Genomic DNA, 72089 nt, shown 5'->3' on the forward strand with positions numbered 1-72089 from the left:
TCAGATGTACCAAGGCCACACAGCTGGCGTAATCGCTGGTATGAAGTAGGAGGCTCTGGCAAACTCCTCGGTTGAATGAGCTAGTTTTATAAACAATTCCAATCAGCTCAACAGTTGTTACATTCCTCAGCCCCATTTACCTTTCACACTTTACAGATGTCAAAAACCAGCATATTAAACATCAATGCATTATTCCATTTTCTTACATCCAAATCAGTTCATATTCTAGCAACTTTTAAATACAACTTCATACAATACCAAGGTCACATCCATCATACCATTTAAGTGCTTGTCTTTTTTTTTTTTTTTTTTTTTTTTTTCAATGCAAAGCAGAGTTCAACAATTTAAATTCTTTTCTGGTCTCAAAATTACTAGATAACAATATAAGCAATTACTCTAATGCGGAAGGATGCATCCTAAGGAGGAGCAAGGTGGAATTTTAGCAGTGGAACCGGTTCCCATTTTGTAATTATCTCCCCAAACAAAATTCTTTTGTACCAAATATAAATATGCAAATTAAAATACTGAGCTCAGATATGAAAACCAAATACCAAGTTCAAATATGCAGATAGATCAGAGTTACACTTATTCAAGACAATATCTTGATTTTAGCATTGCACCTTTGAACCACTTACTGCTCAGCCAGGTAGCGGTGCTGCTAGGTCTCCCGGACAAAACAGGTCAGTGCGCGCTGGAGCCCCATCGGCATCTGCCCCCCCACCGCAGCAGCAAGCTGGACCGGGCAAGGCTTTTAATAGTGTCCCATCTGGGGTGCTACAACTGTTATCCCAAAAACAAGGTTCTTTAATTGGTGTGCATACACAAGAGCCAAATTCAGTACGTAGTGATGAAACACAGCCCATCACAGAGTTGTGCAAGTCTGAATGCCGGAATAAAGCTAGCATGCTAGAAAGAAAAGTAACAGCTACTACACACAAAATTTTACCATCACATTCATGCAGTAAAGAACTAAATTACTCATGATCTTCTGTTTTATCACAAAACGCACATTTTGAGTCTCATTCTCATTATTTAACAGTCTGTGAAATCATTGGACCACACAACAAAGGCCTACTAAAACTGCAACATGCTTAAACAGATACCCACAAAGAAAACAGGTTAATGAGACTTCAGCAGTTTACTGTGACCTACAGTTAATGTAGACTTCAGCAAGTTTACTGTGACCTGTGTGTTATCAGTTAACTCTCTCTCAGCTTGTTGAAGTTCAAACCGTTCCAGCTGTAAAACTGTCTGAAATGATTCAATGATCTCTTGTAGAATTTTTTGTCCTGCTCTTCTCGCTTTAGAAACAACAAAAAGTTATACTTCAAGGTTCTATTCTCAGGACACTTTTCCCAATCATCAAACTTACACAGCAGCCACCATTAATTACAATATTTCACAAGATCTTCCTTCCTCCTATTTCCAAGCGCTTTCCTATGTTCTAAAACACCTCCCAATACCGATGTCTTATGAACACAAGTGAAAACAATCATTCCTGACCCCATCTCGTAAGTAGAAACTACGAGAAGAGGGAGGGAGGGGGGGAAAGCACAGGGCTGCTTGCAGCGCAAGTGGGAAAAGTGGGGAGAAGGTTTTACGGCGCACTTATACCACAAAATTCTAACAACAACCAGTGAAACAATTAACTCACATTCCTGACAAGCTGCTTGTTTTTCAGAGAGTCAATATACAGAAACACATAATATGTACTGTAAAACTCGCGGATAACATGTTGATAGCAAACATTAGCATTCTCTACTGCGAATTTCAACACTAGTGCTTCCTTAGCTTCTAAGTTTTCAACCTGCTTATTGATGGCCTCTTGAAGATGGTCAGTAAAATTGCAATGAATTCTCATTGGGACCCTGATTAATAGTTGCAAATGATTTGGCTGCTTTGTCAGTTTCAGGCACCTTTATCATAGCTTGATATGCGAGGTCTCTTGACTGCCTCAGGATTTCAGGAATTTATCGTGCCTGTAATTGTGGTATGTCAATTAGTGTCTGTTCCAAGAGTTGGGGGTAAATCCCAGCTTTTTGGTAAATTCGGTTTACGCTCTGAAAGTCTACCCCCACCCTCAGGAATTTGCTCTGCAGCAGCGTGGGAGGGGGGCGGGGGCAGGCTGGGGGGACCCAAATTTATAGGAATTACGTTATTTGGCTCAGTCTGGCTCACCACGGGAGGATCCTCCCCACCTAAATCTCCAGGCAAGGGGGAATAGGAAAAAAAAAAATGTCCACTTTTTCCTTCTGTGACTGATAGCAGCAGGGCAGAAGGTTGAACTGTGACCAATGGCGGTGACACAGACGGTGGAACCGCAATTGATGATGGTGGAGCAGACGTTTGAGCCGCAATTGATGACAGCGGAGCAATCGGTTGAACGCACTGCTCCGACCGGTGCTCCGGGGGCCCCTCCCGAGATCGTATATAACCCAACGCTGTTTTTTCATGTGAGTCTTTCATAGCTTTTATCTGATCTCGGGGCCACACATACGTACGCTCCTCCTCTATTCCTTTTAACTTTCCAAGAAAGTGTCGCGGATCCTTATCAGTATCAGATAATATGGACTTGGACAGTGTTGACGAACCTTTAGTAACAGGGGGGGTCGGAGTAGTACTTAATCTCGCCTTTTCCTCCGATTCTGGCCCAGGAGAGCCAGGAAGACCATCCCTCCCCACCGTCTCTGCATGTTCCCGTTGGTCTTTTAATCCTCTGAAAGTCTCTAGCAAAAAGTGACATGTTGTTAACAGTTCAGTTGTTTCTTTGCATCTTTCACTAGTGCTTTGCCCCATAGTAACACAGTCCTTCCTTCGTAAAGTCAGTTCCAGAGGGCTAATACCCTGCTTCTTCAGAAGCAACTTTCATGTAGATAATATAATACCCTCTTCTTTAGATAAGTTCCACCCCCATGTTCCCGGTAGCTCACCTACTCCTTAGGGAGGTGTCTTTTCAACGATCTGGATCTTCGGCAGCTCTCCTCGGCTGCTCTATCAGCTGTACCGGGCTCCGTCTCCACAGCTCTCCTTCGGCTGTCACAGCTTCACGCTGTCCCCTTCTTCATGCGAGATCCTCTTCAGGCAGGATCACGTCGGGGTCACCATATGTCGTTTGTCCGTCTCAGCCACGACAGGAGCTGGCTGAGGTCATTGCTGGACCACTCTCCATCATCTATGCCAAGTCTTGGGAAACGGGAGAGGTGTCTGAGGACTGGAGGAAAGCAAATGTCACTCCAGCCTTCAAAAAGGGCAAGAAGGAGGACCCGGGTAACTATAGACTGGTCAGCCTCACCTCCATCCCTGGGAAAGTGATGAAACAACTTATTCTTGGTGCCATCTCAAAGCATATCAAGGATAATGGGGTCATTAGGTGCAGTCAACATAGCTTCACCAAGGGGAAGTCATGTTTGACCAACCTCATAGCCTTTTATGAGGACATAATGAGGTGAACAGATGATGGCAGAGCGGTGGATGTGGTCTATCTTGATTTCAGTAAAGCATTTGACACAGTCTCCCACAGCATCCTCACAGCTAAACTGAGGGAGTGCGGTCTGGACAATCAGGTAGTGAGGTGGACTGTGAACTGGCTGAAGGGAAGAAGCCAGAGAGTTGTGGTCAATGGTGCGGAGTCCAGTTGGAGGCCTGTATCTAGTGGAGTTCCTCAAGGGTCAGTACTGGGGCTGGCATTATTCAATATATTCATCAATTATTTGGATGAGGGAATAGAGTGTACTACCACAAGTTTGCTGATGACACCAAGCTGGGAGGAGTGGCTGATACGCCAGAAGGCTGTGCTGCCATCCAGAAACCTGGACAGGCTGGATAATTGGTCAGGGAAAAATTTAATGAAATACAACAAGGGAAAGTGTAGAGTATTGCATCTGGGTAGGAACAACCCCAGGTTCCAGTATAAGTTGGGGAATGACCTATTAGAGTGCAGTGTAGGGGAAAGGGACCTGGAGGTCCTGGTGGACAGCAGGATGACCATGAGCCAGCACTGTGCCCTTGTGGCCAAGAAGGCCGATGGCATCCTGGAGTGTATTAGAAAGGGGGTGGTTAGTAGGTGGAGAGAGGTTCTCCTCCCCTCTACTCTGCCCTGGTGAGACCACATCTGGAATATTGTGTCTAGTTCTGGGCCCCTCAGTTCAGGGAACTTCTGGAGAGAGTCCAGCGCAGGGCAACAAAGATGATTAAGGGAGTGGAGCATCTCCCTTATGAGGAAAGGCTGAGGGAGCTGGGTCTCTTTAGCTTGGAGAAGAGGAGACTGAGGGGTGACCTTATTAATGTTTACAAATATATAAAGGGTGAGTGTAATGAGAATGGAGCCAGGCTCTTCTCAGTGACAACCAAGGGTAGGACAAGGGGTAATGGGTACAAACTGGAACATAAGAGGTTCCACTGAAATTTGAGAAGAAACTTCTTCTCAATGAGGGTGACAGAACAATGGAACAGGCTGCCCAGGGGGATTGTGGAGTCTCCTATTCTGGAGACATTCAAAACCCACCTGGACACATTCCTGTGTAACCTCATCCAAGTGTTCCTGCTTCGGTAGGGGGATTGGACTAGATGATCTTTTGAGGTCCCTTCCAATCCCTAACATTCTGTGATCCCGTGATTCTGTGATCCTGGAAGAACTTGGTCTATGTTGTTTGTTCATCTCACCCACGACATATGGTGACCCTGACGTGATCCTGCATGAAGAGGATCCCACATGAAGAAGAGACAGCGGTGAAGCTGTGACAGCCAAAGACGAGCTGGGGAGACGGAGCCTGGTACAGCTGCTAGAGCAGCAGGGGGGAGCTACCAAATATCCGGATCCTTGAAAAGACATCACACCAAGAGTTGGTGAGCTACAGGGAACATGGAGGGGAACTTATCTAAAGAAGACGGTATTATATTATCTACATGGAAATTGCTTCTGAAGAAGCAGGGTATTAGCCTTCTGGAACTGACTTTATAATGGACTATGTTACTATGGGGCAAAGCACTACCTAAAGATCCAAAGAAACAACTGAACTGTTAACAACATGGCACTTGTTGCTAGAGACTTTGAGAGGATTAAAAGAGCAAAGGCAACAGGCAGAGACAGCAGAGGGGGGTGGCTTTCCTGGACTAGATTTGGAAAAAAAAAAAAACAAAACATAAAACACACCATCAAAATGTGCACTGTTCCAAACCCCCCTGTTACTAATGATTCTCCAGCACTATTCGAGTCCGCGTTATCTGATGACTTGGATTGAGGCGCAGAATTGACCTTACAACCCTTGAGATTATAAAGAAGGTATATATTTCCGACGCCAGACACACAGGGGATAGCTCCGCCCAAGATGTGTGTAAATTTACAGTAGCTGTGAGCTTTTTGATTAAATGCAGTAAAGTGTTACATATTCATGAAAGTTTTAGGAACGCCTATACATATTCATAACCTGTCCCCGAGAAGGCGGTTCTTATTACAATGAGTTCCAGGAGACCATTTCCGTAGTCTCCACCTCCGGCTCCTCCTGGTTGCAGCTGCGCAGTGATCGTGAACCCGGGTCCTCTTTCTCTGTACAGGGTCACCTTTGGTCCAGTGTGATGAGTTGGTTAGGTCTGAGACTGCTGAGTTGGTTAAAACTGGCATATCTCCTGTCCTGTGCCCAAGTTTCTGTTATCTAGTTCACCCAAGGATGCACCCAAGAATTATTATCTTTGCAAGGCATCAGCGAACTCCTGTTTCTCGTACAATAAGTTACACAAAGCTAAGCAAGGCTATATGGGTTAAAGGGTTAGCTCTCTGTTGGCTCTTTAGTGATGTGGGGTAAGGTTAGTTCTTTAAGTGTCAAATGTTAGTTCTTTAAGTGTTGATTAGTTAATTGTCAGTTCCCTGTATCAGGATGAGGATGAGGGTTCACAGCGTGTTCTTAAAAAGTTAAAAGGAAAAGGAGTATGTGTACCTGTTGCCCCGAGACCAGATAAAAACCATGAAAGACTCAAGCAAAATTAGACCTATGCAATGTAACAGCTATAGATCATTTAGGAAGGAATGACTGGGATTCATTGAAAGGTGTGGGTATCCCCCAACTCTTGGAACAGAAACTAATTGGCACACCACAATTACAGGCGCTATTAATTTCTGAAATCCTGAGGCAGTCAACAGACCTTGTGTATCAAGCTATGATAAAGGTGCCTGAAACTGACAAAGCAGCCAAATTATTTATGACTATTAATCAGGGTCCCAATGAGAATTACATGCAATTTATTGACCATCTTCAAGAGACCATCAATAAGCAGGTTGAAAACTTTTAGAAGTTAAGGAAGCATTGGTGTTGAAATTAGCAATAGAGAATGCTGATGTTTGCTATCAACACATTATCTGTGAGTTTTACAGTACATATTACGTGCTTCTCTGTATTGTCTCTCTGAAAAGCAAGCAACTTGTCAGGAATGTGAGTTAATTGTTTTACTAGTTGTTTTTAGAGTTGTTTCTTTGTGGTATTGATCTTGTAAGTGCACCATAAAACCTTCTCCCCACTTTTCCAACTCGCGCTGCAAGCAGCTCTGTGCTTCCCCTCCCTCCCTCCTCCTTGTCACGTTTTTTTTACTTATAAGATGGGGTCGGAAATGACTGTTTTCAGTTGTGTTCCTAAGAAATCAGTATTGGGAGGTGTTTTAAAACATAGGAAAGCACTTGCAAATATGAGTAAAGAGGATCTTGTGAAATACTGAAATCAGTGCTGGCCTCTGTACAAGTTAAATGATTGGGGAAACTGGCTGGAGAATAGAACCTTTAAGTATCTTTAAGTATAACACAGAAATCATAGATGTCTTCCTTGTTAGCCTGTTTTCTTTCTGGGTATCTGTTTAAGTGTGTTGCAATTTTAATAGGTCCTTATCTGTTGTGTGGTACGGTGAGTTCGCAGACTGTTAAATCATGAGAATCCATAGACTCAAAATGTGCGTTTTGTGATAATACAGAAGACCATGAGTAATTTAGTTCTTTACTGCGTGAACGTGATGGTGAAATTTTGTGTGTAATAGCTGTTACTTTTCTTTCTAGCATGCTAGCTTTATTCCAGCATTCAGACTTGTGCAACTCTGTGATAGGCTGTGTCTCCTCTCGGTGTACTAAATTTGGCTCTTTTGTAAAGAATCCTCTTTTTGGGATACAGTTGTAGCGCACCAGATGAGACACTGATAAAAGCCTTGCCCAGTCCAGCTTGCTAGAGCAGCGGGGGGGCAGGTGCTGATTGGGCTCCAGCACGCACTGACCTGTTTTGTCAGGGAGACCCAGCGGTACCTCCACCTGCCTGAGCAGTAGGCAGTTCAAAGGTGCAATGCAAAAACTGAGATATTGTCTTGATTAAGTGTAACTGTGATCCATCTGCATATTCGAACTTGGTATTTGGTTTTCCTATCTGAGCTCAGTATTTTAGTTTGCATATATTTATATTTGGTACCAAAAGAATTTTTTTGGGGGAGATAATTACAAAATGGGAACCGGTTCCGCTACTAAAATACCACCTTGCTCCCCCTTAGGATGCATCCTTACACATTAGAGTAACTTTTGGGGAAATATTCTGATAAAAGAAAACTTGAAACGGTATTGTACTCGAATGTGGAATTCTGGGTTTTAGTGCTGTATTGCAACTAATGTTGTTCTGCAGAACTTTGGAAAAAAATGGATGAAGTACGGTACTGTAAGTTAATTTGCTAATTTCGAGACCAGAAATGAATTCAAATTGTTAAACTCTGATTCGCATTGAAAAAAAAACAAAAGGAAAAACAACAAAACCCAAACAAACAAACAAACCTAAATGCTATGATGGATGTGAACTTGGTATTGCATGAGGCTGTATTTAAAATTGCTAGAATATGAACTGATTTGGATCTAGGAAAATGGAATAATGGATTGATGTTTAATATGCTGTTTTTTGACATCTATAAATTGTAAAAGGTAAATGGGGCTCAGGAATGTAATGACTGTTGAGCTAATTGGAATTGCATATAAAGTGTATTATGTTTGGCATAAAATGGGAAAACAAAAAAGCAAAATATCCCAGGCCTGTGCTGTACAACTTTAACATAAATTTCAGACCTGTATCAAGCTGCAAGATAAACTCAGCTCATTGTAACCAAGGAATTGGCCAGAGCCTCCCACTTCATACCAGCAATTACGCCACCTGCGTGGCCTTGGCTATATCTAAACTGCAGGAACAAGATAAAGAAAAAAAAACGGAAAAACCTGTTTGCCTGCTGCTAAGCAGAAAAATGGGGGCTTTATGCCCCCGTCTTTTTTTTTTTTTTTTTTTGGAGTGTTGTCATCCATCCTTGTTGTGGCGTTGCGTTGCTTCTTGGCTTTGAATCAGGGGTTGTTGGTGCTGTTTCTTTTTGCTTCAGTCTCGTTTCCTAGGTTTTGGCACATCTGGGGAGAGAGCTCATCATTTTACCTCCTTGCTCAAGTCGGTCTTTTTGCGCTGATCAGCTTTGGGAAGTCAGAGTGCTGAGTACTTCTCTGGGTCAGACTGGTACTAATTTGGGTGTGGAGTAGAGCCAGGCTGGTTTGATGTGGAGTTTGGACTGATTTGTTTTCATGCTGGGCTGGAGATCCTGCCATCCCAGATGGGGGCAAGAGGGAGGCTTTATTTTCCCCCCCCTCCGCCAGCAATGTTACTGCTAGAGAACTGTAATACTGCATGAAGGAGTCTGAGGGTGAAATTTAAAGGTATCACCAGTGGATCCATAGCTCTAATGAAGCTGGGAAATTAAAGCAAAAATGTTTTTTTAATAGACTTATTCTGTGGTAACTGGTTGTAAGAGACTTCTTAGTAAATTCACAGTGCTAGTTTTTGAGGTCATGGGAAAGAAAGAAAGAAAGAAAGGATGTTTTTTGAGACCAATGGAATGCCAAATTTGGAACAAAAGTTTTACCATATGAATTCTTGTATTTGCCAGTGTCACAGAGGCACCCCGAGGCTAGTTTAAGGGACAACAGGGTCCAAAACAACTTTTATTAAACCGGTGAGAAACAGGGTTTTTGCACTCCAAAAGTGACTTAAATATAGGTTCGGGTATCAGTTGAGGAAAATTATTAAGGGGCAGCAACTAGTACAACAGGCGGTCCACAGAGTGCATGCACGTGGCTTCACCCAAAACAATGCCAGAACCACCCCCGAGTCCCAGAGGAGTACACACTTGCCTGAACACGGTGCGGGATTATTCTTAAAGAGATACAGGTAAAGCGTACGCTCGCGATTCCGCAAGGGTAAATTTATAATACACTCGCAATTCTGCGAGGGTTAATTTACTTACACGTGCGAATGTGCACAGAATACTACACGTGCTTATGTGGAAGCATGGGAGGAAAATACACTCGCGATTGTGCGAGGATAAATTTATAATACACTCGCAATTGTGTGAGGAAATAAAGTTACACTTGCGATTGTGCAAGGAAATAATTTAAAGTACGCGTGCAAATGTGCACGGAATATAAATACACTCGCGATTGTGCGAGGAAATAAAGTTATACGTGCTTGTATTAAACACGGGAAGTTACACGTGCATATGTGCACGGAAAGGATAAATATACTCGCAATCTTGCGAGAAGTTTTACTCACACACGTGGCGGCAAGGCAAGCAGAGTCTCCATCCCGGGGAGGGGGGCTCTCGTGCTCCGAAAGACCGGCGACAATGGGCCCAGTCTCGACGAGAGAGTCCCGTTTTTATACTGGCTGATCAGACCTGACTGTAGGCATTCTAGAAGCTTCTCTGCACCCCCACACCGTGTGTGGGGTGCCCCTGAAGCCTCCAAAAATCCCCCACACTGGTCACAGATGCCCAGCGGCTCACTGGCGCCTCGGCACTCCCTTCTCCTAACGGCCCTGGCCAGGGTGCTCTGGGGCCAAACAAAAGAAGCTGTTAGCCTCACACAGAGAGAGAGGAGGATGTGCCTACTCCTTCCATGATGAAGGAGGAAGGGGGAGAAAGGGGGGTTTGCATTCTGCCACAGCCAGAAAGCCCTATACCCTCTCTTGGATCAAGATTTGTTAAGTAAATTGTAAGCTCAAATAACCTTTTCTGAGAATTCTGTTTAGTTGCATGTCCTACAAGAAGCTGCTTGGATGGTGCAGATCTGCTTGCTTCAAGTGAGAAATCTCCAAGGATATTTCGAATGCTGTATTTCCACTAATATTAACAGCCAATGTTTCGATAAAGCCAACCCTACACTGATAGAACTGAAACAGGACTTCAATTCGGTAAGGGAAAACAATATCCAATAAATATGACAACCAAAATGAATAAATTTATGACAATCTTACAGGCTGACTGCATTCAATTGGACTTGCAGATTTGTCTGTTTATAGCTACAACATAGAAAAAACCTGTGGCTATTGTGGGACAGTACGATGAGAATGCTAACAGACTGATATACTGATTGTTACTCTGAAATGCAGGGAATGAATTTAAGTCTTAATAGGCCATGATACTTTTGTCATATATGTACCATTTGTAAAGTCTAATTTTGATTTTTTTTATTTGCAATCTGTGTCCTTGTAAATTGCACTAGCTGGTTTTCTTAACAGCTGAGCTTTTGGCATGCATAAATGTAAATTGCTGCAGAACCTGCAAGTCTTTAACATCAGGTCAAAGACCATACTTATATTTGGTCTGATCCTACATACTTGCACAGTTTTTGTTGATGGTTCTGGGAAGTCTCAAAAAGCTGTAGTGGTCTGGCATGAAGATAATGATTGGCAGTTATTGAAGGTTCAACCCAATTAGTAGAACTTGATGCAACTTTACATTACTTAGAGCTTTTTAAGGAGGAACCTCTAAATTTGATTTGTGATTCTGAGTATGTAGTCAATGTCCAATGCATGTATCTGATTCTGAACTGTTTTTGTTGTTTGTGGTTTTTTTTGAAAAAAAGAACTAACAAAGAAACAATCAAAAAAAAAAAAAAAAAAGGGGGAGAAGTAGGGGAAACACCACAAAACTGATTGTCAAAAGCATTGTATGTGATGAATCACTTATATCTAAGCGGTGCAGCCTGAATTCCCCCTGTGATGAAACACTTTCAAGTATGACCCAAAACCATGCTAAATCAGAAAGAACCTACATTAGTTATGGTCAAATCACTAGTTAATGGTCAACTGAAAGGGCCACATCAGTTGATAACCTGGGGTAGAGGCTGTGTTTGAGTCTTTACAGATCAAGGGCCGCAATGGTTGCCAGCATGAAATGTGAAACCTGTGTTATCTTCCTGACAATGATTGCTGCAGCTGCTGCATTTTGAATGCCTGCATAGACAAAGACTAACATGTGTATTACTTTAGTCAGCATGACTGACCAGTACTCCATATGCCTAGCTATGGCATCTCCGGAAAACCCGTTCTACACATCCCCCTTGATGACTACAGTAGCATCGCACAATTGTTTCAAAATAGTGGTCGGTGCAGAAGCATTGCAACAAACTGTAATAATACCAACATGGCACTTTGGATTAATTGCTTCCCGGAAGCAGATATTGAACCACAGGAACTGGAATTGCTGGGATCTGTGCCCATGGACATTTGTATCCAGCTGGTTTGTAGAAAGTGTCAGAACAATATACGAGAACATGAATGGATAAAACTACAAAATGTTAATGCTACCCTTGGTGACTATAGAAATGAAACTCGATGGTGTAACGCCTCGCAGAAGAATCCAAGGGGTGTCATTCACGATGTGCGACAGCGACCCTGAAAACTCCCGTATGGTGTATTCCTGATCTGCGGAGATAGAGCCTTGCCAGAAATTCCTTCTGATGCTGTTGGAGGACCATGTAGTTTGGGACGATTAACTCTCTTAATGCCCAATGTATCCATGATAGTAGATCACAGAAGAGCAACACGGGAAAAATGCTTTTTGCATATATGTAAGTCAAAATGTGATGATAATGTAGATCTTTGGGGATCGGGATTAAGGGTTTTAGGATCTCTTGTACCTGGTGCTGGCTCAGCTAAAGTTTTAAATACTTTAGAAAAATTAGGATGCTTGCTATCTAAGCAAACTAACAGAACTTCTAAGGCTTTAAGTGGACTTTTGTTAGATGTAGATTCTGTAAGATATGCTGCACTGCAGAACAGAGCCGCAATAGACTTTTTGTTATTAGCTCGAGGACATAGGTATGAAGATTTTGATGGGATTCATTAAATAAACTGTTTAGTGGTTGGGGGCTTTCAGGGTGGTTGTTATCAGTAGTGAAAACGGGACTGATTGTCTTGATGATTGCTTGTGGTTGTGTTACTAATGTTGCCATGCATGATTTCTCTGCTGCAAAGGGACCTGCAGTAGACAACGAAGGCAATTTTTTTAGCACAAAAACAAAATGGGGGAATTGTGGGGGACTACGGTGGGTCCGTGGATTCCCTGACGGAGGGCATGGGAACAGAAATTAGCCTTGAAGATATGAAGGTCTACCCGTGAGAAAGATGGGAGTAAAAGAGTATCCGGAGATGTTAAGGATGTATCCGTGAGAGAGAAGTGAGTAGAAGAGTAACACTGATAATAGCAAAGTTATCCAATGAAATGTTACTGCTGTAACTTGTAACCAATAGTGAAGAGACTCATGAATTGGTAAAACTGTATAAAAATGCACTTGTGGCAATAAATGGCATCTACTACTTTCATCCTGGAAGAACTAGGTCTATGTCATTTGTCCATCTCAACCACGACAGCAACCTTAGAAATAAGAAAAGAAATCACCTGCCTAGAGGCAATTAAAGGACCCAGTGAAGAATGGGAAGACCCCAGACCCTAATATTATTACTCGTCTGAACTGTTGCATGAGGGGTGGGGAATTTAGACTGTAAGAATATAATTGCCCAGGGATTTCTTTGTTTGAAGTGCCTCTTTGGAGGCACCCAGCTCAAGCTGTAGTGCTATTAACAAAAATGACTTTGTAGAAGAATCTCCTTTCAGCTTTTTGATTCAGCAGAAACCTAGAGTCAAACCCTATTATAGTGGCTGGCATGTGTAATTTCTATTACACAGTAATGGCAGTCAAATATTGTCAGCACTTTGTTACAACAGTAATTTGCACAGACTTGTTGGTTCATTTATACCACTGGTGAACGCACAGACTTGTGGTCTCGGGAAAAAATACAGTGTTTTATCTTATTTTAATGGTGAATTTAATTGCAAATTTCTTTTATGTTCAGAAAGGGCGCGCGCACACCCAGACTACAACTCCCAGAATACACCGAGCAGTCGAACCGCACCCCCCACCGCCTGCGCACTGTGTCGTGTGAAAGGTGACTCCACCGTCACTTCCGCCGCGTGGTGCAGGTCGGGAATGCGAGTCGCGATTGGCCGGTGACTGTCCTGCTTTTCAAAGTGCTGGGGAACAGGAAGCGGTAACGGTGGAGCGAGTGCGGCAGAGTGAGAGGTTCCTCGTGGTGAGTACCTAGCGGAACCACCTCCCCACCCCGCGGAGCACCGCGCTGTCAGAGCGTGACCTAGCCGAGAATTGAAAAGTGGTCGATTTAATGCGCGCTTTGATGACGTAATAACTAATGAAGTAGCGGTGCTGCTAAACACATGGCTTGGGCCAGCACCGGTCTGGTCCCCTTCTCAGGGGCGCCCCCATGGGATACTTGAGCCTGCCGGCGGTCGTCCGTGTCGCTCTCAGAGCGCCCATACCCGGCGGGCACTCGGCGCTAGCTAGGCCTTCCGCCTGCTCCTGGAACTCGGCGGTCGCTCATTGGTTCCTCCGCCTGGGGCGGGCGCTGCTGCTGCCTTATGATTGGCGGGATAGTGGTGACTGCCATCAGCATCTGCCAATGATGCTGCGGCTGAGGTGCGCGGGATGAAGCTTGGAGGCGGTGCGCGCCGCCGCGAGAGGCTTCGGCGGGGCGGACTGGGGCCGGAGCGGGCCGGGCCTCCGAGAGTTCCGCGGAGCCTCGGGCCAGCGGAGATCCCGACGGCAGATCGTGGTGTTGGCTCGCAGCCGCTATGAGTAGCGAGAGGTCTCTCCTGCCCCTTGGTAGTGCGGAGCTGGGCGTGTGCCCTGCTCGGCAGTGTGTGGGTGCTTGGGTCGCCTCAGTGGAAGCGAGTCCTTGGCTGTGGCTGAGAGGGGATAGAGGGGTTGGCTTTCATCCTTGCTCTGTGATTGCTATTTTGGAAGAAAAATATATAGGAAAGCGAACAAGAAGTTCTTACATCTGTGTTACCTTGAAGCAACCACTGCTGTTACCCACCAAACACTCATTCTCCTTTTCTGAGATAGCCGCAATGAGATGGCATTGGTTTGGCCAGTGCTTGGTCTGCTGATCTGTGGTGTTTGATTTGCATAACTCTACTCTGCCTACCTGCATTTGTGTATGATTATGTAGGCAAAGAAATCAAATGTCTAGTGCCTAAAATAAGAGATCCTGTTCAAGTCCAGGAGTATGGAAATAAGATTACTTCATTGATGTAGAATCATAAGAACAGATCTGCAAATTGCGTGCATGCCATATAAGATGGATCTGGTGTCAGAAGTTGATACGGTTAAGTCAGTAGTCAATTGGGTCTTCCAAGAAAATCCAGGTAAATAACTGAATTAGTCCAGTTTCCATCTCTCATTTCTGAGCCTGCGTGTGTCAATTTGGATCACTTCTGTCTGCCTTCCTTAGCTTCTTGTTGTTTCTCTGAGGACTGTGCCTTTCACTTCTTGCTCCAAAGTAGTCATGCTCTCATTGAATACATGCTGTTCTCTTGAGCTTTCTTCTGCAATATCACTGAGTTTTGTCACTGTTTATTGCAGGTCAACAATAAACTGTGGCAGATGCTCTCTGTTAACCCTTCTCTCCCCACTAAGGAAAGGGAATAGAAGGAAAAGGGAGAGAGACTTACAAGTTGGAAAGTTAAAAAAGCTTTACTAATAATGAGAGAAAATAATGCAAAACATGCAAGTCACCCACCACTGGCGGGGGCGGGCTGGTGACTGGCATTGTGCTAGCGGTGAACAGGAACTGGATTCAGGGGTGCACAAACTGGAACCAGGATCAGGACTGCAGTCAGGAGAACGGGCAGGGTCCTCTTCGTACACCGGCACTGGACAAAGAGAGTGAGACCCTCATGATCTCCTAGCTTTAAATTGTGTATGATGTGGATGGCATGGAATACCTCGGTCAGTTTGGGTCATCTGTTCTGTCCGTCCCTCCCTGCAAGTATGACCCTCTTACTTATGGGACATACAGAATTTATCAGTTGGCTGCTATAGCAATAGAAGATAAACCAGGGCCTTTTCTACATACCATTCCTACCTTTAACTTAGTAAAACTGTAAAGATTGGGTGTTATCAGCTCTGGAGTGAACACTGTCCAAAAACCATGCAGCCAACTTCAGAAAAATACAGTTATTTAGAAGAACCTAGCTGAAAGGAAAATTCTGTAACAGAGCATTGGTCTTTTTTTTTTAACCAAAACCAGGACAGTTTAAAATGAAAATATGCAATGACTGCTGCAACTGTACTTAGATATGTGATAAATTCACTTTTTTTACTGGTTTTGTGTTAATTTAGGACAATAAATTGCCTATCATAATTTGTTATTTTCTTATTCATGATTTTCAGTGTTCTGAGAAAGACTGAAACTTTATAAAATGTCTTAGATTGGGGGGGCTTGCTTTGTTATTTTGAGGAAGGTTTTTTTTGTAATGTCTTCCAAAATTTACTTCCAAATTGCATGTTTGTAGGATAGGTGGAAATAATGAGATTTAGGGATCGAAATTTTGTTTAGTTTAATTTTTAGGGAATTACACTTAATAGCAAGTCATCAATCCTTGTACAATGTATCAAATATGGGCAAGATGAATAAAACAGTGAATTAAATGGCTGACAACTTACCACATGAGACTTTATGTGGAATATCAGATGACAGCAGAAAAGCAGAAGCTGCTGGTCATCTGTGTTAGACCCATCATTACAGATGAGGTGAAATGAAGGCAGCAGCAGCATTCTTTCCCTTCAAACTCACCTTCACCTTTGCCCTCACAAGATCCTGATATGTAATTCAGCATCTGCTTGGCAAAGCAGTGATAGCAGATAGAATTAGACTTACATAAGCAGTTGCTTCTGCTCTTCTTTTTCATGCTCTTGGCAAAATGACTTCTCTATGGGACAGTTTTTCTGAGATGCAAGAAAGAGTATGTTTTGTGGTAAAAATAGGAATTCCACAGTTTCTTTAACTTGATGTCTGTTAGTCATAAGAAAATAACTTTGCTTTTATCAAAACGAGGTAATTCTTCTCCTTTCTACTTCTATTGAACCCTGTATACCAGCATGTGTTTTTGTTGGAAGTGAAGTAGAATTTACACAGGGGAGTTATCAGGCATGGTGGCATCAGCTCAGATATGGTTAGTACATGTAAGGAACAGATTTGTGCTCAGGACTTTCTAATTCCAATCACACACAAAAAAATCTGCACCAGAAGTTAGGGAGCACCTGCTATCTGGTTTCTTCTAGCACTCTGAAGAATTAACTGCTTCTTTGCCATGCTAGAATTTTCCATTCAGTGTTTGGTTTGATACTAGCTGTTCTCCTGACTTTCTTCCTTTTGTCCATATTAAGTATAACAATATAGTGAAGGGTATGTCTCAAATTCCTTTAAGACTCATTCAAGCCTAATCACCATTTTCTCTCAGAAACCATATGTTCTTCCAAATGAGTTAGGCTGTGAAAAAGAAACAAAGTTTCTGCATTCATGTGACTTTGAAATATCTTGGTTTTTCCTGTGGTGTTCTCAGTGTGAGAGCCATGTGAATGTGGGAGTTGAAGATGAGTGCTGCTGCACAGATCTGAAGTCATTTTGCCTGGAGTTAATTTGTGAAATGCTTTTATTGAAGCACTTGGACTCTCTCCAGATATTCTTTTGCATAAGCAGCATACTAACATCTGTGTCTCATCCACAGGCAGAGAGTTCTGCTAAACCTCTTCAGGTTTGAGAACCTCTGCAACTCCCATCCCCAGCTGTGTTTGTTGCATAAGTAAGGGAGGAAGAGCCATCAGATTACAAGCCTATATGTCTCTTCCAAAAGGTTGGCAAAGAATATTTCACCTTGTAGGGGGAGAAGTGTAAGAAGGCTGGGTGAATAAGAAGCTCTTTGCTCATGGGTGTGACAACACATCAAATCCCTGGCAACTCCTATGTACTCAGAAGCTGAAAAGTGAAAAGGAAGTAAACATATTGTGTGCACTAGATACAAAATGTGACTTAAGTATGAAAATTTTCAGAACCATTCTTCCACCAAGTGGATTGGTAGAATTGCAAGAAGTAACTGTGTATTATGACATTATGCTGCTGAGATGCTGTAGAATAGTTAGCTATGATGTTACATCCCTGCAGTATTTGCTTTGAGGGAGGTGGGGGCCCCTGCTGAATCTGTAGAAGAAATGCATTTACTCACTTTGATCGTGTTGTTGGTTTTTTTTTTGGTTTTGTGGTTGGTTGGTTGGTTTGTTTGTTTGTTTTCTCTCATGTATAAATAAGGCCATATTCCACTTCATTAACCCTAAAGTGTCCTACCTGTCAGCTAAAATCAGATAAAACTGTTACTGAAATAGTTTGGTGTTTCCGTTGGTTTTATAGTCCCTGAAAAGTACAAGTTAGGTCATGTTTGTATACTAACTTGACAGTACATAGTATTTATTGAGTGGCCAGTATTCTTACTGTCCTACTACATCTTTTGCAGACTAGTCCTTTTGTCATGGAAGCTGAAGAAATGATGGAATGTATCCAGGAATATCCTGAGCACTATAAAGTTATTTTGGATAGACTGAATGAACAACGTGAGCAGGACCAGTTTACGGATATCACTCTGATTGTTGATGGTATGTATGTACAGGCCTGAGAACCAGTTGGTATACAGATAATTCTGAAAGCTGTGCTGGGAAGCTGTTGGGTTTGTCACAGGTCAGCTGTCAAACTGGGCAGCTAACAAATTCTTGGTTCTGTATTGTGTGTGACTTGCTTGCAGAGTTTCATTTAAAATCTTGGGCTGAACAGAGTTTCCAGCAGTGATAAATAATTCTGCTTCTGCTTTTCCAAACAAGGGGCTAAATATTTTTAGATAGAAGCCCACTTTGAAACTGCTGTGCTATATTTAACATGTTGTCTAAGGATTTCCAAAACATTGTAAAAATATTTCTCCCTAACTGGACCTGACTGTCTGTATGTAGAGAACTTATACAAATATTGGATTGTTTAAAAACACAAACAAAACCCAAACAAACAAACAAAAAACCAGCTTGAAATAAGATTGCCTTCTTGCTTCTCTGGTATCTGCTTACTATTTTAATATATTGTTAAAATAGGGTAGAACAACTCACTTTTCTTTTTCTGTGTGTTCTAAAGACATAAGTATTAGTTTAAACAGAAGACAGAGATATAAGTGCTTATTATCTCATTAGAAAAGGTGGTGTCTGATAGATCACCTAAGATTGCTTCTTATCCCAAAGCAGTTCAAGGAAGATAGGCAGTGTCTACTAGGACAGATCTAGCTAAAGGAATACCACCTGATCCTTAGAAGGATATAAAGAACTCACTTGAAGGAAAAGGGTCCTACAGAGCCTGGATAAGAAAAAAGTAAACAAATGAAGAAAAAAATTACTCTCCTGGAATCACCATAGTTTCACTGACAATGCTTGCACAAAACTTATCCTGAATGTTTGTTCCATCTCTAGTATTACCAAATCCATGTGTTGAGCTCAAAACTGTTTTATTGTGTAGCTGTGTAGTATTAATCCATGTTGCTTCTCTTACCTCTGTCCCATGGAGCCTTATGAATGTTCATGCCTGTACCGGGGAGAAGGCAACACAGTGATGAGGAATACACAGTCTGGAAAACAGGAAGAACAGAGCAGAACTACTTCTGTTCTGCAGGGCTCTTTATGCTGGCAGAAGTGATGATAAAAATACATCTGTATGTAAGAGCAGCAAAAAACAAGGAGAGCCTGGATAAAACCTGAGAACTGAGCCCAAAACATACAGGAAAAAGTTTGCACAGGAATTTCCCATAACTTAAATATCTGAAAAGAGAAACACTCTGGAGTGAGTCCTCCAGCTGACTGAGTTGCAGAGCTTCAACAAGGTCAGTGATGTCAGCAAGGGTCCGCATGAGATGGGACAGACTAGCTGCAGTGGTATCCCATGTTACAAGGAGACATACAAAGTAACTATATGCTGCTGGAATAGATTTCCAGGCTGGGTGGTTCTGCAGCCATTCTCTGCATCTGCACTTATTCTGCAATATGAGTAAGGAAGGCGTTAGCCTAAACCAAAATTTTTGTCTCTCTTTGTAGGTCACCGTTTCAAAGCTCATAAGGCTGTTCTTGCTGCCTGTAGCCAGTTCTTCTACAAATTCTTCCAAGATTTCACCCAGGAGCCCTTGGTGGAGATTGAAGGTAGTCTGATTCATGCAAATAAAAACCTTCAGAGTTGTATGCCCAGGCTCAAAATGAATGTAGTATCCTTGGTATGGGCTGAAATGCATGCTTGGTCATATTGATTAACTTTCTAGATCTCAGCTCTTGAGTTGTTCTGAGGTAGTGTTATGGTTTAACCCTGGCTGACAACTAAGCACCATGCAGCCAGGCTCACTCATTCCCCCCAGGTGGGATGGGGGGAAGAATCGGAAGGGTAAAAGTGAGAAAGAAACTTGTGGGTTGAGATAAAAAAAGGTGAGTAATTAAAAATATTTTTTTTTTTTAAATGGCAAGGAAAAATAACAGAGAGAGGAAAATAAAACCTAAGAAAGTAATGCAAATGAGAACAATTGCTTGCTACCAACTGACTGATGCCCAGCCAGTCCATGAGCAGTGGCTCCTCTGCCCACCTAGCCCCCAGTTTTATTGCTGAGCACAACATCATATGGCATGGAATATCCCTTTGGACAGTTGGAGTCAACTGTCCCAACTGTGTCCCCTCCCAACTTTTTGTGCACCTCCAACCTACTTGCTGGTGGAGCAGTGTGAGGAATAGAAAAGGCCTTGACTCTGTGTAAGCACTGCTCAGCAGTAACTAAAACATCAGCGTGTTATCAACACTATTTTCAGCACAAATGTAAAACATAGCCACATACAAGCTACTATGAAGAAATTTATCCCAGCCAAAACCAGTACAGGTAGCTATTGCCACTGGAAAAAACTTCCCCTGAAGAAAAACTAAAAAGAAGAAAATGCCTTGGCTGGGGTGCAAGAATAGGATAGATGTGGAGCAATACTTACCTGGTAGGCAAGGAGCAAGTTCCTGGAGCAATACTTCAGCTTCCAGTAACTTGCTGCTTAGAGGTCTCTTCAGAGAGCAGTCATATTTTTATGTTTTAAATTTATACTTTTTATTATTCTATGCAAACAGCTTTTTGTCCATCTTCTCCTTTTATCTTTGTTGTGGCATGACTCCGTAGTTGTTCCAGATTCACATGTTTCTAAAGTAGACTTTTTATTCCAACATGAGTCTTTCAAGGGTGGCATCTTCATGAAAATGGCTATCAAAGTACGGTGAGCAAGCAAGTGTGCAAGATTCATCAGATAGATGAGACTGAGGAAATGCTGAAAGAGGCTGTTTTTCTTGCTTGTAAACAGGTGTAAGTAACATGGCATTTCGTCACCTAATTGAGTTCACCTATACAGCAAAATTAATGGTCCAAGGTGAGGAAGAAGCAAATGATGTTTGGAAAGCAGCTGAGTATCTACAGATGTTAGAAGCGATCAAAGCACTTGAAATCAGGTAAACACATAAGCCTCTTTTTCTTCCCAACACTGAAATGTAGAGTCTTAAGAATCCTTTTACGAGAGCTGGCTGCCAGTTGTTAAGGAAGTTTCTTCACCCTAGGTTTCCCGAAGCAGAGTCTCAGGCATGAATTCCAGAAATTACTCAAGTAATTTATTTGAAATGTACAGTGATAGAGAGCAGCTTGAACTGGGTGCCTCCACAGAGGGACCCTGAACAAAGAAATCCCTGGGCAATTATACCCTTACAATCCAAATTTCCCCACCCCTCGCACACCAATCCGAGCCAATTGTAGAATTAGGGTCTAGGGTCTCCCTGTTCTTCATTGGATCCCTTCATTTTCATCAGGCGGGCCATTTCTTATATCTGTGGGCAGTTGTTTGTCTTTCACTGACCAGTCTGGATGGCAATTTAGGTGCTGTCCTGTCAGCTGCTATTTGCACCTGCAGCTGGAAAGTTGAAAAAGTCCTTGGTCTCCTTGGCAATAGCCAAAACATCAGTAAGCTCTCACATTCTGCTGTTTCTTGTCTCTAGATGTGCCGTTCCTTTTCTTATCTCTAGGGAAGGATGCAGCTTCTGCTGATGATCATAGCTCCCTTACCTTCTGGCTTGAACCAACTCTGGGGGCCCTCCTTTCCTTAACTAGGTAAAAAGTTTGACATATCTAGGTGAAAGTTCACAGTTTGCAGCCTAAGGTTACAGCAAATTTAGTTACTTATGCTAAGCAAGTTCTATAAGAAGCAGTATACCAACTCACACAATAGTCCTGCCCTATTATGCTTATGCAAGCCTCTTGATTGTACAAACACAATAGTTCAGTAAGCTAAGGCCTGGACATAGGCTAAAGCAATCTATATTTCATAACACAGTATTTTGGAGTGCTGTTCTTTATCCTGGAACCTTCTAAGCTTGTGTGGGACCATATGCTCTTCTACTATAAGATATGGGTCAGAATTATAAAGGCTAAAAAATTAACATCACATTCTTTGGACTGGAACTCAATGGCAAGTGACATATCTGTTAAATATTGGAGACATTGTAGGGCTGTGACTTTCTGGTAACTAATACCAGGTCTCTGTGCTATCTGACTGCCCACACCTGACTGAGAGCTGAGTGTACAGTAGTGATGTCTCTTAGGTAATTAGGCCACCTTAACAACTTTGTGCTGCTGTTTTGATTTCATGCAGCTTTCTGCTTTCAAGAGAATAGGCTGTGATTTGAAAACTTCTTGGTGCAAAATTAATCTCTCAAACTTCTCGAACAAATGTAATCGTTATAATCAGTTTTATACAGGATCAGTACTTAATCAAATGTTGCCATGGCACCTTTTATCAAGTATGAGGAACTGTACTGCATTACCCAACTCCAACCTGAGAAAAGCAGGTACCATTCCCATCATGCTGTTTTTCTTCCCCTTCCTTCCTGTCGAGGTTTTGATTGCAGGGTGACAATAAAACCATGGCAGATGTATTGTTAACCCCCTCTTCCTCCCCCCTTCAGCCCCTCCCTCTTCCCCCTTCCCACTAAGGACAGGCGATCGGGAGGGAAAGAAGGACAGAGAGAAGAGACTTGGAAAAATTCAAGATGTGTTACTAATGCTACTAATAAGAATAGAGAAAATCATACAAAATATACAAAACCAATCTTGAAAGTCTCAGCAACTGCAGAGCCGGCACCCGAAGTCCTGGATTGGACTCTGCAGCCAACCGGAGCTGGATTCAGTCTCTCACTAGGCCTCAGTTTGCAGGGATGACTAGCAAGGTCCTCTCCTAATATCGACCATAAGGAAAAGGGACGAGATCCTTGTGATCTCCCCCTTTTATATGAAGTATTCATGTGAATGGGATGTTATACTCAGTTGGTCAGTTTCTTGGTCACCTGTTTCTCATTGCCCCTCTTGAGAGAGATGCATCTGTGCTTATGAATAACTTTGCATTTCATTGCTGTGTTTACCAAAACATATGTCTGGTTCTCCAGGAAAATGCAGCTAATGTGAAAGCTTTAGCTGACAGGCAAAGTCACTAAAAGAGAAACTTGTTTTTAACAAAACCAGGACACTTCTTTTTCACAAAGTGCTGTCATGTTCTTATTCCTTCTGTATGCTGCACTGTTATTCTGTCATGAAGCAGAAGGAGGGGCAATAAATGTCTCTCAGCATTATGGTTATCCTTGCTTTCTCTTCTAGACCTGCTGGAAGCTCATGGAATCATAGAATGGTTTGGGTTAGAAAGGACCTTAAAGATCATCTAATTCCACCCCTCCTGCCATGGGCAGGGACACCTTCGACTAGACCAGGTTGCCCAAAGCCCCATCCAACCTGACCTTGAACACTTCTAGGAATGGGGCATCCACAACTTCTTTGGGCAGCCTGTTCCAGTGCCTCACCACCCTCATGGTGAATAATTTCTTCTTTATATCTAATCTAAATCTACCCTCTTTCAGTGTAAAGCCATTATCCCTTGTCCTATCACTACATGCCCTTGTAAAAAGTCCCTCTCTAGCTTTCTTTTAGGTCCCCTTTAAGTACTGGAAGGCTGCTATAAGGTCTTCCTGCAGCCTTCTCTTCTCCAGGCTGAACAACCCCAACTCTCTCAGCCTGTCTTCATAGGAGAGGTACTCCAGCCCTCTGATTGTCTGTGGCCTCCTCTGGACTTGCTCCAATGGATCCATGTCCATCTCATGTTGGGGGCCCCAGAGCTGAAAGCAGTACTGTGTGCACAAGCACAGGCACGTCGTAAGAAGAGCCAGAGGCCACAAATGTAATTGCAAAGAGTAAGTTTTATTTTAGTTACCTCTCTACTGGGGGATCTCTGTAGCCACACCTGAGCTCCCAGGCAGAGGCGGCGTAAGCAGGGACTCAAGCGCTGGTAAGTTTAGCCCTGCTGGAAGATTGTTAGGCCGGCTACGCTCGCCTATATTTAAAAACTTAGAGCAGATGCAGCTTCTTGCTGTGCTCTGCTCTTTCTCAAAACAAAGCAGGAATCTCAGACATGATAAGGTACTGTAGGGTTTCTCTCAGGCCTATGTTATCTCACACAGAGGTTCTACTTGTCAAGGACACAAGGTCAGTAAAACAATTAGTGTGATGTATGTGCTTTCTTTATACCCCAGCTGCGGGTCACTTGAGCATGATTACCTTTCTCCTTGCCAATCTTCCGCAATTCCCATACATTCCACCCTTTGCTGGGGCCAGAATAGCCATAGGTGTTCATGTGAGCGTGTAAAGTTTAGAACAGAGCATTTTACAGAGATACTCAACAAACACATATACATCTATAAAGAGAGAAAAGGAACAAATATATGTGTGCAATAATAGGTTGCATCTGGCGTCCCATCTATCTTCTCAAGGAATGAGATGAGTCTTTCAGCCAGGCACTGTCAGTGGATTGCTTCATTTGATATGTCAGTCCCACAAGATGTTATCTTCTATCCTGGCTAGTTCATTAGCTGTCTTGAAGCTGCACTTGTGTTAAAAAAGTCAGAGCAGCATCTTCAGCCACTACCTACCCAAGGGAAAAAGAATCATGAGAAACATGAAAGTTAAAAAAGAGAAAAACCCTTGGCATAATACATATATGTAACAGGACTATTGCGGTAATAAATTGACAGCAAGAGATCTGCAGCTATTAGTCTTGTGGAGGTGTGTCCTGCGTATTATACTTGTAACATAGGGTTACAAGGCACGACGAGCCAATCTGTGATAAGGGAGGAAAACAGGGGCGTCTTCTCCTTCCAATAATACATAAACTGTTGCTCCAGCTCCTTCAGCTAGTATTACTCCGGGTTTGACAACCTGGTGTGGGGTAATTACCCACACAGACTGGAAAGCCGTGGCCTGTGCTTTCTCAGATTGAACTTCAACACGATGTTGGGTCCGCGACACCAATAACACCGTTCCAATGCTGTCTCCTCTAGACAAAGTACAAGTAGTCATTGAAGATATCTGAAATAAAAGAACTCGAGAGTCCGATATTAGCAAAGGATGTAACATAAGAGGAGAAGTCGGAGTACACAACCACACAGCATTCTCAGGAGTCATTATGTGGACTTTCGCATCCAGATTAATAGGTTGCGGTCCCACTTTGCAATCCATTGGGGTGAATAATTCCATTTCCCCTGTAGTTAGTATTTTGGGAGAAATACCATCTGGAAGGATTTCAATCCGCACCATGTTTTGTACTGGGGGTGTTGTGATGCGATCATAGGGTGTTTGATTATGGATAATCCAACTGTTAAGCAAAAAAACTACTTTAGTCAGATGTGGGCTCCAATGTTGCAGAGTTTTAGTAGCGGTTAATTTTTTTCATTTGTTCTTTCAACATTCCATTCATCTGTTCAATTAAGCCATTGGCCTGGGGATGATGTGCAATGTGAAACAACCAGTCTATCCCTAACCCTCGAGGCCGGTCTTGTACATTACGTCCACTAAAGTGTGTCCCTTGGTCCCTCTGTATTTGAGGGGGAGGTCCATAGTGATGGATGAGTTGTTCTAGCGCCTCAGTCGTATTATGCTGATTAGCATGTTTAGTGGGCTTGGCAAATAATAGCCCTGACACCGTATCCACAGCAGTGAATACATATTGCCACTCCCTAGATGAGGGTAAGGGGCCCACATAATCAACTTGCCAGGTATTCAAAGCCCACTGACCAAGCTTTATCTGTCCCCATGGCCTACATAGTGCTCTTAGGTGTAACCGTGTACAAGTAGCGCAATTATGTGCACATGACATATAAGCATGTAGTGGCAAAGGGGTTTGGTTATGAGCAATGTCCCATGCACGTGCAGTAGAAGCTGAGTGATGACCACAAGCAATATGTGCATGTAAAGCCTGAGCATGTATGTCGGCCAGGTCATCTCATCTACCTCTCTGTTGTTCTGTGACTCAAGTGAGTCATCTTTTCGATGAGCTGAAACATGTCTCACCTTCAAAGGAGATGTCTGTACGTGCTGCCAAATTTGTTGCCATATATCTGCCCCCCATGTTGGATATCTTTGTACATGCCAATTGTCCTGGGCCCAGCGGGACAACCGCATTGTGAGACTTTTATATACTACCCTGTTGCTTTTTCCATGCGAGCCACGGAACCTGACACACCAATATGATGTTCACAGAGTTCGCTTTATTGTTGGACCGGGCTAGCTTTATAGCAAAGCTGCCCTGTCCATGCGCCTTACAACAATGTGATTGGTTGTAACTCGTGTTATACAATAACATGATAGGCTGCATGTACTGTCCACGCGCTCTGCACACATGTGTCCGGGGATTGCTCACTCATTATTACCTTCTAATGGTGCTCCTTTATTTTCTTTTGTCTCTGGCTTCACCTCTCAGCCAGGCTGGCGACAACCCCATCCCCCTGGGGCGGGGGGGGGGCTCTGCCACTACATCTCCCCCTCTTTAATATAATATTAGCAATACACCCTATCATGCTTTAAAGACAGTGTGAAATACAGGGTAAGAACATTAAGACTAATACAATTACAATTAACAAGAACAGACCTGTTTTCAATATTCCTTTTAACCAAACAAGGCATCCAACCCAAAAACCCCAACATCTTCTGTTATTTTCTTGTTCTGCAAATCTTCTATCTTTTTATCTTTTAAGTTCAAACAACACATACAATCAAACTCTTCATGAATGTGAACATGTCCAATAACAAAAAATTAATTGCTGCTCTGTTTTACAAAGTGGTATTCTCAACATTGGCTACATCCGTTGCTAAAAGCGATAACACCTCTGAGGTTAAGGGTTGTCATCACTGCAATCGGTTTCTTTGTTAGCTAGCCAAGGTCTCACCCACTTTGCTGGGATCCACGAATTTTTGTGGTTACCTGTAGAAACACAAGCATATCCCCTTCCCCAGGTTATTAGTGACATAGGACCTTCCCATTGTTGTGTTGTCGGATTAAACACACTAACCTTAGGCACATTTTTGGAAAAATCTTTGACATTTTTGATATGGTGCATAACAACCGGTTCCATTTCAGTTTCACTTTTAGGATTAAGCCAGTTCAGCACATACAGTGCCTTCATCAATACCTCTTCTGGGCTCACACCAATTCCCCCTTGTTTTTTCAAAACAGACAAAAGATTTTTCAGGGTGCAGTGTGCACGCTCAATAATTGCCTGGCCAGTAGAATTATAAGGGACTCCAAACAGGTGTTGTACCTTCCACTGTATGAGGAAGGTTGCAAGTCTGTCAGAGTGGTATACAGGACCATTATCTGTTTTGATTTGTGTAGGGACACCCATGACAGCAAAAGCCTGTAATAAATGATGTTTTACCGCCTTTGCATTTGCTGAGATCAAAGCTGTAGCCCACAGCAGTCCTGAACAGGTATCTATGGAGACATGAATGTACTTTTGTTGGCCAAATGGTGCAAATTCAGTAATATCAGTTTGCCATAACTGACCTGGCTGCAAGCCCCGAGGATTTACTCCCTTTTGTTGGAGAGGTACTATGCGGGCACAATCAGGACAAGCTGCAATAATGGCTCGAGCTTGTTCCTTGGTAAGTGTAAACTGTTTTCGGAGTGCTGCTGAGGATTGATGAAAGAATTCGTGAGCTTGTCTGGCTTGTTCAAAAGGGGATATATCTGTTACTGCCACAAGTTTGTCTATAATGCTGTTTCCTTCTACTAGACCACCTGGTATGTTAGTATGGCTTTTTATATGCATGATAAATACTGGTGCTGTCCTATAATCTAATACGTTCCACAAATCTAACAATGCTTCAAACAATAAGGAATTGGAAACTCGCTGCAAAAGCACTCTATGTATTCTTTGTACAATTCCCACAACATAAAGAGAGTCTGTTACCAGATTAACTGGACAGTTATGCCATTTTTGTAATGCTGCTAAGCATATTGAGGGCAGTTTCTTTTAAGATGTCCTGTCTGTCCGCAAGTAAAACATGCTAGGCCACAAGAAGAAGGGCTTCGGCCTTTCATTGCAAGCCTAAGTGCTGCAACCAAGGCCGCAGCGTGGGCTTGAGCATGTATTTTTGCTTTTTCTACTTCCTGCTGCATAATCGGTACCCGTGTGCAAGCTTCCACCATCTCTGCTAAAGAAGCAGTTTTCCCCAAACCGGCTAATATCTGTTGGCATTGGGTGTTTGCATTCATCATAGCCAAATCTTTCCCCACAGCAGCTTTTGCCTCTGGAGTCAAGTTAGGAGAGGCATCTATAGCTTCTTTCAAACGATCTACAAACTTCATATATGGTTCCCCAGGATCCTGCTTTATTGTAGAATAGGGTGGCACAGGGTTACCTATATTTGGCAGTTCTTTCACTGCTGCCAGAGCAAGCCCTTGCGTTTGCTGCAAAATCCTTGGATGAAGTGCTGCCTGAGTGGCACCATCCGCATATTGCCCACGACCCAGTAACTGGTCCATGCTAGCTAATCGCAACGGATCATCAGCTGGTAAACGAACATTTTCTAATACTGCCAATTCCACCTTCCCCTGCCACTTGTCCAAGAACAGCAAATACCCCGTTGGAGGAAGCAATAACTCCATCAATGCCCTAATATCTGTTGGAGTTAGTACTTGCCCCTTGAAAAATGAATTGATTAGCTGCATCACGTGCTTATTATCCATACCATATTGCATAACTGCACTTTGCAATTGCTTAACCGTTTTCCAATCAAAGGGCGACCACCGCCTTTGTCCTCTATTATCTATGTGCACTGGCATTGCTGTAATACTACCAGATAACATGATCCCTTCAATGGTTGCATCTCTGATTACCCCTTGCCAACGTTGCCCTGCATTATAAGAGTGATCTCGAGGAATATCTCTACCCTGATGCACAGGGGCAGCACCCAAATTATCATTACTATCACTGCTATACAATTCCCTTGTGTTTCCCTGTGGATCAGTAAGTCGACGCATATTTGCAAACCGATCTGCTAACCCAGTCTCCAGCCCTTTTCCATATCGCGCTCTCAAATATTCATCTGCTTCTCTTACAGACCACATCCCATCTTCAACACATTGTCTAGCCCATTTTTGTATTCGCTCCCTTTTAATACGGAGCTCCTCGGGAGTGAGGTCTAATTCCGCCCCCTCCCTTTCTTGTTTTCCCCGTTTTTCACATTCCCTGCCAATTGCCTCCAGCCCATCCTTAATTGCATCTGACGCCTTTTTATATGCTATTAACCGCGAAGTTTTACTGTTACCGCCATCTAGTTGTTTCATAGCTTTTAGAACTTCTTGCATCTGGCTCTCCTGCGTCTCAGTAAGTCCTTCAGGCTCTGCACGTGGCTCTCCTCTTGGAAGTCAGGGCGATTCTGCGGTGCTCCATCCTGGTGTTCCATCGGGTCCTCCGGCAAAGGCACGTCAGCTGGATTAACTTGTCCTGGTTTGTTGAAACTTGCTGGTTGCTGCCATTCGTTGTCGGAGCCAGGCAATGGCTCAAAGGGTGCAGAGGGTATAATTCGCTCTCCACCCCAGAACTCCAGATCTGATACGGGACATACCAGCGGTGTTGATTTTTCGGAGTTCTCGGAGGGGGGGCAGCTCACGGCGGGCGGCTCCGAGGGGACGGCACACAGCTCCGGCTCCTCTGAGACTTCGCGCATCAGCTGCCTGACCTCCCGCCAGGGTCCGGCGAGGTCGCGAACCTCGCGGTTCCCCCGTGTGACCGCTTCCCATAGTTTGGTCCCTATCTCCTCCCATGTACCGGGAGAAAAAAATTCGTCCGTTGAACAGACACACCCCTTATGCTGGGCGAATAGTAAAAGGCGCTCCACCGTGTCTTTTTCCAAAAATCTTCCTGTTCTTGCAGCCAGCTGCAGAATACTTTTCACTATTATTTTTTCTTCCACAGATGCCGTGTTTCCCATGCCACCTGCTTCCCCGTAGGCCTACTTTCCGCTATTCTAAAGCGCTGGGCTGGTGTCGCCCACCAGGTGGCGTCCTCGCGTTTTCACTTCCGGCGATCTTGCTTCGATAGGAAATATCACGTCGGGGTCACCAAAATGTTGCTTTCTCCATGCGAGACACAGAACCTGACACACCAATATGATGTTCACAGAGTTCGCTTTATTGTTGGACCGGGCTAGCTTTATAGCAAAGCTGCCCTGTCCACACGCCTTACAACAATGTGATTGGTTGTAACTCGTGTTATACAATAACATGATAGGCTGCATGTACTGTCCACGCGCTCTGCATGCATGTGTCCGGGGATTGCTCACTCATTTTTACCTTCTAATGGTGCTCCTTTAGTTTCTTTTGTCTCTGGCTTCACCTCTCAGCCAGGCTGGCGACAACCCCATCCCCTTGGGGCAAGGGGGGGCTCTGCCACTACACTACTCAACTATCAGTATATAAATAATCTGCCTTCCCTTCCAGGATAGGAAGGGATGCTGCAAGCAGTTCAGCCCACTGACCAGAGGCCTGCACACCTGTTTGCCATAATATTATGCCTGGTAAAGGAGCATATGCAACCGCCCTCCATTGCCTTTGTCCAGTTGCAGTATATGTTGCACTGCCATCAGTAAACCAGGCATCCTTCTTGTGCTCTTCTGTTAACTCATTGTAAGGGGGAACCTCCTCCACAGGAGAGGTCGGGATGTCTCCTAGAGGAAGAGTTTCCCCAAGTGCAGGCACATGATTGAATGATATTGTACCAAGAAGGGTGGCATGTGGGGTAGTCACATGTGAGTTTCCTGGTAAAAATCATTGCTGCAGATAGTGTTTCCACTTCCAGTGCGTAGCTGCCTGAGCTACTCCTGCATGGGCCCTAACAGAGTCATCTGCAACCCAGCCATGAATAGGTATGGGGGTGTGTATAGTTACACTATCTTGACCCGTGATACATTCAGTTTCCTGCAGTGCCCAAACAACAGCCAGAATCTGTTTTTCTATTGGGGTATAATGAGTAGCACACCCTTGCAGTGCTTTAGACCAAAACCCTACGTGTTCCTTCTGATTTTTTGGTCCAGTCGTCTGCCACAATCCCCAAGAGACTACATCGTCCGAAATTGTTACTTCTGGTTCAAAAGGATATCCTTGCCTGGGAGTATATAATCGTGCATGTTCCATCAAGGCACTTTTACAGGCATCAAAAGCTTCTTGTTGTTGTTTGGTCCACTGCCAGATAGCTTTCTTTCTAGTTAGTTTCTGTAGAGGCCTCATTAAAATTGCCAAATGTGGGATAAAAGTCCTCCAGTACCCCAGAAGTCCCAAAAAGGTCTGTAACTGCTTTGCCGTGGTTGGTACAGGAAATTGCTGAACTGTCTGCTGCACTTTATTTGGTATTTCCTTAATCCGCCCATGCCAGACGACCCCCAAGAACTGTATAGTGGTACTAGGGCCTTGTATTTTCTTTGGATTGATTGTCCAGCCCCGGTTCTGCAAATGTGACTGCAATGACTCAGCAGCTGCTTCAATTTCTTGTTGTGACTCTGCCATAAGCAAGAGATCATCAATATAATGGTATACAGTAAGAGTACCTGACCACGATGCTACATCAGCTGCTACCATTTGATGGCATATAGAGGGGCTGTGTTTGTATCCTTGGGGCAGTACCTGAAAGGTATATTGCTTCTGCTGCCAGGTAAAAGCAAACTGATCTTGACTCTCTGGGGCAATGGCAATTGAAAAGAAAGCATTAGCAAGATCTAGTACCATTTTCCATGGCAGTAAGTTCTTGCCAGTTTTTTCTATGAGTGTAACCATATCTGGCACTGTAACTGCAAGGGGGGGGTGACTTTATTCAATTCTCTGTAGTCTACAGTCATTTTCCAAGTGCCATCTGTTTTTCGAACAGGCCAGATAGGATTATTGAAAGCCGTCATGGTTTCTTTAATGATCCCCACTTGCTGGAGTGCCTGAATAGTCTCACTAATTTCTTCCTCCCCACCTGGGATGCGATATTGTTTTATAGTCACCACCTTGGCAGGTGCAGGCAGCACAACAGGATCCCATTTTGGGAATCCACGCAAGACAGTTACAGACCGGATAGCAAATCCAGTGTGCGGAGAGCCGAAAGAAAAACGACCATTTAAGGTTTCGACTGTCCACCCTGCTAGGAGATCAATACCCAGAATATATTCTTTAATTGGGGCAATCAACCCTGTTGCAGTAAATGGCTTGGCATTTGCGATTGTGAGGGTAACAGTAGCTTGGAGAGCAGGGGTCGGGTGTCCCCCCCAAACCACAAATCTGTGATGTAGCGTCTTTGTTCTTAATATCACTATGCAACACTGTGACCTCAGCCCCTATATCCACCAGAGCTAACACATTCAAAATCCCCCCCAGACCGCCACTCTATGGTTAAAGGAACATAAGGGCGTCGGTCCCCCTCATGATAGGAAGCTACTGTGGCGGCAACCTTGGGGGACCCGCCAAACCTTCAGTCCCGCTGTTTAGGCAACTGCCAAGCGGCGCCTTGCTTTGAAATGGCAGGTGGAGTGGAGGGAGGGTGTGGAGGGGCTGATGCAGCTGGAGATGGCTGGCTTTTTGCTGTAGATATTAACTTTTGCCAGCGGCGAAACAGTTCTGCTGTTGACAGCCCACTGAGTTCTGATCGTGGGACGCCAGCCTGTAAAAGATCATGCCACATCTGTCTCCTCGTCACCTGTGCTGTACACTCTTTTGATTTTTCTGACTTTCCCTTGTTCACTATTCAGACAGAGGGTCCTGAGAGCATAGTCTCAAGATCTTTCATGGCAGTCACCAGAGCACCTACATTACCCGCGGCAGCTTGTGTTGTTGGTATAAGGCAGGGCTTCACCGAGACAGGTGCTCCCTTCAACAACTCCATCCTGATACTTCTCGTGATCGGTATATCATCTGGACTAGTCCCCGTCAGCAATGCATGAGCCATTCCCATTTGCTGTAGCAAAGTGGTACCCTCTGATATTGTAGGCCAGCTTCCGAGGGAAGACATTAACTCCCTAGGGTCTGTATGTGTTGCTAAAACTGCTGCACACAACCACTGATATACTGTAGGTGCAGTTATGTCTACTCCATTTGCATTTCTAATATTCCGCAGCTGGACAAATTTTCTTTGTATCGAATCATTCTTAGATATAGGACATAACAGATCCTTTTCAGCCACTAACAAGTGAATTGATGCAGCTCCATTATCCCATGCTCGCAAAAGCCACTCCAATATACCTTCCCCATTCTTTTGCTGGTAAAGCTCCAAAAATTCTCTTAACTCTTTCGGAGTGTAAGTATGTGTAAGCTGTACCCCCCCCCCCACCAGGATGTTCCTGCTCTCCCATCATCTGTATGAGGGGTCATGCCTGCACCACATCCCTTTCTTTTGAATCTGAATCCAACTCAAATTCAACTTGAGAATCCGAGGATGCACTGCAAATATTTCCATCCCATTCATTGGGATCCCAGGAATGTTTCATGGTGAGAGCACGAACCTCGGAAATTGAAACTCTATGTGACCCATGTTTATCTCGCCGTTTATTAGCAATACATGCTACCAAACAGTCCACTTTGTCCTGCAACCCAGAGCAGCGCTCTGATTGAGATGCAATTACTTCATGCGCTGTCACCTTTGCCTCTTGCAAAGTCCCAATTTCCTTCTCTGAATCCGCGACTTTACTCCGTAATGCAACAACTTCACGGTTAAGAGATCTAAGACCAGTAATAAATAGCCATCCCAATCTTCCCACTAACTTGCGAGAAGATTTACAAGCTGCTCTCCATGGAAACTTTAGTATGGTCGCTTCAGTTCCCTGGGGAGTAACCACCCCCCCTTCTTCAATCTCTGGCCATATCTCCGGCGGAGCCAATTCATATAGGAGAGCAGCCACGGAGGTCCAGGGCTCCGTACTGGGCCATCCCGGAATATGGGGAGTCACCTGTGAGGCCTCCCCTGTCCCCGGTGTTTTATTTTTAAAAAGCCACGGCATGGCTGTTTCTAGCGACCACCAACTACGCCAAATGTGTGCACAAGCACAGGCACGTCACGAGAAGAGCCAGAGGCCACAAATGTAATTGCAAAGAGTAAGTTTTATTTTAGTTACCTCTCTACTGGAGGATCTCTGTAGCCACACCTGAGCTCCCAGGCAGAGGCGGCGTAAGCAGGGACTCAGGCGCTGGTAAGTTTAGCCCTGCTGGAAGATCGTTAGGCCGGCTACGCTCGCCTATATTTAAAAACTTAGAGCAGATGCAGCTTCTTGCTGTGCTCTGCTCTTTCTCAAAACAAAGCAGGAATCTCAGACATGATAAGGTACTGTAGGGTTTCTCTCAGGCCTATGTTATCTCACACAGAGGTTCTACTTGTCAAGCACACAAGGTCAGTAAAACAATTAGTGTGATGTATGTGCTTTCTTTATACCCCAACTGCGGGTCACTTGAGCGTGTTTACCTTTCTCCTCCTCACCCAATCTTCCGCAATTCCCATACAAGTACTCAAGGTGGGGTCTCACCAGAGCAGAGGGGGAGAATCACCTCCTTTGACCTGCTGATCATGCTTCTTTTGATGCAGCCCAGAATATGGTTAGCTTTCTGGGCTGCAAGCACACATTGCTGGGTCTTGTTGAGCTTCTCATCAACCAACACCCCCAAGTCTTTCTCCTAAGGGCTGCTCTCAATCCATTCTCTGCCCAGCCTGTCTTTGTTCTTGGGATTGCCCCGACCCATGTACAGGACCTTGCACTTGGCTTTGTTGAACTTCATGAGATTTGCACAGGCCCAACTCTCAAGCCTGTCCAGGTCCCTCTGAATGGCATCCCTTCCCTCCAGCATGTTGACTTTATCACACAGCTTGGTGTCATCGACAGACTTGCTGAAGGTGCACTCATCCCACTGTCCATGTCACTGATAAACATGTTAAACAGCACCAGTCCCAATACTGACCCCTGAGGAATGCCACTCGTCACTGGTCTCCACGTGGACATCGAGCCATTGACAGCAATTCTTTGAGTGCAACCATCCAGCCAATTCCTTGTTCACTGAGTGGTCCACCCATCAAATCCATGTCTCTCAAATTTAGAGACAAGGACGTTGTGTGGTCCAGTGTCAAATGCTTTTCACAAGTCCAGATAGATGACATCAGTTGCTCTTCCCTTATCCATCAATGCTGTAACCCTGTCATAGAAAGCCACTGATTTTGTCAGGCACGATTTGCCCTTAGTGAAGCCATGCTGGCTGTCACCAATCACCTCTCTTTTTCCCTGTGCCTTCGCATAGTTCCCAGGAAGATCTGCTCCATGATCTTGCTGGGCACAGAGGTGAGACTGCCCAGCCTGTAGTTCCTTGGATCTTCCTTTTTTTTTTTTTTTTTTTCCTTTTTGAAAATGGGGGTTATGTTTCCCTTTTTCCAGTCAGTGGGAACTCCATCAGACTGCCACGACTTCTGTCACGGTTTCTCTTATCTCATCCTTGTACACTCTCTCTCTCTCTCTGTATGGTCTCGTTTCCCTGTACGGGCCACCAATTAAAATCTGTTAAGGTTTAAGGCAAGGCGGCAATAAACCATGGCAGACGCTCCCTATTACCCTCTTACCTCCCGTCACCCCTTCCCTTTAGATCAGAAAGATAATAGGGAAGATAAGAGGGAAGGAAGAGAGACTTAGACTTCAAGTTGAAAGGTTTTAAAAGCTTTTACTAATGCTGCTAATAAATAGAGAATATATATAAAATATACAAAACCAATCTTGAGTGCTCGATGTGGAGCTGGCATCACTCCAGCAGCGGTGGAGCTGGGTGTGCAGAGCTGGCGTGGCTCCAGCAGGTGCAGGTCAAGCCCCTGGAAGTCATGGGCAGGACTTCACAGCAAACTGGAAACTGGTTGCAGGGATTACAGGGCCTGAGGCCTATAGATCACACGCAGACAAACAAGGTCCTCTCTAGATGCCCACCATGGTCAAAGAGAGCTTGACCCTTGTGATCACCCTCTTATATAGGGGGTATGACGATTATGGGATGGAATACTCATTTGGTCAATTTAAGTCACCTGTTCCATCCACCCCTCCTCAAACATGCCCCTCTCATGATGGAATGTGGGAAAACTTATCAGTCTTTCTTGGCTACCATAGTAATAAATCTAAACATGAGCTTCTTCAGCATTCCGTTGGTCTCTTATCAGCACTGAATGCAGCATCCGAGGAAAAATATGCAGGCTAAAACTCAGAAAAGTACAGCCACCTAGAAGAACTTAGCTGAAAGGAAAAAAATCACTGAAAGAGAACTGATCTTGTTTTTGGCAAAACCAGGACAACTTTTCAAAAATGATGAATAATGGTTTAGCAACTTCATCTGTCAGTTCCCTCAGGACCCTCGGATGCATCTCATCAAGGTCCCATGGTCTTGTGCACCTTCAGGTTCCTTAGATGATCTCACACCTGATCTTCTCCTGCAGTGGGTGGTTCCTCATTCTCCCAGTCCCTGTCTTTGGATTCTGTGAGTTTGGCGGTGTGGCTAGAGCACTTGCCGGTGAAGACCGAGGCAAAAAAGTTATTGAGTACTTCAGCCTTCTCCATATCCCAGGTAACCAGCTCTCTCATTTCTTTCCTTTTTCCCTAGTCTTCCTTTTATCACTGATGTACCTAGAAAAGCTTTTCTTGCTGCTCTTGATGTCCCTAGTCAGATTTAATTCTGTCAGGGCTTTAGCTTTTCTAACCTGATCCCTGGCTGTTCAGACAATTTTTCTGTATTCCTCCCAGGCTACTTGTCCTTGCTTCTACCATCTCTAGACTTCCTTTCTGTGTTTGAGTTTGTCCAGGAGTTCCTTGTTCATTTGTGCAGGCCTCCTGGTGTTTTTACCTGACTTCCTCTTTGTTGGGATGCACCACTCCTGAGCTTGGAGGAGGTGATCTCTGAATATTAACCAGCTTCCTTGGTCCCCTCTTCCCTTCAGGGCTTTATCCCATGGTACTCTACCAAGCAGATCCCTGGAGAGGCCTAAGTCTGCTCTCCTGAAATCCAGGGTAGCAAACTTGCTGTGTGCCCTCTTCTCTGCCTTAAGGATCTTGAACTCCACCATCTCCACCATTTCATAGTCACTGCAGCCAAGGCTGCCCTTGAGCTTCACATTACCTACCAGTCCCTCCTTGTTGGTGAGAACAAGATCCAGCATAGCACCTCTCCTCATTGGCTCCTCTGTCACTTGGAGAAGGAAGTTATCATCAATGCAAACCTCCTGGATTGCTTATGCCCTGCTGTACTATCCCTCCAACAGATATCAGGGTGGTTGAAGTCCCCCATGAGGACCGGGGCTTGTGAACATGAGGCTGCTTCTATCTGTATATAGAGGGCCTCGTCTGCTTGGTCTTCCTGTTGGGTGGCCTGTAGCAGACCCCCACTATAATGTCACCTGTCCCTGTCTTCCCTTTAATCCTGACCTATGAGCTCTCGGTTGGTTCCTCGTCCATCCCCAGGCAGAGCTCCCTGTACTCCAGCTGGTCATTGACAGAGGGCAACACCCCCTGCCTTTCTTTCCTAAAGAGCCTGTATCCTTCCATTCCAATGCTCCAGTCATAGGAGCCATCCCACCATGTCTCCGTGACGCCAATAAGATCATAGCCCTGCACATGTGCACACATCTCTAACTCCTCTTGTTATTCCCCAAGCTACGTACATTTGCATAGAGATCTTTGTGTTCAGGCAAAGGGAAGACTGTTGCTTCCTCTTTATCTCCCCATAGACGCACTAGCTAAGGAGAGTGGCATTGACCCTGAGTTCCTCTAGTAGCCAGCTTTTTTTTTTTTTAAAAAAAAAAAAAACAAACACCTTCGTGACATGGTACACTGGAAACTTGGTTTTCAACATCAGTGTTGAGTTTTTTGAGTCACCTTATTCTGTGGAGTGGTAGCAGAGCTGAATAAGTATGTATTTTTTTTTTTTAATAGGAAAGATGGGATTGTGCTTTCTAGTCCTACCCTCCAACCCCACCAACACCCTTTTTTGACATTAAGATTAAGCATATTATCACCAAAATAACTTTTCTTTTTTTCATTCAGGAAAAAAGCGAAGCTTTGCTGTCTGCTTGAGAAATTTAAATGACACTTGAAACTGAAAAAGTATACTCTATTTCGTATCACTTTGAGTCTGTGTACACCGGTAGAGCTGTTGAACCAAGATTCAGATCAGTCCATCAAACTAAACTCTCCAGCCTGCAATTATTTCCAACTACTGTATAAAAGCTTTCCACTTCCAACATTTTTCTACAAGATGGCAGGATCCATCTGTGAACAGTGCATAACACTTTTCATTCTCTGATAGTTTATTATACAGTGGGGCTTCTTCAGCACGTGTCACCACTTCTTCATCTGGTGGCATTCCAAAGTCTACCTTCTGGCCCTAGGCAATAGGGACTTTCTGTTCAAGCTTGTTGTGTGATCGGTGCAATCCACTCCATGTAGCATCAGTTGCATGATGCATAGAGGGAACCATCCCTTTGAACACCCAGCCCAGTACTGGCAGTAGAGGTGCCAGGAGAAGCTGTGCTTCAATACCAATCACTTCTGAAGCAGCTCAGACCCCTTCATATGCTGCTAGTATTTATTTTTCAGTTGGAGTATACTTGGCCTCAGATCCTTTGTATCCTTGGCTCCAAAAACCTAAGGGTCAACCTCGAGTTGCTCCTGATGCTTTCTGCCAGAGGCTCCAGGTGGGACCATTATGAGGGGAAGATAGCCACTCATATTTGAGACTGATAATCAGTAGTAAAATCTCCAGCATGTAAGTGCTGTGGATAACCATGAGGGTGTGATTTGAAAGCATTGACCCACTCGGCTCTGTGTTTTAGATGGGATGCTATCCCTGACATCTTGGAGGAAGGGGGTTGTGTGTTTATGGTGCAAGGAGAAGAGCTATTAGCTGTGTGCTTTCCTGAAGTACAAGATGTTATAATAATCATTGTGTGAAGTCATAGCTGTAGTGTTTTCTAACAAGCTGTAAGCACTGCAGGCAGTTGCATGCACTCCAGAGCTTAAGAGGTGAATAGCATAGGAAGGACTTAAATCTTATTTCTGAGTAGGCAGGCTGCAGAACTCCTTCCTTTTGGGAAGTTTTCTTTCCAAGAACAGAATTTCACAAGTTTCTTAGATAAACTTATGTCATTAGGCTAACTAGCCTTTGTTCTTGATAGGTGGTGTGTATCGTTCAAGCAGAGCTATTTAAAACACTTTAGTAACTTTATGTCAAAGGCTCCATAGCTTTAACCATGCTATCCTAGAGCTCTAAGGAATATAGATTAGGACAAATTAGCTTCTGAAATGCACACAGGTTATGTGGTCGTTCATCGTTCAGCTTCTTTGAGAAATGGCTAGCGACGATTTAATGCAGAAGTTCAGTATCAGACAGAAACTGTTATGTAAGTGCTTATGGGTCTTAACTATCTTTATGCAAATTCTTTGCAGGAACAAAGAAAATTCATCACCCTTAGAATCAAATCAAATGCAAGGTAAAAATAAACCGAAAAAGAGAAAGATAGCCGAAACCTCTAACGTTATCACAGAAACACTGCCATCTGCAGAATCGGAGCCTGTTGAAATTGAGGTTGAGATTGCTGAGGGGACAACTGAAGTGGAAGATGACAGCATAGAAACACTTGAAGTAGCTTCTGCAGAGCACTCTATAAAGTACATACAGACAACAGGTACATCAGATGAATCTGCTTTGGCTCTTTTGGCAGATATCACTAGTAAGTATCGTCAGGGAGAGACAAAATGTCAGATCCAAGAAGAAGGTGGTAGTGCAACTGATCCCTCGTGCAAACAGGTAGAAGGTATTGAAATTGTGGAACTTCAGCTGTCACACGTGAAGAATTTATTCCACTGTGAGAAATGTAACCGTTCATTTAAATTATTTTACCATTTTAAGGAACACATGAAAACACACTCTACTGAGAGTTACAAGTGTGACACATGCAATAAAAGGTACCTACGAGAGAGTGCTTTGAAACAGCACCTCACTTGTTACCATCTTGATGAAGGTGGTGCCAGCAAGAAGCAAAGACCTGGCAAAAAAATACACATATGCCAGTACTGTGATAAGCAGTTTGACCACTTTGGACATTTTAAAGAGCACCTCCGGAAGCACACAGGTAAGAGCCCTGCTATTGTCCTATACTTGTGGCTTTGGCTCTAGTATTTTGGATTTTTGTATGTTTTGGGGAAATAGAGAATATGCTCAAGAGAACACGTGAGTCCTGAGTGCTAGAAATACTTGGCTTATACTTTAAACTAAAATTATTTCATTTTTATGTTTTCCACTGATATAAACTTTGAGGGACTGAGGTGGTTAAAAACAGGCACCTAAAAGCAGAAAGCGCTAATGAAGCTTCTCTCTCAAGTCTATTAAATCTTAAAGACTTTTCAAAATAATTTCTTAAAGCATATTTTTTTCTTCAGAAGTACCAAACTGAGGAGGTACTCTTACTTTCACAATTCTACTAGTAAATGTTTATGTTGAAATATGATCTGAACTGTGAACTTCTCAGTGGAATACACAGTTTAAAGGGTTTCTTTAAGTAACAGAACTTCTGAGCAAATGCCTATTAATGCATCAGGCATAAAATACCCCCCTAACAACTCTCTCTTGTACCATCTTGTTTGAAAGTTTCATCCTTGCTCTTGACATCTCATTTATTATTTCATTTTCTTTGTTAATTAACACAGCAAAACATTTTTAGTGACTATACTAGACTTTTGTTAGTGTAAAATCTGCCTCTTTGAAATCTGGATAGTATCTTTTGAGTCCAAAATGACTTGTACTCCTGTATAATATGGGAGGTTAAGATGCTATTTCTTTATCTCACTGAAAAGTCTGTACAATCTGAATAGGTACTCAGCATTATATAGATAGCTCTTTGAATGTAAAATATATGTTGTCCTGATCTTTCAGATGCTTTTGTTTAATGTGTCAGTCACAAGTCGTCAGTAAGAATTTAGTAGAGGGTAGCAGCCCTATTTCTTTTGCAGCTTATTGTTGTTGCTAAAGCCTTTTAACTGGAACTTCTTTGCATCTGTGTATGGGACTGCTGAGTATTGGGAGTAGACTGGATGCAGTGTCATAGAACAATAGTCCCTTAAAAGTTGCATTTATAAAAAGTGTTTGGCAAATCCTTATCCCCTATGAAGTAGGAAGTGTTTCTCCATTATGACCAAGGCAAATATAAGCTACTTAACAGAAGTCTTTTCAGAGAAAAGTTTGTGGTGGATTAACAGAGTAACCCAAATATCACGGTATGTTGGTTGCTGTTGTGACAAAGGATTTTGGGGATGAAGCAACTTAGCATATCACAGGAGATGCAGAGTACTTTCTAAATATTTATTGATACAAGTATAACACATGGAATCTAATTACTTCCAGTTCAGCATTTTGAAAGCCTTAAGCTTAAAATTAAACCAGATACTACCATTTAACTGTGGTCTCCTAAGATCAGTGGAAATACTCCCATTGAGCCAAAGGCTTTCTAGTTTCTTAATTCTGTATAGTACTGGTTGAATATGAAAACAAAATTAAAAGACCAGGGAGAAAATGTCCTACAAAGTATTTGATCCTGTTACTGCTTAATCACAACACCAGCAATAACACACAAGTAGCAATTGGAGCAGAAATAGACACCTTATAAGGGTTGGTAATTCTTTTTGATGTAGGAATTTGACATTGCCAATGGCTCTTATCTTTGTCTCGGTAAAAGAAAGGAAAGAGAACTATGGAGTTTCTTTCTTGCACATGCATACAGTGCCTTAAGCAGCTTCTGAATCTCTGGAAAAAAACCCTCAAAATTGTCTTGTATGTCATGTAACTGAAGGTACAAAGTCATCTCCAGAACATATGAAGAGGGAAGGTTTTTTTGCCTGATCTAATGATTCTCTCTTTTTTTTTTTTTTCCCTTTATGAGAATGAATGAGAATTCACTTGCTAGTCATAAGTAACTCATAGGACAGAAATTCTGCAAGGCTGCACTTGAATAATGAAGCTACTGCTCTCAACATGCTTGTCTAATCCTGGTATTTTGCAAAGCTTATATCCCCTAGCAGAAAGAGACACTAAACAGCTTGATTCCCTCTGATTTTACTGCGAATTTTGACTGCTGAATATTTCTCAGAGTTAGGCCTTCATGATTTTTTTTTCCTCTTTTTTTTTTCCTTTTATAGAGAGTGTGCGTGTGTGCGCTCATATGAGCAAAGGTGGAAAATGAAGGAGATGTGATGTGCTCCAAGCAGCCAAATTAATCAGTCCTTGTCTGAAACCCCTGTAAACTGAAGTAATTTGTATACAGATTATACAAACTTCTTAGTAGGCAAATAAAAGTCACTGTGGTGTTATGAATGTCTTTGGGTTAAAAAATATTTATTTTGGACAATCTCCTTCCTGTGGCTGTAGGATTATAAAGGACCAGTCCAATATCAGACTATCTAAGGTCAGAATTTCTGTCCTATGAGTTACTTATGATTGGCAAGTGAAATTTCACATGTTCTTATAAATAGAAAAAAAAATTGGATATCACCACTGTTCTCTTTGAATTGTCACTTTGAAATACTTTCAGCAGAATATGTTGAAGATAATTGAAGAATTTGAGTAAGAATAGAATAGATCTGTCCTTGACTGGGCAGTGCCGTGCTCCAAGTAACTCTTTAAATGTGACCAGATCGCAGGGCAGGTGAAGGTCTATGGTGTGAGTTTTGTTCTGTAGTATCCTCTTGGCTCAACAATGTATTTGGTTGTTCATGGGAAGTACATGATTTTTGATCTACAAGGTCTTTCAAAAAGATGGACACATCCAGAGGAGGATAGTGATTTCAAATTGGGTCCATCTTTTTGAAATACTCTGTACAAGAGTGATGGCAGTTCAGCATCTTCTGCATTACCTGTACAATGGTCTCCAAAAACATAGCCTTTTATAACCATTAAGGGGAATATTCCCATTATTTAACACTTTTTTGTGACCTTTAGGTGTTTAAGCGAGAATTATAGGCTAGTTGTAGATTTCTTTTGAAAAGCTAGTTAAGCATTTCTGAATATCTTTATTTCTGAAAATACAGGTTTGTTGGCTTTTCATCTCAGTAGTCGATAGCTACTGCATTCCTGAAAATGTAGGCTTTTAAGCTTAATCTAGCTAGAATAGATTCTTATGTTACTCACTGAAATGTCTCAGCCTCTTTTGGAGTCCATTAAATAGTTTCAGTAGTTATGTTGGTATCATTACCTCCACAGATTAATTATCAGACTTTCAGAATAAACACGCTGTTCCTAATTTTTTGTACTTGAATTTCCTTGAATTTCATTGTGTTTGTGCATAATAAAATTGCTAAACAGAGACATCAGTTGTTCTTTATTACTACTTGATGATGGTAATAACAATATACTACTTTGAATGAAAGTTTTGGGGTTTATTTTGTTTGTTTTCATACTGATGCATTGTTACTTCATGGTCATTCTGTGCCAACTTTTTTTCTGAAGCTCAGTTTCAGCTCTCAAGCATAAGCTGTTACTGTTCTTGAAAGTAAAATTTTGTATTATTTAAATACTTCCTTCTTTAATGTGTCACTTTGTATATATTAATCTTGAGTCTTTAACTGTTAATATTATCAGGTGAAAAGAGAGAAATAGCTGTTATTTCTTTAAGATATTTCATCAGAATAGTAATCTAACTTTCATAAAAACCTAAATGTACCTTAAATGGCACTGGTAATTATGTTACATTGTTGTTTGGGGTTTTTTTATATAAATGAGAGTTATGACTCCTCATTAGGTTTTTGCCCTTTTATTTATATAAATAAATTTACATAGAATGTCTTCTCTTCTGTAGAATAATTCAATTAGCCACATCTTTACAGCATATTTATCGACCTACACAAAAGGGAGAGGGGAAGAAGGGGGAGCTGACTGAAAACTGGTTTTATATGCTTACAAATCCCTGTGTCTGTCTTAACAGGTGAAAAGCCATTTGAATGTCCAAACTGCCATGAACGTTTTGCTAGGAATAGCACACTCAAATGTCACCTGACGGCCTGTCAGTCTGGAACTGGAGCTAAAAAGGGAAGAAAAAAGCTATACGAATGTCAGGTGGGTAATGGAAGTAGCAGAGTCTGAAGCTAGATCCTTCCTTCCTGTGCTGAGGGAGCATGGGAGTACTGAGCAGGAAAGGCAAGAGTGAGTTTATTTCTCCAAGAACTACTTTTAGTAAAATAAATTATAAAGATTGCATTCAACCACAACATGAGGGTAAATTCTTATATCTAAGTAGTTCCATTTAAAATATGGAATTACTGATATGGAGCTTCATAATACTTTGTTAATCAGATTCTTGCAGGTGTTCATCTCCGTCTTGCAGATCTTTCTGCTTCAAGGTTCTTGATGCACTGACCTAGGCCTTTCCTGCTTGTGATCATGCTTCATTAAAGTCCAAAATACAAAGTACTATTTTATTTCCTATTTTATTATTCTTCTGTTTAATACCAGGATACTGATTTTCTCTGGAAAGTCATTCCAACTTATGATGATAATCTGTAATGTCTTTTAAGCAAATATAAATGCTATAGATGGATAGCTAGGGTACTTGGTCTATATATGTAGCTGACATTTGAAAAGCTGTTCAGAAGAATGTTACTTAGCTTTTAAAAGTTGATTTTGAAAAGCTAGAAAACATGACAAATGAGGTTGGTTGTAGCATTTTTATTTGCCATTTTGCTGCTCCACTGCTGTGGCAGTCTCAAATAAGAATATATTCCCCCCCCTCTTCTCCCCTTAAGACTCTCACCTTATTCAGTTTACAGAATGGCTATGGTTTGAAGTTAAAATGGATTATGTAATAAAGAAAACTGCTGGATATCAGCTGTATTTGTTATTAAAAAATCAAAACAAAAAAAAAAAAAAAACCAAAACCAAAAAAAACCCAGAGTGATCTTATTCACAGAAAGCAGTGAATACTGCAGAAGACAAACGAATTCTTTGTGTTGCTGATCAAATTATTTAATTAGAAGTTTCACCAATGCTCTTGCATTGTTTAGTTGTTATGCTAGTCTGAAGTTAATTCTTGGAAGCATACCTTTGTCTTAAAGATGCTTGTTTTGAACATGAGAACTGCTATATAACACAAAATTGTATCTAGTAGCTTCATTGAAGATACTGTTTTGTCTTTGTGACCCTTTGGTTTAATTGCTTCACCTCATAGCTTTCTCTGTTACAGATTATTGTGAATGTGGGTTAGTTTTATTTCAGCCTGCAGCAACTACAGCAATTCTTGGATAAATTTTTCTTGATTTTTTTTTTATCTTTAGAACTAAATATGAATAGTGTACAGTAAATAAAATCTTGGCTCAATGAACAAAGAGGAGAAAATAAAATTGCACTTGCTCGATGAGCACTTTTGGTGCTCTTCATTGTATGCCTTGAGTAGTGAATTAGGCTCCACGTAGCAAGAACAGTAATTATGTGCTTGGGCATTACTGATGGTTATTACCTTTATGTATGACTAAGTAATTTTGAGGTAAGTATTTTATGAAGTGTGTATGCAACTTCTTTTCAAAGTGTGAGCCTGGGGGGGACAAAAAGCATGTCACTAGCATCACAAACATGATTTTAAGACTTCAATAGCAAAATGGGGATATTCAGCTCCATAACAAACCTGTTCCTCAGGTTAATCCCAGTCAGATACTCCATCATCCTTCTGTGCTGTTGCTGAAAACTGAGGAGATGGAACATTCTGTTTCAAAAATATTTGCTGTCACCATTTATTGCAGGGTGACAATCAACCGTGGCAGATGCTCTCTGTTAACCCTCCGCCCTCCCCACTAAGGAAAGGGAATGGGAGGAAAAGGGAGAGAGACTTACAAGTTGGAAAGTTAAAAATGCTTTACTAATGCTACTAATAAATAGAGAAAATAATGCAAAATATACAAAACCAGTCTTGAATTTCCCAGCCTAGCGCAGTGGTGGCCCGCAGTAGAGCTGGCGAAGCTCCAGTGGCTTCAGAGCAGGCAACCATAAGTCCTGGGCTGGACTCTGGAGTAAACTGGGACTGGATTCAGGGATGCAGGGCCTGGAACTTGGCCTAGGATCACAGGCAGAACAGGCAGGGTCCTCTTCAGATGCTGGCTGGGACAAAGAGAGCAAGACCCTCACAATCTCTCACTTTTATATGGTGTATGACATGGATGGCATGGAATACCTAGTTGGTCAGTTTTGGTCACCTGTTCTGTCCACCCCTCCTTGCAAGTACATCCCTCTCACTTAGGGGACATATAAAATTTATCAGTGACCTTGGGTGCCATAGCAATACCATTCCTACCATTATCAGCTCTGGAGCAAACATTGTCCAAAAAGCATGCAGCCAACTTCAGAAAAATATAGTTAGAAGAACTTAGCTGAACAGAAAATTCACTAAAAGAGAACTAGTCTTATTTTAAACAAAACTAGGACACTTGTCAACACTGAAATGCATATTCTTTGCTTTTTTCTGCAGCCAAGAACACTTGCGTGGACAAAGACCCCTGAGCCTTTTTCTTTATTCCAAGCCTGACTCTATCCCACTCTTCTCTCTCTTCTACTCTGGCACCTCATTCATTTCTGCGGTCTCTTCTATGTTGTTTTCAGGCTTCTTACCTCAGTGACAGCTGAAGAAAAGTGTGCTCAAGTGCTTTGTGAAAATAGTATGTCTGCAATCAAAGCAGTCCTTTTAGCTGGAAGAGATTTAAAGGGATGGAGTTTGAAGAGATTTTTATCTGCTGAAATTACTCATTTTCTTGACATGGCAAAATGTGAAAGTTTAGTTTAGCCAGGTAAATCTTAAAATGCCATGAACAAATGAAAGCTGATAAGGAAAAGTGGGTTAGTAGTACTGCATCTACAACTTAAGGAACAGACAGTATGAATTACACTTTGATTACATATGACTTTCCACCCAAAATTCTAGCACAAGACATTTATTGGAATGTGTCAAGGGTTTTGATTGCAGGGTGACAATAAAACCGTAGCAGATCTATTGTTAACCTCCTCCCCGCCCCCACTTTCCCCTTTTTAGTCCCTCCCTCTCCCCGCTTCCCACTGAGGACAGACGATCGGGAGGAAAAGAAGGACAGAGAGAAGAGAGTTGGAAAAATTAAAAATGTTTTACTTACACTACTAATAACAATAGAGAAAATAATACAAAATACACAGAACCAATCTTGAAAGTCTCAGCAACTGCAGAGCCGGCACCCGAAGTCCTGGATTGGACTCTGCAGCCAATGGGAGCTGGATTCAGTCTGTCACTAGGCCTCAGTTTGCAGGGACGACGAGCAAAGTCCTCTCCTAATGCTGGCCATAAGGAAATGGGAAAAAAAGGACAAGATCCTTGTGATCTCCCACTTGGATATGAAGTATTCACATGAATGGAATGTTATACACAATTGGTCAGTTTCTTGGTCACCTGTTTATCATTGCCCCTCTCACAAGATGTCACAGAATCACAGAATGTTAGGGATTGGAAGGGACCTCGAAAGATTATCTAGTCCAATCCCCCTGCCAGAGCAGGAACACCTAGATGAGGTTACACAGGAAGGCGTCCAGGCAGGTCTTGAATGCCTCCAGAGTAGAAGACCCCACAACCTCCCTGGGCAGCTTGTTCCAGTGTTCTGTCACCCTCACTGAGAAGAAGTTTCTTCTCAAATTTCAGTGGAACCTCTTGTGTTACAGTTTGTACCCATTACCCCTTGTCCTACCCTTGGATGTCACTGAGAAGAACCTGGCTCCATCCTTGTGACACTCACCCTTTATAAATATATCTGTAAACATTAATGAGGTCACCCCTCAGTCTCTTCTTCTCCAAGCTAAAGAGACCCAGCTCCCTCAGCCTTTCCTCATAAGGGAGATGCTCCACTGCCTTAATCATCTTTGTTGCCCTACGCTGTGCTCTCTCCAGCAGTTCCCTGTCCTTCTTGAACTGAGGGGCCCAGAACTGGACACAGCATTCCAGATGGGGTCTCACCAGGGCAGAGTAGAGGGGAAGGAGAACCTCTCTTGACATACTAACCACCCCCCTTCTAATAGACCCCAGGATGCCATTGGCCTTCATGGCCACAAGGGCACAGTGCTGGCTCACGGTCATCCTGCTGTCCACCAGGACCCCCAGGTCCCTTTCCCCTACACTGCTCTCTAATAGGTCATTCCCCAACTTATACTGAAACCTGGGGTTGTTCCTACCCAGACGCAAGACTCTACATTTGCCCTTGTTATATTTCATTAAATTTTTCCCTGACCAACTCTCCAGCCTGTCCAGGTCTCGCTGGATGGCGGCACAGCCTTCTGGTGTATCAGCCGCTCCTCCCAGCTTCATGCCATCAGCAAACTTGCTGATAGTACACTCTATTCCCTCATCGAAATGACTGATGAATATATTGAATAATACCAGCCCCAGTACTGACCCTTGAGACACTCCACTAGATACAGGTCTCCAACTAGACTCCGCCCCATTGACCACGACTCTCTGGCTTCTTTCCTTCAACCAGTTCGCAGTCTACTTCACTACCCGTTCATCCAGACCGCACTCCCTCAGTTTAGCAGTGAGGATGCTGTGGGAGACTGTGTCAAATGCCTTACTCAAGTCAAGGTAGACCACATCCATTGCTCTGCCATCATCCATCCATCTTGTTATGTCCTCATAAAAGTCAATGAGGTTGGTCAAGCACGACTTCCCTTTAGTGAAGCCATGTTGACTGCCCCTAATGACCCTCTTATCCCTGATATGCCTTGAGATGGCACCAAGGATAAGTCGTTCCATCACTTTCCCAGGGATGGAGGTGAGGCTGACCGGTCTATAGTTACCCAGGTCCTCCTTCTTGGCCTTTTTGAAGGCTGGAGTGACATTTGCTTTCCTCCATTCCTCAGACACCTCTCCCGTTTCCCAAGACTTGGCATAGATGATGGAGAGTGGTCCAGCAATGACCTCAGCCAGCTCCCTCAGCACCTGCGGGTGCATCCCATCCAGACCCATTGAGTTATGGATGTCCAGATTGCCTAACTGCTCCCTAACCCAGTCCTCATCAACTGAGGTAAACTCCTCCATTGTCCTGCCTTCCTCTGGGGCCTCAGGGGTACAGGGCTCCTCAGGACAGCTTCTGGCAGAGTAGACAGAGACAAAGAAGGCATTCAGTAACTCTGCCTTCTCTATATCTTCTGTCTCCAGGGCACCCACCTTGTTCATCAGTGGGCCTACATTGCCTCTGGTGTTAGTTTTATCTGCTACGTATTAGAAAAAACTCTTCCTGTTGTCCTTGACCCCTCTCGCCAGGTTTAATTCTAAGGAGGCCTTAGCTTTCCTAGTTGCCTCCCTACACCCTCTGACAACAGCCGTATATTCTTCCCAAGTGGCCAACCCCTCCTTCCATGATCTATAAACTCTTCCACTTGAGCTTACCCAGCAGCTCCCTGTTTAACCACGCAGGCCTCCTGGCTCCCTTCCTTCCTGCATGTCAGGATGCTCTGATCTTGAGCCTGGTAGAAGCAGTCCCTGAACACTAACCAACTATCTTGGTCCCCTTTACCTTCAAGCAGCCTTGTCCATTGGATTTTCCCTAGCAATTGCCTGAAAAGGCCAAAGTTTGCCTTGCTGAAGTCCAGGGTTGCAATTCTGCTCGCTCTTCTGCTCCTGCCACATGAGATCCTGAACTCCACCATCTCATGGTCACTGCAACCAAGGCAGCCATCAACCTTTACCACTTCTACCAGACCCTCCTTGTTAGTGAGGATGAGGTCCAGCAACGCACCTCTCCTAGTCAGCTCCTCCACCCTTTGCATCAGAAAGTTATCATCAAGGCACTGGAGGATCCTCCTAGACTGTGGCTGGCTGGCAGAGTAGTCCTTCCAACAAACATCAGGGAAGTTAAAATCCCCCACCACAACCAGGGCCTGTGATTGTGAGGCTGCTCTCAGCTGTCTGTAGAAGGCCTCATCAACTTCCTCACCCTGATCTGGTGGCCTCTAATAGATGCCCACAATAGTATCACCCTTGCCAGCCTGCCCCTTAACTTTCACCCATAGACTCTCAACTTGCTCCTCATCTGTGCCTGGACAATACTCAATACATTGTAGTTGCTCTCTCACATAAAGAGCAACTCCACCACCACGCCTGGCTGGCCTGTCTTTCCTGACAAGGACATAGCCATCCATGACCACATTCCAGTCATGTGAGCTGTCCCACTGTGTCTCTGTAATTGCCACCAGATCATCATCTCTTGCCCTAACACAGGTTTCTAACTCCTCCTGCTTATTCCCCATGCTGCATGCATTGGTGTACAGGCATTTCAGAGAGCGAGCTGAGCACTCCGATTTCACCTCAGGGGTATGGGGGGCCTCCCAGCCCTTATGAACTCTAGAGTGATGCCCTACTGATGCAAGCCCAGCTACCACCCCATCCCCCTTCAAATCTAGTTTAAAGTTCTCCAAATGAGCCCTGCTAATTCCTGTCCCAGCATCCTTTTGCCCCTGCAAGATAAACCTTTCCCACATATCACTGTTTGGACTGGTGTCTTGTAAAACCAGCTGTTTTCAAAATACCCAAAGCCCTGCCTGTAGCACCAGTCCTGTAACCAATTGCTTAGGGACTGGATTTTTCTATTCCCTCCCACATCATCACCCAAAACTGGAAGGAGGGAAGAGAAAAATCACTTGAGCCCCAGACTCTTTTACCATCCGTCTCAAGGCCTTGAAATCTTTTTTCATTCCCCTCACACTGCGGGATGCAGCTTCCTCCCCATTTGTCTGAAAGATCAGCAGTGAGTAGTAGTCCGTCAGGTGCACCAGGTTGGGGAGCATCCTAGTGATGTCCCTGATCCGGGCTCCAGGTAGACTGCACACTTCCCTACATTGAGGGTTAACTTTACAGATTGGGCCCTCCGTCCCTCTCAGAAGGGAATTGCCTGCTACAGTTACCCTTCTTTCTTTCTTATCTGAGGCGGTCTTGTGTCATGGGGTCAACTGCCTCTTTCTATGTGACCTCATAGGTGGGCCTTGCACCACATCCTCACCTACCTCCTCTTCAAGATCCAGGACCTCAAACCTATTACAGAGGGGCACCTGGGGAAGCAATCAGGTAGGGAGGGGGGTTGCCCATGGCCCCAAACCAGAACTAGCTTCCAACCCTTGTCATCTTTTCTGTCCCCTACCTCTACCCAATAGCAACAGGGGAGGGGCTGTCTCAGGTCTTCTCCCTCTGCCCAACAGGGCAAGGGGTTCATCACCTTTTGGGGAATATCCCCCTGGAGCCTCTCTGAGTGGCACTCCAGGGATTTACTCTACCAGTCAATTTCCTTTTCACACTCCCTGATGGTTCTCAGCCTCTCAATCTCTTCCTTAAGCTTCACAACCATGTAGAGCAGATCTTACACCTGCTCACACCTCACACAGGTGGGATGCTGGACATCATTATCCAGCAGCAGCAGGCTCTGGCACTCCCTGCAGCCAGAAACCTGAATAGCCATGGTTCAGAGCAGACAGTCTGTCAGAGTTCCTACAGTCTTCTTCAGACAAGCTCTCTTTCTGGTCAAGACCATGGTCAGCAACAGTATGAAACACTGGCAATAGGTAAGAGTCTAACTAGTAAAAGGTGACAAGCTCTACACCCTAGTGCACAAGTTACCACTCCCACTGCTGTAGCACAGCATGGGTGTTATTTACCCATGTCACAAGCCAATGGCCCCTTCCAACACCCAATGGACCCTCCCCCGGAGGCTTTTTCAAGACGAGGGGCGGGGGAGTGATTGCCCTCGCCGTGGTAACGCCCACTCCACGTCAGCCGCTCTCGCAAGGGCTGCCTGGAGCTGCCGGGTCTCTGGAGAACGAAACTGCCCGATTGAGAGAAAAAAGAACCCAAAAAAAGGCTTCTCTGTACCTTGAAGATTTCGCTTAATCGGGACCTGCCGAGCTGCCTCCAATCAGCTGATCTCAGGATCCATGCTTATCAATAACTTCGTATTCCATTGCTATGTTTAACATAACATGTATCTGGTTCTCCAGGAAAATGCAGCTAATATGAAGGCTTTAGCTGACAGGCAAATTCACAAAAAGAGAAACTTGTTTTTTAACAAAACCAGGACAGGGTGTGAATCTGTATGTGAATTTTACATAAGGTTAAAATAAGAAAACATTAAAATGCTGTACTGACTCATAAATTTTGTAGGTGTCCTGTGTATGCACAACTCAAAATGGCACACTGTTTCTTAAAAAATAAATAAATACCAGGTCTTCTGTTCATCCGAAGCTTACTTCTCAGCTTTTACCTCTAACATACATGGGGTTTTTTAATCCAAGTAGCAAGAAGCTATGATGCTATGGTCTGAAATAGGCACTATACTTTGTCATATTTCTGTTGGCACTGTTTAACATACTGTATCTTTTGTTTCAGGTTTGTAACAGTGTGTTTAACAGCTGGGATCAGTTTAAAGATCACTTGGTAATACACACCGGTGACAAACCCAACCATTGTACCTTATGTGATTTGTGGTTTACTCAAGGCAGTGAGCTGAGAAGGCATCTCAAAGACATGCACAATATTTCAGAACAAATAGTGACAGAAGAGGTTCTTCCAGCGGAAGCTGTGGAAGCTGAAGCAGTTACATCAATGACTATAATAGAACAAGTGGGGCAAGTCCATGTCCTACCAGTAATTCAGGTACAAGTGGATCCTGCACAGGTAACTGTGGAACAGATGCACCAGGATCTCATACAGGACAGTCAAGTGAAAGGCACACAGATGGATGAACTGCAACAAGTGCAAATTAGTTACTTGGAAGTTGAACACATTCAGACTGAACAAGGTGCTGAAGTTCATGTGGAGCAGTTACATGTTGAGCATGTAAATCAAATACAGATGGAAGAAGTACAGGCGGAACTTATAGATGGAGCAAACCTGGAACAAGTACAATATGCAAGTGTTGATCAAGGAGAAGCAGAAGAAAAGGAAACTAGTCAAGTAGATGATGTAGATAAGGAAGATCATGAACAAGCTGAAGACTTAAATCAACAATTAGTGGACACACAGAATGAAAAGGTAGATGACTAGGACAAATAATCACACTGTGCAGGTTTAGGAATGAAATACCCAATTATTTTTGTTAGCTTTTATACTGGTTTTTGAACCATCAGTCATAATCTTTCCAATATGCTGTCCTTAGGAAGCTGGACAAGTGGACCAAAATTAGCTTTCTTCATGTACAACTAAATTTTTCTCATATGTGAAAAATAACTTTCCCATTCATGTAATACCATGGAACAGAAACTACCACAGAGATAGACAGCTTTCTGAGGATTTTAATAATGAATAGCTTGTATCACTGTGACAACATCCCTGGGTATTTGTAAGAATAACTTTACCTCTTTTCCTCTTGCCATAGAAGTAAACTCTTGTTATGGATTTACAAGGTGTCTGTAGCAGAACAGTCAGTGAAATCTGGTGAGTTCTAATGTAAGTGACCGATCGGGTACATGTGAATTTTCTGGTCAGGCTGTTTGCTGTTTCCTAACAGTGGTCTGTAACTTTCAGGCTAGGGAAAAAAACAATGTTGCTGGAGGTCTCAGAGCACAAAAATTCTGTGTCTTTTCAACAATGGTTAAATTTCCACAAACCTAGAGTGTTCAGTAACCTAGTTCAGTAAAAGGCAATGTAGATTATGTTACAGCGCTTTCTAGTTTTGCTTAAAAATGTCAGCTACTGATTTTTTTTTTTAATTAAGTTGGGGGGCAGATTCCATATGGAGGCAGCAGGACATTCTAAAAGGGATGCTTTAAATTAGGAAAAGCTCGGTAGAATCTGTGGTAAACATGAACTGGAAGAAAGCTACCAGCAGACTCTTCTATTATAAATCGTCATTTTGAAAATTACTATTTGTAAACATAAATATAGAGAAGACTTGTCTGTGTGGTATCAGGTTCCTGGTTTTGTCTTTTGTTTTTTGTTTGTGGGTTTTTTGTTTGTTTGTTTTAAATTAAATTCTGACACTTGACACAAATATGTTGTACTAAAAGTAAAATCCATAGGTATGAGTGCTAAAATGTGGATTGAAAAGTAGAAGTGTAAATATTTTAATTAATATTAGACAATAAAACAATACCAGCTGTGAAATATTGCATTATTTGCTTCATCCAATAAATTAGGAACAACTGAGTGACTGGCAATCACAGTGCCAGATCCCAGTGGCAAGAATCAACCTCATTTTAATAAGAGTAATAGCTCATTACTGTAAAGTTGTTTAGAAAATACTTATCTAGCTCTAAGGATGCTAAGGACTTCTAATTTTCAATCATTGCCTTGAGATTAAAGGTACCTCCATAGTTCTGAAAAACTTTCTTTTCAAAGCTTTAACTAAAGGGAGGAATTTTTTCAAGGACGTTCCCTAATGCCCTTTGTAATTCTGTAGATCTTAGTTAAAATCAGGCTTTTCTATTCAATCTTCTCCAAATGCAGAATTATTTCCTGAGATTTGTGCTTTTATTTAGTCTCATTCAAATGATTCTTGTGTTTCATCATAGCATAGCCTTTGAGAAACTGTTGTAAAACAAACATGAATCTCAATTAAAATTTCAAACAATTTGAATAACATAACTTGCATTCTTTTTTTATGATGTTTTGTGTTTTTGGAGATGCAAGTAATACGTGATGAGCATGAATAATAAACTCCAAATCAATCCAGAACTTCTACAGAATTTGCTACTCCAGCTCGATCCCTACAAGTCGATGGGACCCATCCAAGGGTGCTGAAAGAGCTGGCTGATGTCATAGTGAGACCTCTCTCCATGATTTTTCAATGCTCCTGGGAATCTGGAGAGGTCCCAGATAACTGAAAGCTGACAAATGTTGTCCCAATCTACAAGAAGGGCAACAGGGATGACCCTGGCAACTACAGGCCTGTCAGCCTCACTTCTGTGCCTAGCAAAATCATGGAGAAGATGGTTCTGGAAGTTATCAAAAAACATCTGAACAACAATGCAGTCATTGGTCCCAGCCAGCATGGGTTCATGAGGGGAAAGTCCTGTTTAACAAATTTAATTTCATTCTTCGACAAGGTTACCCACCTAGTTGACCAAGGGAAGTCTGTTGATGTGATCTTTTTGGATTTCAGTAAAGCCTTTGATACTGTCTCTCACAGTATCCTCCTGGACAAGATGTCCAGCACACAGCTGGATAAACCCACAATACAGTGGCTGATGGGCCGGGCCCAAAGGGTTCTAGTAAATGGGGTTATGTCAGGTTGGTGACCAGTCACTAGAGGGATTCCACAGGGATCCATCTTAGGGCCAGCATTCTTCAGTGTCTTTGTAAATGACTTAGACTCAGGACTTGAGAGAATACTTAGTAAGTTTGCCGATGACACAAAATTGGGAGGAGCTGTCGACACTCTCAAGGGCAGAGAGGCCCTGCAGAGGGATCTGGACAAATTGGAGAACTGGGCAATCACCAACCTCATGAAGTTCAACAAGGGCAAGTGCCAGATTTTGTACCTGGGACACAGCAACCCTGGCTGTACGTACAGACTGGGGGATGAGATGCTGGAAAGCAGCTCCTTCAGGTGCATTCACCTGCTCTGGCATGGGGTCCTCCATGGACTGCAGGTGAATATCACCTCCATTGTGCACCTCCATGAGCTGCAGGGGGACAACCTGCCTTACCATAGTCTTCACCATGGCCACAGGGAAATCTTTGTTCCAGCACCTGGAGCACCTAATTCCCCTCCTCCTTCACTGACCTTGGTGTCTGCAGAGTTGTTTCTCTCACATATTCTCACTCCTCTCTCCCTGCTGCTGTCGCACTGCAGGTTCTTTTTCCCCCCTCTTCTTAAATATGTTATCACAGAGGCACTACCACCATAGCTGATTGGCTCAGCCTAGGCTAGCTGTGGGTCCGTCATGGAGTCAGTTGGCACTGGCTCTATTAGACACTGGGGCAGCTTCTGGCATATTCCTCACAGAAGCCACCCCTATAGCCCCCCTGCTACCAAAACCTTGCCACACAAACCAAATATACAAGTAACCTAAACTTGAATTCCTGTAGCATTGACAAGGCTGTAGGAAGACTCCCACTGATGTTAACAAGCCTTGCCTTGAGCCTGTGTTTATGCCACTGAAGGAGTTTTAATAATTTTGATAATATTTTGTTGCTGCTGTTTTAATTTCTGTGTTAATTTGCCTAGAGAAAGTATATTGGCTAAAAGGAATTATTTTCCTCGGTTAAGTTACTGATATAAGATCCCACATTTTTGTAATGCTGACTTTTTAAAAAATATTCTAAACAAAATAGAGTGTTTCCAATTGCTCCCTCCAGCTGAAGGTGTAACTCTGAGTATGATATCCTTTGTTGGGGCTGTAATCCAATTCATGAAAACACTGTTCTGGTGCCTTGCTCTGCAAAAGGAACAGAGAAACCCACCTGCTGCAAAAGTGGTGCTTCATGGGTAGACTCACCTGGGGGGCTCACAGATTAATTACACAGAAATGAGGGGAGAAGAGGGGGTTTTGCTGTTAGAAATTGAGTAAACAAGAGACAGTGCCAATGTGGGTATTTTTTGTTATTTAAATGCAAATTATTTGAAAGAAACTTGTGTTTTATTTGACATCCTCTTATGCTAGGGCTAATTGGAGCCTAAAGCCAAAATATTTTCATTCTAAGAAATCCCATGCTGTTGATAGAGGGAACTAACATTTTAAGGGTTAACTAAACATATAATGGGTGCCTACTAACAAACTAACACTTTAAGGTTTAGCCACACAATAAGTGCTTAGTTTAGAGCTTTATGTAAACTTATGTTAAGAAAAACAGAACCCCATCGAATGCCAAGATAAGAAGTTTTACTGCACCTAGCTGTAAACTTGAGGAGACAAGATAACGAAGATTTACAGCAAAAGGGGGCGCCAGTCTGGTTTCAATCGACTTGGCAGCTTGGGTCCCAGTCAATCCAACATAATGAGCCAAAAGTAAAAAGTTCACTGTGACGAAGCTGAAGGAGCCTTCATCCAAAGACCCCCTCCTCAAGACCACCAGATAGCACTGCGCAGGCGCAACAGAGCGGTGTCAAGGAGGAGACTATGGAAATGATTACCTGGGATTCATGTTAATAAGAAGCGGGGAAAGATTATGAATATGTATAGGCATTCCTGGGGTCATTATGAATATGTAACACCTTACTGTATTTAAACACACCTCATATCGTTAGAAGTTGCGCATGAATGGTGGAATGATCCCCCTTGCGCCCGATCCCCCTTGCGCCCGACGTCAAAATAAACATACCTGCTTTATAACTTTGTGAGTTGTAAAGTTGTTTCCGCGCATCACTGTGTTCAACATAAGCATATGAACAATTCCACGGAAGAAGCCAGGACATGTGTGCTGGGTCGGTTGAGATAGGGTTAATTTCTACACTGCCAGGATGGCTGACCCAGAACTGGCCAAAGGGGTATTGGATACCATGTTAGGTCATGCTCAGTTACAAAGAGGACAAATCAGGGAGGCAGTCTCTCTCCTTCTTGCTCTCACTGCCAGGAGCAGGGCTGTCCAGGAAGCTCGGTTCTCTCTCAACCACGCGGTTTGGTGCTTTTGTATTTTGGGCATGAGCCGCGGTTTGGGGCTGGAAGGGGCGGCTGGGGTAGTGGGGGAGTTCGGCGCGAGCTGCGGCCGGGAGCCCACTGCTTCGGAGAGGGGCAGGCTGCTGCGGTGGGGCCACCACTTGGTGAGACTGCCACGTGGTCGGGTTGCGCAGTGTGTCTACTGCTTTGTAGGATCTTTCATTATTGTTGTTGTTACTGTTTGTTTGGGGTTTTTTTCTTCACTGTTCCATCAAACTGTTCTTATCCCAACCTACAAGTATTGCCTTTGTTTTCTGACTCTCTTCCCCCTCCCTCCTGGGGGTGGGCAAGGGGTGAGCGAGTTGCACATGGTTTTAGCTGCCGGCTGGAGGGGGAATGGGGCTAAACTACAATAGTCCTTTTTTTCGCGAGCCAGGCAGGAGAAACTAAGGGTTCAGACAACGACAGAGCTGACCAGAGTGTGTTAAAATTTACTAGTTAAGTGGTCACGATGTTTCTTTGTTTGTCCATGTGGCTGTTTTATCTGAATTTCTACATGCCCTATGTGTTCTCTACGGTGCTGTTTATTATATCTGGGAAGAGACTTGGATTTATCATATTGCTGTCCTGCTTGTATGTCTCTGTTGGTATTTTTATACGGTATTGTTGATATTTCCATACCTCGGGTGCCATCTCAGAATTTAATAGTAATCACACCCAGTCTATAGGGAAGACAGAGGGGGGGAATTTTCCCCAGCTTTTTCACCTCCCTTTTCTCCTCTGGCCTAGGTACAACAGTTTTTGAAAATTTTGAACACCCTGGGGATATTCAAGCTGGCACGCTTTTGTTGCTATGACTCCTGAATGTGTCTCAGGTCATACACAGGGTTACAAAAGGATAAGTTAAAAATATCACTCATAGATTTGCCCCAAGGTTGGACGGTCATGGGTGGAACAGCATATGGGAAAACATGGACAGGTATCTAGAGAATTTCTTGCCTCCAATGGTTTGGAGTTTCACTTCTGAACAACTGCAGGACCCTGATGAGGTGACAGAATATTTAAAAGGAAAATGCTCTGGTTATTCCAAAGAATCACAATTTACTGCACTAACGTGAGGAATAAACTCTACAACTAGAGATGAGGTATGATTATTCTGGCACCAGGGTGCAAGGGGATCGCTCCTCAAAGCTTGCACACCTTTCACTTCAAAAGGTAGCTATTTTATGTTCACACATCATACATATTCAGAATAGGGGTTGGATTAGTTCCAGGAATAGGAGTGGTTATTATAATAATTTCTCTGAATTCATTATCATAGGGCTCCTCCTCCTTTTGGATGAAGGCTCGCAGTCTTCTTCACTGTGCATTTTTAACCTTTGGTCTGGTATGCTGAGTTGGCTGAAGCCCAAACTGCAGACCTGGTTGCAACTGGATTGTCTTCTCCTTGCATGCTGGAGGCTCCTGTTATCTCACCTGCCAAGGATGCAGGCTCCTGTTATCTTTGTTAAGCTGACCCCATTGTATACATTCCTAACTGTTGTCGAGTTACACAATACATTGCGGTCTACACAGTAACTTTCTACTAAACTGTATATCAGCACTGTGCTGGGCCCTGGCCATTATTTAGCAAACACTGCTCAACACCATGCAGCACCTCCAGGGGGAAGAGAGAGATAACAAACCAGCAAGCACTGCAGCTACTCCCACCCTTGTGCCAAGCACTGCAGCTGCTCAAACCCCAGCAACAGGCACTGTGGCTACCCAGACCCAGGCAGCAGGTGCTGATTATGAAACAGAGAACCAATCCACATTTGTATCAGTTGCCCCTATACAGAAAAAGAAATACACAAAGATATCAGTTTGCTTAGTGAGGGAAGATGATGACCCAGCCTCATCACGAGTACAGGAGGAGGAGGCAGAACCAGAGATAATAATCCAATCTGTATCCCCAGGTGAGCTGCGGGATATGCAAAAGGATTTCAGCCACCAGGATGGTGAGCACATTGTTGCTTGGCTCTTCTGATGCTGGGACAATGGGGCCGGTAGCTTGGAATTAGAGGGTGGGAAGCCAAGCAGCTGGGATCCCTGTCTAGGGAAGGGGGCATTGACAAGGCGATTTGGAAAAAGACACAAATCCTCAGCCTCTGGAGGCAACTTCTGTCAGGTGTGAAGGAAAGGTATCCCTTCAAGGAAGATGTTACCTGTCACCCGGGCAAGTGGACCACCATGGAGAAAGGTATCCAATACTTGATAGTATTAGCTGTGCTGGAGGTGATTTATAATGACCCCAATAACAAGGATTTACCCACACATCCTGATGAAGTCCAATGCTCACAACCAATGTAGCAGAGGTTCTTGCAGAGTGCACCATTGTCCTATGCCAGCTGTCGTGGTTGAGACGGACAAACGACATGGACCAAGTTCTTCCAGGATATTAAACCAGCATATTAAACAACAATCCATTATTCCATTTTCTTACATCCAAATCAGTTCATATTCTAGCAACTTTTAAATACAACTTCATACAATACCAAGTTCACATCCATCATACCATTTAAGTGCTTGTCTTTTTTTTTTTTTTTTTTTTCAATGCAAAGCAGAGTTTAACAATTTAAATTCTTTTCTGGTCTCAAAATTACTAGATAACAATATAAGCAATTACTCTAATGCGGAAGGATGCATCCTAAGGGGGAGCAAGGTGGAATTTTAGCAGTGGAACCGGTTCCCATTTTGTAATTATCTCCCCGAACAAAATTCCTTTGGTACCAAATATAAATATGCAAATTAAAATACTGAGCTCAGATATGAAAACCAAATACCAAGTTCAAATATGCAGATAGATCAGAGTTACACTTATTCAAGACAATATCTTGATTTTAGCATTGCACCTTTGAACCACTTACTGCTCAGCCAGGTAGCGGTGCTGCTGGGTCTCCCTGACAAAAAAGGTCAGTGCGCGCTGGAGCCCCATCGGCACCTGCCCCCCCGCCGCAGCAGCAAGCTGGACCGGGCAAGGCTTTTAATAGTGTCTCAGCTGGGGTGCTACAACTGTTATCCCAAAAACAGGGTTCTTTAATTGGTGTGCATACACAAGAGCCAAATTTAGTACGTAGTGATGAAACACAGCCCATCACAGAGTTGTGCAAGTCTGAATGCCGGAATAAAGCTAGCATGCTAGAAAGAAAAATAACAGCTACTACACACAAAATTTTACCATCACATTCACGCAGTAAAGAACTAAATTACTCATGATCTTCTGCATTATCACAAAACGCACATTTTGAGTCTCATTCTCATTATTTAAGAGTCTGTGAAATCACTGGACCACACAACAAAGGCCTACTAAAACTGCAACTTGCTTAAACAGATACCCACAAAGAAAACAGGTTAATGAAGAAAGCATCTTGCAGACTTCAGCAAGTTTACTGTGACCTGTGTGTTATCAGTTAACTCTCTCTCAGCTTGTTGAAGTTCAAACCGTTCCAGCTGTAAAACTGTCTGAAATGATTCAATGATCTCTTGTAGAGTTTTATTTTTGTCCTGCTCTTCTCGCTTTAGAAACAACAAAAAGTTATACTTCAAGGTTCTATTCTCCAGACACTTTTCCCAATCATCAAATTTACACAGCAGCCACCATTTATTACGATATTTCACAAGATCTTCCTTCCTCATATTTCCAAGTGCTTTCCTATGTTCTAAAACACCTCCCAATACCGATTTCTTATGAACACGACTGAAAACAGTCATTCCTGACCCCATCTCGTAAGTAGAAACTACGAGAAGAGGGAGGGAGGGGGGGAAAGCACAGGGCTGCTTGCAGCGCAAGTGGGAAAAGTGGGGAGAAGGTTTTACGGCGCACTTATACCACAAAGAAACAATTCTAACAACGACCAGTAAAACAATTAACTCACAGTCCTGACAAGCTGCTTGATTTTCAGAGAGTCAATATACAGAAACACATAATATGTACTGTAAAACTCGCGGATAACATGTTGATAGCGAACATTAGCATTCTCTACTGCGAATTTCAATAAATTGCATGTAATTCTCATTGGGACCCTGATTAATAGTTGCAAATGATTTGGCTGCTTTGTCAGTTTCAGGCACCTTTATCATAGCTTGATATGCGAGGTCTCTTGACTGCCTCAGGATTTCAGGAATTTATCGTGACTGTAGTTGTGGTATGTCAATTAGTGTCTCTTCCAAGAGTTGGGGGGTAAATCCCAGCTTTTTGGTAAGTTCGGTTTACGCTCTGAAACTCTACCCCCCCCTTCAGGAATTTGCTCTGCAGCAGCGTGGGAGGGGGGCGGGGGCAGGCTGGGGGGACCTAAATTTATAGGAATTACTTTATTTGGCTCAGTCTGGCTCACCACGGGAGGATCCTCCCCACCTAAATCTCCAGGCAAGGGGGGATAGGAAAAAAAAATGTCCACTTTTTCCTTCCGCGACTGATAGTGGCAGGGCAGAAGGTTGAACTGTGACCAATGGCGGTGACGCAGACGGCGGAACCACGATTGATGATGGTGGAGCAGACGTTTGAGCCGTGATTGATGACGGCAGAGCAGTCGGCCGAACGCATCGCTCTGACCGGTGCTCCGGGGGCCCCTCCCGAGATCGTATATAACCCAACGCTGTTTTTTTCATGTGAGTCTTTCATAGCTTTTATCTGATCTCGGGGCCACACATATGTACGCTCCTCCTCTATTCCTTTTAACTTTCCAAGAAAGTGTTGCGGATACTTATCTGTGTCAGATAACATGGACTTAGGCGGTGTTGACGAATCTTTAGTAACAGGGGTGGTCGGAGTTGTTCTTAATCTCGCCTTTTCCTCTGAATCTGGCCCAGGAGAGCCAGGAAGACCATCCCCCTCCGCCACCTCTGCCTTATCCTGTTGCTGTTTTAACTCTTTCAGAGTGTCTAATAACAAGCGCCACGTTGTTAACAGTTCAGTTGCTTCCTTGGACCCTTGGGTAGCATTATCAAACAGTTTATCTCCCAAGTCCATCCATTGTGACACACTAAATGCTGTCACAGGATTAACCTCTAAACCTTGTGCTTTGCCCCATAGTAACATTTTTCTTAAAGTCAGTTCCGGAAGGCTAACACCCCACTTCTTCAGAAGCAGCTTCCATGTAGATAATATAGTACCCTCTTCTTTAGATAAGTTCCCCCCCATGTTCCCGGTAGCTCACCTACTCCTTAGCGAGGTGTCTTTTCAACGATCCAGATCTTCGGCAGCTCTCCTCGGCTGCTCTATCAGCTGTACCGGGCTCCGTCTCCACAGCTCTCCTTCGGCTGTCACAGCTTCACGCTGTCCCCTCTTCATGCGAGATCCTCTTCAGGCAGGATCACGTCGGGGTCACCATATGTCGTGGTTGAGACGGACAAACGACATGGACCAAGTTCTTCCAGGATGAAAGTAGTAGATGCCATTTATTGCCACAAGTGCATTTTTATACAGTTTTACCAATTCATGTGTCTCTTCACTATTGGTTACAAGTTACAGCAGTAACATCTCATTGGCTAATTTTGCTATCATCAGTGTTACTCTTCTACTCCCTTCTCTCTCACGGGTACATCCTTAATATCTCCGGATACTCCTTTACTCCCATCTTTCTCATGGGTAGGCCTTCATATCTTCAAGGCTAATTTCTGTTCCCATGCCCTCCGTCAGGGAATCCACGGACCCACCGTAGTCCCCCACAGCCAGCTCATTGGTAGTAATGTCCTGGAAAGAAGGCAAGGAACAAATGGTGGATGAATTAGCTGGCTATCCTGGTTTTGTTAAAAACAAGACAAGTTTTTCTTTTAGTGAATTTTCCTTTCAGCTAAAGTCTTCTTAGTAACTGCACTTTTCTAAAGGATACACGTTTTGGTAGACATAGCAATGGAATGCAAGGTTGCTAATAAGGATGCACATCCCGTAAGTGAGAGGGGTAAGGAAAAGTGAACTGAAACAGGTGACTAAAACTGACCAAATATTCCATCCCATTCACATGATACTTCATATAAAAGTGGGAGATCACGAGGATCTCGTCCCTTTTTTTTCCTCTTGGACTATGGCCAACATTAGGAGAGGACCTTGCGAGTCTTCCCTGCGAAATGAAGCCTAGTGACAGACTGAATCCAGTTCCAGTTTGCTGCAGAGTCCAGTCCAGGACTTTGAGTACAGGCTCTGCTGCTGCTGGAGCAGTGCTGATCTTTCCTGGGACTTTCAAGATTGGTTTTGTATATTTTGTATTATTTTCTCTACTTTATTAGTAGTATTAGTAAAACATTTTTAATTTTTTCCAACTCTCTCTCCCTCTCTGTCCTTCTTTGCTTTCCAGTTGCCTGTACTTAGTGGGGAGGGGGGGCCAAAGGGGGGCTGGGGGAGAGAGGGGGTTAACAAAGCATCTGCCACGGTTTATTCTCACCTTGCAATCAAACCTTGACAGATTGATTGGTGCCCAACATGGGGCAGAAAAAGGGTTAAAATTTGGCACTAAAAAGGGGTAACATTTGGAGATTTTTGGTTTTCCTACTGCTCTGATGTACCTTTCAATTTTCTTGACACGGTGCCAACTCACAGAGTTGTGATACTTGTGGGTCTGTGTGCATCAGACATTATCACAGTATCACAGTATGTTTGGGATTGGAAGGGACCTCAAAAGATCATCTAGTCCAATCCCCCTGCTGGAGCAGGAACGCCTAGGTGAGGTCGCACAGGAATGTGTCCAGGCGGGCTTTGAATGTCTCCAGGGAAGGAGACTCCACAACCTCCCTGGGCAGCCTGTTCCAGTGCTCTGTCACCCTCACTGAGAAGAAGTTCTTTCTCAAATTTAAGTGGAACCTCTTGTGTTCCAGCTTGATCCCATTGCCCCTTGTCCTATCATTGTTTGCCACTGAGAAGAGCCTGACTCCATCCTCATGGCACTCACCCTTTATATATTTATAAACATTAATAAGGTCACCCCTCAGTCTCCTCCAAACTAAACAGCCCCAGCTCCCTCAGCCTTTCTTCATAAGGGAGATGCTCCACTCCCTTAATCATCTTTGTTGCCCTATGCTGGACCCTCTCCAGCAGTTCCCTGTCCTTCTTGAACTGAGGGGCCCAGAACTGGACACAATATTCCAGATGGGGTCTCACCAGGGCAGAGTAGAGGGGAAGGAGGACCTCTCTCGATCTACTGACCACCCCCCTTGTAATACACCCAAGGATGCCATTAGCCTTCCTGGCCACAAGGGCACAGTGCTGGCTCATGGTCATCCTGTTGTCCACCAGGACCCCCAGGTCCCTTTCCCCTACACTGCTCTCTTATAGGTCATTCCCCAACCTATACTGGAACTTGGGATTGTTCCTGCCCAGATGCAGGACTCTACACTTTCCCTTGTTAAATTCCATCAGGTTATCCCCCGCCCAACTCTCCAGCCTGTCCAGGTCCCGCTGGATGGCAGCACAGCCTTCTGGCGTGTCAGCCACTCCTCCCAGCTTAGTGTCATCAGCAAACTTGCTGATGGTACACTCAATTCCCTCGTCTAAATCATTAATGAATATATTGAATAATATTGGCCCCAGTACTGACCCCTGAGGCACTCCACTAGATACTGGCCTCCAACTGGACTCCGCACCATTGACCACCACTCTCTGGCTTCTCTCTTTAAGCCAGTTTGCAACCCACCTCACTACTCTATTGTCTAGACCACACCTCCTCAATTTAGCTTTGAGGATGCTGTGAGGGACTGTGTCAAAGGCTTTACTGAAGTCAAGGTAGACCACATCCACCGCCCTGCCATCATCCATCCACCTTGTTACATTCTCATAAAAGGTTATGAGGTTGGTCAAGCATGACTTACCCTTGGTAAAGCCATGCTGACTGCCCCTAATGACCCTCTTATCCCTGATGTGCCTTGAGATGACACCAAGGATAAGCTGTTCCATTACTTTCCCAGGGACAGAGGTGAGGCTGACCGGTCTATAACTACCCGGGTCCTCCTTCTTGCCCTTTTTAAAGACTGGAGTGACATTTGCTTTCCTCCAATCCTCGGGCACCTCTCCCGTTTCCCAAGACTTGGCAAAAATGATGGATAGCGGTCTAGCAATGACTTCAGCCAGCTCCCTCAGCACCCGTGGATGCATCCCATCTGGACCCATGGATTTATGGATGTCCAGACTATTTAATTGTTCCCTAACCCAGTCCTCATCGACTAAAGCAAACTCCTCCATTAACCTGGCTTCATCCAGGGTCTCGGGGGTACAGGGTTCCCCAGGACAGCCTCCAGCGGAGTAGACAGAGACAAAGGCGGCATTCAGCAATTCTGCCTTCTCTGTGTCTTCTGCCACCAGGGCACCCACCTCATTCATCAGTGGGCCTACATTGCCTCTGGTATTAGTTTTATCTGCTATGTATTTGAAGAAGTTCTTCTTGCTGTCCTTGACCCCTCTCGCCAGCTGTAATTCTAAGGAGGCCTTGGCTACCCTAGCTGCCTTCCTGCATCCTCTAACAGTAGCCTTATATTCCTCCCAAGTGGCCAGTCCCTGCTTCCATGACCTGTAAACTCGCCTCTTCTGCTTGAGCATACCCAACAGATCCCTATTCAACCACGCAGGCCTTCTGGCTCCCTTCCTCGACTTCCTATGTGTGGGGATGCTCTGATCCTGAGCATGGAAGAAGCAATCTCTGAATGCAATCCAGCTCTCTTGGGCCCATTTTCCTTCAAGCAGTCTTATCTAGTAGTATTAAAGCAGACTGAAATGCATTGGTTTAAAGATGCTGTGGCATAAGTTGTATCAGCTACTTTCTACGTTGTTTTCTGCTGTACCTTATCTGTGTTGGGCCAATAATGAATTTCTACTCATGACAGCTATATTTAAAAAAACCTACAGTAGAGATTAAGGAGAAATACAGTTACGTGTTTGCTAATTGGACAAGCAAATCTTTAGAAAGGTTGACTAACAATACTGTTGAGGAATGGCTTAAAAATAAGGGACATGGGTCTGCAGAGCAGTTGTACGAGCAGAGCCTGTTCTGAAGACTTTAGCATAAGTAGTAAGGTTAGGCTGCTGTATGGGGATATAGCAGAAGATTTGGCAAGGAGGTTAGTTAAATGTAAATACGCTCAAGTGACTTGCACCTGTCTGTAGAAAAAGCACATACATCACACTAATTGTTTTACTGACCTTGTGTGCTTGATGAGTAGAACCTCTGTGTTAGACAACATAGGCCTGTGAGAAACTCTAGGCACCTTATCACTATGTCTGAGATTCCTGCTTTGTTGTGAGAAAGAGTGGGAGGCTGCACCTGTCTGTAGAAAAAGCACATACATCACACTAATTGTTTTACTGACCTTGTGTGCTTGATGAGTAGAACCTCTGTGTTAGACAACATAGGCCTGTGAGAAACTCTAGGCACCTTATCACTATGTCTGAGATTCCTGCTTTGTTGTGAGAAAGAGTGGGAGGCTGCACCTGCCTGAAGCTTTGAAATACAGGTGAGCTCAGCAGGCCCAGTGATCTTTCAGCAGGGCTGAATTGACCAGCACCTGCGTCCCCACTTGTGTCACCTCTGCCTGGGAGCTCAGGTGTGGCTTTGGAGATCCCCCAGTAGAGAGGTAACTAAAATAAAACTTGCTCTTTGCAAATGCATCCGTGGCCTCTGGCTCTTCTTGCGATGTGCCTGCGTATGTGTACACAGCCGTGGTGGGAATCGCTGACTGTTTCAGTAAAATCAGCAAGGTCACTGAGACCTTGGCAGAGTCTCACAAACAGCTTTCAACAGCACAAGAATGTAGAATAAGCATAGCTAGCAGCTGCAAGTAGGAGGACCATGCAAATGTGACTGTTAGAGCTTAAGCCAATTAGTAGGTGACAGGTATGCATAATTATCGTGAACTGTATAAGTATATGCTGTTCAGGCTAATAAATTGAACTATGCTTTATCACTCATATTGAGTCGACCTGCGTGTTCCTCCGCCGCTCAAAAGTGGCGCCCGAATGGGGAGCTGAAGTTTCCAGTCGAAGTGGTGGATGCAGAAAAAGCACCGGTTAGCAGCGAACCGGGGGGCAAAGATCAACTGAACGCTGTTTGACGCGGCATGTCGTTCCAAAAGCCTGGACCGTCCAAGGGGGGCTTGCCGTCTGCATGGGCTACTGGAAAGGCTGCCACAAGGTTAACAAGGATAATAAGGTTAATGAGGATAACGAGGATAACGAGGATAACAAGGATAACAAGGATAACGGGAAAGGTTGAAGCGCCGGCCGGCGACATGGATTTTGAGGTAGCCCTAAATTTATTACAGCGCTTTTTAGAAAAGCGGGGTGTAGATTGTATCAAACAATTACCGGGGTTGGTTTCGTTAGGAAAAGTGAAAGGGTGTTTTGAAAATCCTGATTCCCTTTTTGAGGTCAGCGAGTGGCAAAAATTCGGTGATGTTTTATGGGATATGGTAATAGACGATGATAAAACCGCGAAAAAACTTATGAAACCGTGGCGCGAAGTAGTTAATACTATTAAAAGATATAAGTTAGAGAAGAATTTGGCAGCAGTAGCCACTGAACGCTTAGGGGGGGATGTGCCCACAGCGGGCTGTTTGTCTATCGGAGACAATCATATTCCTGTGCCTGCTACTGGGTGTCCCATCCCAGTGAGTCATGGCCTAAAGGGGTCAAATACAGAACCTCCCCCATCAGTGCCCCTGCGATCTAGTGACTGCCCTGCAGAACCCTCTGCCCCCCCACCTCCTGAAGCAGAGGAGGAGGGAATTGAGTGTTCCTCAAATAAAGTGAAAGAAAACATTAATAAAGATGTAGCTTCAGTTCACACGGGTCATCCTATAATGACTCCTGTGAATTGGAAAAATATTATGAGGCAAGCAGCGGAAGAAAGACAATTTGACGTTGCTAGCAGCATTTCTGAAAGTCTTACATTCCCGATAAGGTATGAGGTAGGCAATGATAGACAGATGTATGGCATGCATAACTCATTAGACTGGAAGTTGTTATCACAATTAAGGAGTACTGTGAATGAGTCCAGATTACATGGTGAGCCTACAAAGCAATTGCTGAATTATATATGGGGAGGAACTCTTTTGTGTCAGGAAGATATTAAAGGAATTGTTAGAATGATTATGACTCAGTCGCAGCTTTTATTGTGGCAGGCAAGTTGGCAGCGTTATTGTGAAGTATCTTGTCAACAGCCTCGACAGCGAGGTGATCCCCTTTCGGGGGTTACAGTTGAGCAATTAATGGGGATGGGCAGATATGCTACCATAGATGCACAAATTCATTTGAGACCAGATATTTGTTTGGAGGCAATGCGAACAGCGTGGCTAGCAATCGCGGCAGTCAAAACAAACCCTCCCTCACCATCATATATGGCAATAAAGCAAGGCAGAGATGAGACTTTTGCGCAGTTCATAGACAGAGTAACTGCAGCCATAGATTAGTCTGATATACAAGACTGGATGAAGCCAGCCTTGTTGAGGCAGTGTGCTTTAGAAAATACTAATCCTTCCACAAAATCTATTATATTAACGCTGCCAGGAGATGCTACCATAGAACAGATGTTAGAACGCATGAGCAGAGTGCCAGTAGGACCTCAGGCTATGTTAGTAGAAGCAGTGCGAGAGTTAGGAAAAGATCTTATACAAGTACAACAGCAAGCCTTCGCAGCCTTGGCACCCTTGCGTCAGCCCGGTAGGCAGCCCTGACCCCCGATGCAGAGAGTAATTAAGTGCTACCGCTGCGGACACGAGGGACACTACAGAAGACACTGCCGCGCCCGAGTTTGGTGTGAAAATTGCAATGTGAGCAATCATAGTACTGCAGCCTGCCAGCAAACGGGAAACGGGTATCCGAGCGCGCAGGGTCGCCGCCGACAACAGTTGGGGCTCCGGGTCAAGAGTGGAATGCCAGCGCCAGTGCAACAACAGCACCATCTAGCGTCGAGCCCCAGCTCCAACCCGTTCCTGCCCCCTCCTTGCGTCCAGCCACAAGAGGGAGCCTCGGCCTCGACTTGGCAACAGCAGTAGACTGCACATTGATAGATCAACGACCACAAAAAATCGACATGACCACATTCGGACCTATAATGATAAATGGTAAACCACAAGGTGCATTGCTACTTGGACGTTCGTCAAGTGGAATAAAAGGACTCTTTGTTTTGCCTGGAGTTATTGATGCGGACTTTAAAGGGACAATATCTATAGTAGTACAGACATCGTTTCCTCCTATTCATATTCCATCCGGAAGTAAAATTGCACAGTTGGTCCCGATTCCACAACTGACAGAAAGCATGGAAGCGTTGTCTCCAAAGGAAAGAGGAACAGCTGGATTTGGATCAACAGGAGACCTAGCCATGTTAACAATGACTATGAGTCGCCGACCAGTAACCTCGATTACACTGTGCAATGGAGGAGAGCAGATCATCTTGGAGGCACTCCTGGATACAGGAGCTGACCTTACCATCGTAGCAGAAGAGCAGTGGCCTCATCATTGGTCATTGTTGCCTATGGCCAGAGGAGTAGAAGGAGTAGGGGGCTCCTCCTCCGTTTTGCGCAGCAGGGATCGTATTTCTGTTGTCATAGACGGAAGGACAGTATCAACTCATATTACTGTCATGACCTTGCCTCATGGAGTTAATGGACTAATTGGTCGTGATGTCCTGGACCAATTAGGAGTTATTCTCACCACTAAAAGGTTTTTTTAGTAACGGTCACTGCAACATGGACTTTCCCAATCCCACTGCACTGGTTAGCTGATTCCCTGGTCTGGATCGAGCAGTGGCCATTAAAAAAGGAAAGTCTTGAAGCAGCACATCAACTAGTAGAAGAACAACTATTACAGGGACATCTTAAGTTGTCTACAAGCCCATGGAATACTCCCATATTTGTAATTAAGAAGAAATCAGGAAAATCTCGACTTCTACAGGATCTGCGAGCCGTGAATGCGCAAATACAAGCAATGGGAGCACTGCAACCAGGTTTGCCCAATCCTGCGATGATACCTGAACGCTGGAACTTATTAATAGTGGATTTAAAGGACTGTTTCTTTACTATATGCCTACACCCAGATGATACTCAGTGATTTGCATTCACTCTGCCGTCAATTAACAAGGAGTCGCCCGCTCAACGATTTGAATGGACAGTGCTCCCACAAGGAATGAAAAATAGTCTTACGTTATGTCAACTTTTTGTAGATAATGCATTGCGTCCAGTCCAGGCTGCATGGCCCAAAGCAGTGATGTACCATTATATGGACGATATACTAGTAGCTCAAGAAGGCCCCTTTACTGAACATCAACGGTACTTTTTATCGCAGGCTTTAGAACAGGAGGGACTGGTAATTGCTCCAGAGAAGATTCAAACAACAGCCCCATGGAAGTATCTAGGCTGGCAAATATCAGATTCACAAATTCAGCCTCAGAAACTGGAAATAAAGACTGACATCCGTATGCTACATGATGCCCAAAAACTGATGGGCGGCCTGCAATGGCTAAGGCCAGTAGTAGGAATTTCTACTGATGACCTTGATGTTTTACGGCCCATTAGGGCTGCTGAATTATGGCGAGATATTGCTGCCCAGCTAGAGAACCTGCCTGTAGAAGTGTACCACATAGATGCTCATGTGCCTAAAAGTCTATCCACTGAAGAACATCAAAACAACCAGCAGGGGATTGAGCTGCCAAGATTAAAGTGTCTCAGGTGGATTTGAAATGGCAACACAAAGGTGAATTATTTATAGCTCAGTGAGCCCATGACGCCTCAGGTCATTAAGGGAGGGATGCAGCATATAGATGGGCTCGTCATCGAGGGGTGGACTTGACCATGGAAACTATTGCACAGGTTATTCACGATTGTGAAACATGCACTATGATCAAGCAAACCAAGCAGTTAAAGCCTGTGTGGTATGGGGGGCAATTGTTAAACTATAAATATGGGGAGGCCTGGCAAATTGACTATATTACATTCCCACAAACATGCCACATCAAGCGCTATGTGCTTACAATGATGGAAGCAACCACTGGGTGGCTGGAAACATATGCCATGCCCCGTGCAACTGCCCCAAACACTATCCTGGGCCTTGAAAAGCAAGTCTTATGGTGACATGGCACTCCGGAAAGAACTGAGTCAGACAACAGGACTTATTTCTGGAACAACCTCATAGACACTTGGGCAAAAGAGCATGGTACTGAGTGGGTATATCACATCCCTTATCACGCACCAGCATCTGGGAAAATTTAACTGTACAATGGACTGTTAAAGACCATACTAAGAGCAAAGGGTGATGGAATTTTTAGAAACTGGGATTCACATTTAGCAAAGGCCACCTGGTTAGTTAATGTTAGGTGATCTACCAATCGAGCTGGCTCTGCCCAGTCAAAGCTTCCATGCTGTCCTGGTTTTGTTAAAAAACAAGTTTCTCTTTTAGTGAATTTTGCCTGTCAGCTAAAGCCTTCATATTAGCTGCATTTTCCTGGAGAACCAGACACATGTTTTGGTAAACCTAGCAATGGAATGCAAACTTATTGATAAGCACGGATGGACATCTCGCTAGAGGGGCAACGAGAAACAGGTGACCAAGAAACTGACCAACTGTGTATAACATTCCATTCACGTGAATACTTCATATAAAAGTGGGAGACCACGAGGATCTCGTCCCTTTTCCTTTTCCCTTCTGCTTATGGCTGACATTAGGAGAGGATCTTGCTAGTCGTCCCTGCGAACTGAGGCCTAGTGAGAGACTGAATCCAGCTCCGGTTGGCTACAGAATCTAATCCAGGACTTTGGGTGCTGGCTCTGCAGTTGCTGAGACTTTCAAGATTGGTTTTGTATATTTTGTATTATTTTCTCTATTCTTATTAGTAGCATTAGTAAAACATCTTTAATTTTTCCAGCTCTCTTCTCTCTGTCCTCCTTTCCC

The 72089-nt window shown here is 43.7% G+C and overlaps 1 protein-coding gene across 2 annotated transcripts; it reads left to right on the forward strand.

Moving 5' to 3' along the window:
• Positions 1 to 13305: 13305 nt before the first annotated feature.
• LOC136114667 (zinc finger protein 131-like) lies at positions 13306 to 56723 on the forward strand. 2 transcript variants are annotated; one of them, XM_065860103.1, is made up of 7 exons: positions 13306 to 13415; positions 17692 to 17830; positions 19301 to 19402; positions 20582 to 20726; positions 39067 to 39752; positions 43593 to 43723; positions 52038 to 56723. In XM_065860103.1, the coding sequence occupies exons 2-7, from the start codon at positions 17707 to 17709 to the stop codon at positions 52692 to 52694; spliced, it is 1845 nt and encodes a 614-aa protein (XP_065716175.1). In that variant the 5' UTR covers positions 13306 to 13415; positions 17692 to 17706; the 3' UTR covers positions 52695 to 56723. The 2 variants fall into 2 exon arrangements, with proteins under 2 accessions (XP_065716175.1, XP_065716177.1); XM_065860105.1 differs by lacking the exons at positions 13306 to 13415; positions 17692 to 17830; positions 19301 to 19402; positions 20582 to 20726 and adding an exon at positions 35975 to 36193.
• Positions 56724 to 72089: the final 15366 nt, after the last annotated feature.

Source organism: Patagioenas fasciata, chromosome W, assembly GCF_037038585.1.
Source record: "Patagioenas fasciata isolate bPatFas1 chromosome W, bPatFas1.hap1, whole genome shotgun sequence".
NCBI classification, from domain to species: domain Eukaryota; kingdom Metazoa; phylum Chordata; class Aves; order Columbiformes; family Columbidae; genus Patagioenas; species Patagioenas fasciata.

Bases quoted from the DNA above. Each gene is read 5' to 3' on its own strand.
- LOC136114667 (XM_065860103.1), top strand. From the start codon at position 17,707: ATGGAAGCTGAAGAAATGATGGAATGTATCCAGGAATATCCTGAGCAC. The intron at 17,831-19,300 runs GTATGTATGTAC...CTCTCTTTGTAG, and splicing joins TATCACTCTGATTGTTGATG to GTCACCGTTTCAAAGCTCAT. The intron at 20,727-39,066 runs GTAAACACATAA...AATTCTTTGCAG, and splicing joins ATCAAAGCACTTGAAATCAG to GAACAAAGAAAATTCATCAC.